At 40.6% G+C, this 50731-nt stretch overlaps 1 protein-coding gene and 3 long non-coding RNA genes across 6 annotated transcripts; 2 read left to right on the top strand and 2 right to left on the bottom strand.

The window, feature by feature from the left end:
• Positions 1–879: 879 nt before the first annotated feature.
• Positions 880–1493, bottom strand: LOC113028766 (uncharacterized). Its single transcript, XR_003273276.1, has 3 exons — positions 1461–1493; positions 1278–1313; positions 880–1192 (listed from the first exon to the last, which is right to left on the bottom strand). It is a non-coding gene; the product is annotated as an uncharacterized LOC113028766 (long non-coding RNA).
• Positions 1494–16586: 15093 nt separating this feature from the next.
• LOC113028764 (uncharacterized) lies at positions 16587–16946 on the bottom strand. The gene is made up of 3 exons (XR_003273274.1): positions 16910–16946; positions 16734–16769; positions 16587–16648 (listed from the first exon to the last, which is right to left on the bottom strand). It is a non-coding gene; the product is annotated as an uncharacterized LOC113028764 (long non-coding RNA).
• A 15091-nt stretch (positions 16947–32037) lies between these two features.
• LOC113028765 (uncharacterized) lies at positions 32038–39293 on the top strand. The gene is made up of 3 exons (XR_003273275.1): positions 32038–32091; positions 37402–37406; positions 39278–39293. It is a non-coding gene; the product is annotated as an uncharacterized LOC113028765 (long non-coding RNA).
• On the top strand, positions 37099–38715 carry LOC113028759 (leucine-rich repeat-containing protein 31-like). Of its 3 annotated transcripts, none has more exons than XR_003273271.1 (3): positions 37099–37500; positions 37640–37830; positions 38104–38715. XR_003273271.1 is itself a non-coding variant. In XM_026179183.1 (3 exons), the coding sequence occupies exons 1-3, from the start codon at positions 37443–37445 to the stop codon at positions 38490–38492; spliced, it is 603 nt and encodes a 200-aa protein (XP_026034968.1). In that variant the 5' UTR covers positions 37112–37442; the 3' UTR covers positions 38493–38715. The 3 variants fall into 3 exon arrangements, 2 of the variants coding, with proteins under 2 accessions (XP_026034968.1, XP_026034967.1); XM_026179183.1 differs by having other exon boundaries at positions 37112–37500; positions 37675–37830; XM_026179182.1 differs by lacking the exon at positions 37099–37500 and having other exon boundaries at positions 37538–37830; positions 38028–38715.
• Positions 39294–50731: the final 11438 nt, after the last annotated feature.

Genomic DNA, 50731 nt, shown 5'->3' with positions numbered 1-50731 from the left:
CACATTGTGAAGACTGAATGTAACAGAGCTCATAGAGGATGTTTGACTCTGGCTGAATGAGCCTGAAGTCTTCTGGAGGATAAAAGTTCCACCTGAGAACTTGTATGAGACTGAGCAAGTGATGCTGACGTCCTGACCCCAGGTGACCTCATTACTGTATAAGGAGATGGTGGGCTCTGGGAGGGTATCTAAAGAAATGATACAGTATTAGATAAGACAGGACACAGTCAAGATCTGATCAGATAATCTTAGTGGCTGATGGCTTAGCTGATACCATTTTATGTATGCAAATGAAAAACCTCAAATACTTGAGGGGCTTAAGTGGAAGCTTTTTTTGACCCTGCTGCTCTTTGAATACAATTGTTGGAGGTTATTGCTGCTAAAAATTAAAGAGTTCACTTTTTTGGACAAGCACTGAAAATGGTGTGCTGCACACATTGTACTGCTGCCTGAAAGAAAAATGACTTTCTCTTAACTCCACATGAATTAAAAAATACTGTCAACAGTCATATTTTTAGGATCTTAGGATGGCAAACTTTTTCAAGATAAAAAGTCTGTAAATTAGGCTTTAAGTGAAGTCTGAGCTCAAAGTTCTTCACAAGCCTTGAGTAAGAAACGTGTTAACATGGTATGTTTAATTATGCGAATCAGTTATCTCATTAAATGTGCATCAAACTGCAAACATGTTCAACAGAAAGATTGAGTGTAATAAAACAACACCTAAATGTGTGTTTTAAACATTTGAACATCTTTTCTGCGAAAGTAAAATATGATGGAATGAGATCTTACTAGAATCTAAGTATTGACAAGTACATGAAAAAAACAGCTATTATAAAGTGATAAGACCATAAACACTATAGAAAAGTTTTCTTACCTGAACAGACGACGCCAGCGTCCCGACCAAAGTTACAGGAATAACTAATGCTGTACCCACAATAATCTAGAGAAGTTTCACTTCCTGAACAGTCCACATTACTGCGGAAGAAATTTCCTGTACCTTGACCAAAGTAAGCAGACCTACCGGCCTGCAGAGCTATCCCACAGTTCAGCTCTCTACAGGCCACCTCGGCATCTTTTAAGTCCCAGCCATTATCACACACTCTTCCCCCGGAGTAAGAGTAAGAGTAAGAGTTATAGATTTCAACTCTTCCAGAGCACCGAGTGTACCGAGATCCAGCTAATCTGATCCGACCTATGAGGAAAAAGAAAATATGAACTATATTGCAAAAATGGCTTTAAATTGAAAATGTAAGTATGACAGGTTAGAACAGACTGACCTGCAGAAGGTGAAGGTGAGACCACGAGATAAACAACTATGGGAAAATTAAACCATGGAATGTTATCAAGACATAAAGTTATTCAGTCTAAAAATAATTTAAGAAAAGTTGTTGTAAAGTTATCCAGACTGTCTCTGTGATAGATAAATAAAAGCACTGAAAATTATGGAAAATCTGTTTTACCAAGAATCAGGAAATGAAGCGCTCTCTTCTCTCTGCCCTCCATGACTGAGAAGAAAGGCTGCTGCTTCATGTCATTTATGAGAACAGATGACAGAAACCTGAACTAAAACCTGTGGTTTACAAAAACACTTTGCACTGGTTATCCTTCTGAAACACTTCTCCTTTTGATTTCTTTCTTTCTTTTTTTCTTACTTGAAAGTAACAGAGCACTAATACTGAACAACAAAAGCAAACGGCAGCACTCAAATAACAAATTTACCAGTTCTGGACTTGAAAATACATACAAACCTTTTCCTTATATGCACCTGATTTATTTATGTACATCAGTGTGAATGTATGTGCATCAAAACTTCTGAGGTATCATGTGTAAGAAAATTGAATGTTGGCATTACTCTCTCTGCCTGAAAAAAGAAAAAAAAATAGAAAATGAAAAAATTACAAAAAACATAAAAAATAATAGACACAGTAACAGAGCTCTAATCTACGGTGTAATTAATCAATCATTTCTAAAAACTAATAAAAACATTTTATCCTGATGTTTTCTAGCAATTTTTGAGCATTTTACTTCATTTTATTTTCTGTCCTCCACCAGCTTCCCAGGTCTGAGCTTTACATGTTGCAGCTGGTAAGTTGAAACCCAACTGTTCGTCTTCTTTTTAATAAACTAAATGACTGAAAACAACACGTGTTTCCATATAATAAACACTCATAACTAAAACGTGATCTTTAATTCATTAAAGGGTTTGATAACAGTTTTGCTTCTGTATATTCAGGAAAATGTCAAAGAAGTAAAAACGATCAGTGTTGGTTTTTCACAGAAAGTTCACAGACAGGAGGTGGTTCAGTGCCAGGAAAGGAGAAGCTAGTGGTTAAAGTTTCACAGTGCAGCTGCTTTAGTGTGCACGTGTATATGAATGTGTATATACTTTTATGTATCTGGCAAACGATGCTGCAAGATGACCAACTGAATTTCTGTTGACCATAGATGGACACATATGCATCTGTACACTCAGACACACTTATAGTAAATATGATTACACTTTACAAAAGTAAAGACACAGTTCATGAAATACAAGTCGACAACACGAGCTCCTCCATAGGGTAGCTGGGCAAAGCCAGTGAGGAACTCAGTCGAGCCAGCTCAGGTTGTCATGTCATGGGTCTTAGAAACAGAGTTTTGAGTTTTGTGGAAATATGGATTATTATTATTTTTTACTGTTATTGTAGTTTTATGATTTGTGCTTCTGGTTCCTCTTTATGTTAGAGTATTTAGCCTGTATTTGTCACGATCCTGGGTTGTTTGATCCAGAGTTTTGAGTTTTCATATATTTTGATGCTTTATGGTTTATGTTCAAGTTCATTTACTTATCTTAAGCTCCTACGTTGCCCTGTTATATTTCATTGTTTATTAGATTCCCCTCGTGTCTTCACCCCTGTGTTTAAGTCTCCTTCACCCTTCATCTGTTTCAGTGATGTCTTTGTCTCCTGTCCCCTCCTCTTGTTTACAAGTTCCCCTGTGACCTGTTCCATCTGTCATGTGTGTTTCCCCCCACACATTACGTTCTGTTTGTGCTTAGTTATGTCCATGTCTCATCTCCAGTCCCCTTTCCCCTCTGCGTGTAGTTACAGTGTGCGTGTTCCTCGTCGGTTCATTTCTGCTTCATTTCTGCGTTTCCTATGTTGTCAAGCTCATGTTGTCATGTCTGCTTCCCATTGTGTTTCCATGTTCAGCGTGTGTTCAATTTCACTTCCCCTGTGGCATCACTATGTTCATTCGTATCAGCTGTTTCCTCATGTGTTTCCACTCCCCCTGATCACCTCCTGTATGTATTTATCCTCTGTGTTTTCATTCATTTCATGTCCAAGCGTCTGCTACGTCATGACCGGTTTCCAGGTCTTCATGTATGCATGCCCAGTTGTCATGTTTAGGGTATTTCATGTTTTCCTTCTTGTTTTCCCGATTTTAGATTATTGTTTAGCTTTGAATTGATTTCACGCTTTTGTTTTGGGCTGTTAAAACCTGCCTTTAATAAACGTCTCGCTTTCTGTTAACATTAAGTTTTGTTCTCGCATGTCTGCCCTTGGGTCCTACTCCTCACTCCACACAGTCAGCTTCCATTAACTGTGACTGTATTGTCCATATTCCTCTTTGTTTGTTGTTTAATATGACTCCCCTGTGTCCTCTGTATATGTTTAGTCTGTCTTTTGGGTTTAGTATTACAGGCTCTCTCTTGGTTTGGGTTCTTTGTTTTTCTTTAGTTAGCCTTACAAATAGTTTACTATTTGTAAGAGTTGTAACCTTAGTTAAGTACCTTGTGTTTTTTGAGGTTTAGATGTCTTTATTTTCTTCTTTAATTGTTTTTTTTTTTGTTTGTTTTGTTGAGTTTGTTCTCTTTTGTATTCCTTGAAATACTGAGTCTTCATTTTTTTTTTGTTGGTTTCAGTCACTGATGACTTGTAAAGTTGTGTTAGTTAGTTCCCTCTGTGTTCAATTTCTCGCTGTCTTTCACTGTTTTCTTGTCTCTGTCTTTGTGTATGGGAGGAGACCATTGGACTGACTTGAATCACTCCATTATACTCATTTCCATGTTACACAGCCCAATAACGTTTTTGTCTTACTTTACTCCAGTTCACAGGAGTAAATCTCCAAGCCTCGAGGGCCGGTGTCCTGAAACGTTTCCATGTGTCCCTCTTGCAACACCCCTGAATACAATTAGTATGTCATTAGTAAGACTCTATAGAACCTCGCTGCATGCTGAGGTGGCATTTCAGCCATTTGAATAATGTCACAGCAGCTCATGAGGGAATGAACGTGCAATAAAAGTAGATTTAGAAGTACTTCTTTTTTTTTTTTTTTAAACTTACACTTTTATTTAAATTTAGTTGAGTAGGGTTAGGGGTTGCCACCTCGGCATCCAGTAATGACCTACAGATTTTATGCAGGTGTGTTGCAGCAGGGACACATGGAAAGGTTTCAGGACAGCGGCCCTTGAGGACTGGAGTTTGAGACCCATGCTCTAGTTCACAGGTGTCGAACTGCAGTCCTCGAGGGCCGGTGTCCTTGATCCAACACAGCTGATTTAAATGACTAAATGACCTCCTCAACATGTCTTGAAGTTCTCCAGAGGTCTGGTAATGAACTAATTGAATGATTCAGGCGTGTTGACCTGACCTTTAAAACCTGCAGCACACCGGCCCTCGAGTTCGACATCCCTGCTCTCGTTAGACAGCTGTCATTGCACATTAACTTTCATTGTTTAGGAATGCAAAATTTAAAAAAGGTTTTGTTAATACTGTAAACAGAACAAACTCTCTTTTTTTTTATTACACTCAACAAAAATATAAATGCAACACCTTTGTTACTGCTCCCATTCCCCATGGGATGGACGTAGAGACCTAAAATTCATTCCAGATACACAATATAACCATCCCTCCCAAACAGTGGTCACAAATCAGTCCAAATGTGTGGTAGTGGGCACATCTGCCATATTGAGATAATCCATCCCACCTCACAGGTGTGCCACATCAGGATGCTGATCTGACATGAGTAGTGCACAGGTGTACCTCAGACTGCCCACAACAAAAGGCCACCCTGGAATGTGCAGTTTTTTGCGCTATTGGGGGTCTGGGGACCCAGAACCGGTCAGTATCTGGTGTGACCACCATTTGCCTCATGCAGTGCAACACATCGTCGCATGGAGTCTATCAGATTGTCAATTGTGGCCTGTGGAATGTTGGTCCACTCCACTTCAATGGCTGAGCGAGGTTGTTGGATATTCGTGGGAATTGGTACACGCCGTCGTATACGCCGGTCAAGCACATCCCGAACATGCTCAATGGGTGACATGTCCGGTGAGTATGCTGGCCATGCAAGAACTGGGACATTCTCAGCTGCCATCTGCCCTGAACAATGTGAACCATGATTCATCCGTGAAGCGCACACCTCTCCAACGTGCCAGACGCCATCGAATGTGAGCATTTGCCCACACAAGTCTGTTACGGCGACGAGCTGGAGTCAGGTCAAGACCCCGATGAGGACGACGGGCATGCAGTTGAGCGTCCCTGAGACGGTTTCTGACAGTTTGTGCAGAAATTGTTTGGTTGTGCAAACCAATTGTTCCAGCAGCTGTCTGGGTGGCTGGTCTCAGACGATCTTGGAGGTGAACCTGCTGGATGTGGAGGTCCTGGGCTGGTGTGGTTACACGAGGTCTGCGGTTGTGAGGCCGGTTGGATGTGCTGCCATATTCTCTGAAACGCCTGTGGAGACGGCTTATGGTTGAGAAATGAACATTCAATGCACGGGCGACAGATCTGGTTGACATTCCTGCTGTCAGCATGCCAGTTGCACGCTCCCTCATTGCTTGTGGCATCTGTGGCATTTTGCTGTGAGACAAAACTGCACATTCCAGGGTGGCCTTTTGTTGTGGGCAGTCTGAGGTACACCTGTGCACTACTGATGATGTCAGATCAGCATCCTGATGTGGCACACCTGTGAGGTGGGATGGATTATCTCAATATAGCAGATGTGCCCACTACCACACATTTGGACTGATTTGTGACCACTGTTTGGGAGGGATGGTTATATTGTGTATCTGGAATGAATTTTAGGTCTCTACGTCCATCCCATGGGGAATGGGAGCAGTAACAAAGGTGTTGCGTTTATATTTTTGTTGAGTGTAACTCACTATTACTGGGACAGTCTATCAATTTTCATCACATTTCACAAAGCATTGGCACTTTTTCAAAATTAGTTTGGAAATATTAGAAATTTGTCAGGTAGGAAAATAGTTAAAAAAAATACTTATTAAATCAGTCTAAGAGTAATACATATATAATATCGTTAGACATCATCTTCTCAGCAGAGTTGCCCGTGATTGGATGGATGGCTCGTCCTTTTGTTCATATTGACTTTTTGTGTTACAATTACAAACCCACTCAGTTATGTAATCTAAAAAGCGAGAATGCTTGTGACCTCTCTGGAGCGCTTGAAGAGGGAACACGTGAAACACTCCTGACATGTGACTTTGGAGCATTGTTAGATGACACTTAATGTATTTATCACTAGCAGGGTTCAGTTTCTTTAGCCACACCCAGGACTGATTACTGCCACATCTGCTCTCAATCAAGAAATCACTTAAATAGGACCTGCCTGACAAAGCGGAGCAGACATCATTCCGTGATCCAAGGAAATTCAGGAACAAATGAAAAATAAAGTAATTGAGATCTCACAGTCTGGAGTCCAGCGAACCACAGTGAGTGCCACTGTGGTTTGTTTGTTTGTTTTTCTAGTTGCCAAACCGAAGTCTTTCTAACTCAGGATGACTTGGCCTGAAAAAAAGGGGTGTGCCATCACTCAGTTTGGGAGAGCAATCTTTATTAGGAGATTTGAAGAATGTTGTTGTCACTTGTTACTTGCTCAAAAGGGCTGCAAGCAGAATAATTTTGATAAATATCTTCTTGTTCTCTACAAAGGTCCACAGTTTGTTCATCAAATGACCGAGTTACAAATACATGATCATTTTCATCACTACTGCTTTGATCTTCATCTGCTTTTCTTCTCTCTTTCTCTGCTCCTCCTGTTTGTTCAGTGTGATTTCTTTGGTGTTCAGTCTCTCAGAATCCATATCTTTTGTCACTGACGTCATCATCTTCATCACAGATTGTTAGAGTCACTGAAAGACAACAGAGCAGATTTCTGTCATGTGGACATCATATTCAAAACAAAGCTGTTGTTTTTTCATGTAATATATTGTTTGTTCTGGTGAGCACAGACTTCTGTTGTGGACGTAGCCCAGCTGTGTTTGCCTCCTTCTCCTGAGCACCAGGAAGACCACCAACAAGACCAGCAGGAGCAACAGGACCACAGTAACTGCAGACAAGACCAGCCGCATCCAAGGAACTAAGAGAGAAAAGGTTTTTGTCAAATATGCAAGATAGAAAGTGGTTCTGCATGAGTTATTGTTGTCCCTGCATCTTTGACTCAGGGTTTTGGGGATGTTTTGGTTTTCTCTCCTTTTTTATTTTTGATTATCTTTGAATCGTTCTTATTGATGTATGTATGTATGCTTTATCTACCTAAGCCTGATACAGGATTAGGGTAACGGTTTACATTCAAGCTCCACTACCTGCTATTTATTGTATTATGTTTACTTTCCTTGTGCTTATGAATTTCTTGTTATCTGTGCCTTAAGTTCCCCATTTTAGGTAATGCTTTAGTTTATTAACCCCTGTTTACGTTCCTGTTCTGGTCCTTCTATCTTGTCTTCTAATGTTATAATCTTTGTTTTATCTATTTTTCCAATTCAGTAAAAGGACTAGATGTTACAATCTCTGATAATGCATTGCTTTAAATGAAGAGAAGCTTGAGGGATGGCTGTTATGAGGAAAGGCCGCCCAGGAACTGCGATGCTGCAATGACAGGATGATCTGACTTGAGCTTCAGTGTTTGTGCAATTTGCAACAAATTGTGTGATGCAGACTTTTCAATTTTCAATTCATTTAAATCTTCTGCTCCTGAAAGTGAAACTCTTACAACTACATATCCCTTTAGCTAACCCACCAAGAAAAAAAAGCAATGGAAATTTTTTTTGTTTGCATTTCTTTTTTGTTTGTTTGTTTGGTTTTTTGCCTGTCCCGTTTGGTTTTGTTTGTCTGAAGGCCAACAAAGATACCCAACGGATTTACTTTACCAAGTGGATCATCACGGCTTTGCCATATTGGTCCAATTGATCAACTTTTGTTGTTATTGTCATTTATTTTATTTTATTTTTATTTTCAGTTGTTACAGATGGGACAGACATGGCTGGGGGATAGGAAAAGGAGAAAGAGAAAACAGAAAAAATAAGAGAAAACAAGCAAAAAAGAAAGCAGCATAGTAAACACAACACCATCTCATTAATCCAGCTAAGTGTAAATAACAGTAAATACTAAATAATGATTGTTGTTGTGCAGCACGCAGGACCGACAGCGCACAATGTGCTTTGAGGTATCAGCCAAGGAAGATGTGGTTTGTGTCTATGAACAGTTAACACCCGTGTGTACACCTGTGTGCACACCTGTGTGGATCAGTGCGCTTGTATTCAAAAGGTTTCTCCGTGTAATGATCTGCTAGAGGGTGTGGGGAGCCATAGCCCCGTCCCCCAGGGCATGAAGCAGGCATGGAGGAGATCCAGGCCCCAGACTTCCAGAGGCCCCAGAGTGCAAGAGCCCAAGGAGGACCACTGGTTTGCATTTCTTATTGACTTGGGTCAGTAATAGCCACAATCAATATTTTTTTAAGACCCTATAGTTTTTAAAAACTGCCATCACCAGTGTGTGAATGTGTGTGTGAATGGGTGGATGACTGGATATGTAAAGCGCTTTGGGGTCCTTAGGGACTAGTAAAGCGCTATATAAATACAGGCCATTTTAAAATATTGATCTCTACCAAATAGTTGAGATGTCACTTAATGGTTTACCTATGAAATGTAATGTTAATACAAGTACAGTAGAAAATACAGTTGAAAAAAGTCAATTCTGTCCATATGCTACTTATTTGACTCCTTTGTCACGTGGTGTGAGCAGAATCATCTGCAGCTCAACGTGGCAAAGACCAAGGAACTGATCGTGGACTTCAGGAAGACCAGGAAACACTTGACCCCTGTTTCAATCCAGGGGGTCAGTGTTGACATTGTGGAGGACTATAAATACCTTGGAGTACACATTGAGAATAAACTGGACTGGGCTAAAAACACCACAGCACTTTACAGGAAGGGCCAGAGTCGTCTCTATTTTTTGAGGCGACTGAGGTCCTTCAACATCTGCCAGAAAATGCTGAGGATTTTCTATGAGTCTGTGGTGGCCAGTGCGATCCTCTATGCTGTTGCATGCTGGGGGAGCAGGCTGAGGGTCGCAGATGCCAACAGACTTAATAAACTGATCCGTAAGGCCAGCAATGTTGTGGGGATGGAGCTGGACTCCCTCAAGGTGGTGTCGGAGAGGCGGATGCTGTCCAAGATAAAGACAATGTTGGATAACACCTCCCACCCACTCCATGACATGTTGGTCAGTCACAGGAGCTCCTATAACAGATGAAAGACGCATGACCTCAAACACACTGTGCTTGAAAGTGGATGGTATCAGGAGACACCACTCACGAATCCACCACTGGAGCATGTGGTTATGAGCCATTCAATTGTTCAGCGCCCATCTAGTACTTGTAAAGTATACAATTATAATTTTGACAACTTAGTAATATTAATTTACCAGCTAGTGTAATTTAGTTAAAAGGTAATTAGTTGTGATAATTGTAATTTTCACATGTTACTCTTGATTTTTACCATATTATTCTTTTTAATTTTGTAACTTTCTGAGTTTTCCATATTAACTCATAAAGTTACAAAAATTACTTACTGTGGAAATTCTTTCAGCATATTCTTGCTATGCTAACACTTAATGTGATTTATCAACAGCAATGGATAAACAAAATGGGTCCAGATGTGTTTATTTTATGGCAAATAATACATTTAATAACATTTAGGTTAATGTTAGCATTAGCACCATAAAGTGACAAATTTTGAGCACAAAAAATGATTACACATTAAGAATTTTTTTAATGTTATCAAGTCACATAAGTCTGTTCAGTAAGTCCTCTAACAGACGCAGGACAGACGCAACAACATTGTCATCCCCTATGTAGCCGGTGTATCAGAAAAACTCAGGAGAGTTTTCTCCAAGCATGACATTCCGGTGCATTTCAGACCCAGCAACACACTCAGACAAAAACTGGCTCACTCGAAAGACAAAACTCCAAAACACAAACTTAACAATGTGGTGTATGTTGTACAGTGCAGTGAGGAATGCCCAGACCTCTACATTGGAGAGACCAAACAGCCACTTCACAAACGAATGGCACAACATAGAAGAGCCACCTCCACAGGACAAGACTCAGCAGTCCATCTGCATCTTAAGGATAAAGGACACTCTTTCGAGGATGCCAACGTTCACATTTTGGACAGAGAGGACAGATGGTTTGAAAGAGGAGTGAAAGAAGCCATCTATGTCCACTGTGAGCGACCATCTTTGAACAGAGGCGGGGGTTTACGACACCAACTCTCTGCCATCTATAATCCAGTTTTGAGATCCCTCCCCAGACGCCTTAACGCCCACTCACATCCTGGGCCATCCGACCTCAGGAATTCGCATGATAAGGTGGGGCCAGGTTTCACAATGAGCTCACCCGAAACTCTGGCTGATTGGGACCCACGCCCAGTTTCACACCTTGGCTCAGGTGATTAGAGGATCATCAGGGGGTCCTTTTGTCCCTCTGTGGGGGGTAACTCCCACTAGGTTTATATCTGGGACTCTCCACCATTTGACCTTAGAACTGAAGAAGCTTCTCGGATGAGAGGTGAAACGTCTTCAAGCAACTTAAAGAAATACTAGACTATCTCTTTACCCTCTCATTTCCCCTAAAGTTGTTATAGTTCACTTAAACTAACTAAATAATAAAACCTGATGTGAAAAATGAAAATTTCATTTCAAAAGACTACCTGACAGAAGCCTTGATAAGAGCTGTACCATCTAATTGCAATGTAATGCAGGCAAATAAAACTTTTCTTTTTACTTATTGTTATTGTTTCTTCAAAAAGCTCTATAGTTGACAGTTATTGTGTAGATTAATTATTACTTTTTTGAATTGTATACTACAGGTTTTTGACTGAGCTTCTTGGAAAGTAAAAGAGAGCTGCCTTGAGCTCTGAAAATGTGAACAGGCTAGTTTGTCTAAGTAACTGGCTGAAAGAGATGGACAGTAAATGAGCATGGCGGTACTGTGAGTCCAGAGGATTTGTTATTTTTGCACTAAAATGTTTGATGATCACACTATTTTAGCCTAATGTACAAAATAATTTTGGCTAAGGTTCCTCTGAGTTTAAAGGTGAAGCTGGTCAAATAACCAATACCATTTTGAAAATGTACTTGAAGCACTTTATTTTTAGGTCTGCCCAATTTTGTCCAGAGACTTTTTTTTTTCTGTGATTTAAATTGAAATGCAGTTTAAAGACTTTTTTCGGGAATTAAAAGAGCTCAAGTTTACAATGTTCATGCCCATGTCTAATATTTAATTCTGTCTCCCACTATTAAAAATAAAAAAACTAAGCTTTTGAAATAAATCAAAAATAACTGAAATTAAAAGACCCGATTTTTTTTTTTTTTTTGGTATTGTTTGTTTGGTAAACTTTCAAACAGAGAAAATCCATAAGGGAAAAATAGGGAATAGAGTGGCCAGTGTGCACAATATGTTGTTCTAATTTTTAATACATAAATTCAATAGTATACTTACATTTAATGATGACAGTAATGGGTGCTGTTGCAGTAGAACTCAATGTCCGTGTGGACACTGTGACATACACACAGCTGTAGTTGCCTTGGTGTTCATACTCAGCTACAGGGAAACTAAAGGAGGCTGCGTTGTTGACTGCTGGCTTGCTGTCTGGGATGTTGGAGTCAGAGAAGATGAGGATGAAACGTCCACTGGAAAAACTGGAGTTAATGGAGCAGGTGAAGACAAAACTGTAACCCCTGGTGATCTCTGCACCTTCAGGACCCCAGACCAGACCTGCACCAGGAGAGGTCAGGGAGATGCTGGGTGTCTGCAGTCTCACTGGGGAATAAAAGGTACCAGGATTAAGAAGGAAGCAGAATCAAACACAACACTTAGTTTCTTGTTTACACATTTAGCAGTTATGGACCAGCATTAACATTTTTTGTTATGCTTCTTATGATTTAATGAATGAATATTCACTCTTTTAGGTCTTTGCAAACTCTAAATTTGATTCTTTCATTGCTAAACGCTCCACAGTCTCCAATAACTAACCTCTAATACTGTCCGATTGCTCCTTGCTACAGTGGGCTTTGAGAGCATTTTTGATAATGGCCAAAAATAAAGAAAGCAGTAAAAATATCAGATAAATAAAGTGACTAAAAACTATAAAGTAAACATTTTTGTCTTTAATACATTGTTTTTATATACAACAATTAACTAAGTTTAAAGCTACGATTAAAAAACTCTTTCAGTAACTTTGTTACAGTTTTTTTTTTAAAAATAATCAAAGGATCTGTGATAAAAATGAAAATGCAGTAATCTCTTATTTTACGTCACTGTTATTCGTATCGGCTTTGTTCCAAGAGTTACTCCATACTTGTGTTATTTTTAACCAGCAACAGAGAGTCTGACCGAATCACTTAATGGGGAACTGAATTCACGACATGAGCCTCTTTTCTTATACTGACACTGCTACAATCCCTCGTTATCAAAATCCACGTTAGGAATATTAAAGGTAGCAGAGTTTGTGTTGGAGGTTTAATCCGATTACTTTTTTTAAGTAACGGGTAAAGTAAGGGATTACTATTGCAAAAACGGTAATTAGATTACCGTTACTTTCCCGTAGGAACGCTGCATTACTGCGTTACTAAAACCATGGTCGTGTCCAAATTCATGGGCTGCATCCTCCTGAGGACCTGGCCTTCGCGGTCTACGTGGGCCGGGTCCTCAGGAGGTCGGGTAGGCCGGAAGTAAACAGCCGTGGAATTGGACGGTCTAGCCTCGGTGTCTCGGTGGAGTTTAATAAACTCGGCCGTCTGCTCCTTGTTATCTAAAATATAACAGGACACTGGAGTAAATTCTCGACCATCTCACACTTCTGTTTAATCAGTTTTCTGTTTGACGTTTAGTCAGCTGTGTGAAAACCAAGGAGGAACCCACCCGAGGGATTAATAAAGTTTTATTTTATCTAATTTAATCTAATAACTTTAATCTCAGCCAAACAGATTTACTCACGAACAAACAAAACACTGAAAAAAGCCAAACAAGAACATTTTTAGGTTGTCTAAGTGACTTATATATTACGTTTAACCTGAGTAGTGAAAGTCTGCGGTGATCTGAAAATGATGTGCTGGGAGTTGTGCCGTTCTCGGCCGCATCAGTAACCCTCGAGTTCCCGGCTAGCTATCGAGCTGGTGGGTAAGAGACGTCTCCGAAAATGTTGAAGCACTTTTGCAAATATGCGATATCTTGATAAACCAAGCAGATATTTGAAGTTTACACAGCTACATTCTCGCCTGAAAATATGTTAAAAGTTTATTTTAGAATAGAATTAGAATAGAATTAAACTTTATTGTCATTGCACATGCACAGGTACAGGGCAACGAAATGCAGTTTGCATCCATCCAGAAGTGCTTTAGTGATATAGATATATTACAATATATATTAGCAATAATATAGATATGTGAGTATATTACAGAAATGGGTCTATTATGGTATGTTATAATGTACACGGTATGAAGTATGTTGTGAATATTCTTTTTGTGACCCAGAAAGATTAATAAGAGTAATTTTAAAACTTAGTAGCGGCCGCCATTGTTGGAAACTGGAATTGGCTGGGCCGCGCTATGAATTCTGGGATATGGTGGGCCACGAAGGACACACCCGACCCATCCTTCAAATTCGGGGAAAAGGAGGACGCATTTGTCGGCTGCATTTGGATTTGGACAGCCTTCGGCGCATCGCTGTGACGTAATCAGTCTACAAATGCGCCCTCAGGAGGATGCAGCCCATGAATTTGGACACTGTCGCTACCTGATCCGTACTGGAAACCCGATCCGTACCCCGCATGCGCAAATCTTATGTCACTTCCTCTCTTTGCCAACATTGCAACATTCAATATATTTGAATGATACGGTTAGCTTTCAGTTAGCTCCTAGCATTTCTCAACAGCTCTGCCTCCTTTTCGACTGCCCGGGACATTTAAACAATGGATAATCCGTATACAAAGAAATTCATGCTTTTCTCCTCAACAGAGAGCGTCCCCCGATTGAACAACAGCGCCGTAAAATAAGAAGAATGGCAGGTGAAAATAGAGCAAAAGGACCGCTAGGTCTTTGATGTTATTTATTTTCTGCTGTGTTTTACTTGCATCTATTTGAAAGAGTGAGTGTAAACACAGAAAAAATATTTTATGTGCTGGAATGTGTAGAAAATAGGTTTAAATATTAAACAAATTTCTTCCAGTCAGTGAATGTTGCATATAATTACATTTTTGCTTGATGCATAAAGTTAAAAGATTAAAACTAATAAAACAAGTTTTAAAAAGAGACTTTTCCATTTGATTACATTTTGTATGATGGATTATGCAGAAAAAGTAGAATTGGGCTGAAAGATCTATCGCTTTATCACCTCTTCAGGTTGTAAATCGTGTTTTTAAAAAGTAACTAAGTAATTAATTACTTTTGAAAATAAGTAATCAGTAAAGTAACGGGATTACTTTTTTGGGGAAGTAATCAGTAATTAATTACTGATTACTTTTATTCAAGTAACTTGACCAATACTGCTCGTGAATGAACCCTGAATTTGACTCAGAGTGAACGATCCACCTAAAACCTGAGTTGAGACTGAACATGTGATTTCAACAGTCTGACCCCAGGTCACCTCACCAACAGGGCAAATGGAGATACGAGGTTTTGGAAACCTCACTGAAAAAATATCAACATATCAAAGCATTATCTCACCAGGTTACTGATTCTATTATTGAAAGAAGAGAATGAAACAAACAACTTGGCAAAGTGGATTTTTTTTTCTTACCAGTGAGTCTGACAGGGGAAGAGCTGAACCTTCGACTTATTTTCATGTACTGACACTGGTACAGTCCATCATGATCAAAGTTCACATTTTGAAGATTGAATGTAACAGAGCTTGTAGAGGATGGTTTAGTCTGACTGAATGAGCCTGAAGTCTTCTGGAGGATAAAAGTTCCACCTGAGAACTTATCTGAGACTGAGCAATTGATTCTGACGTCCTGACCCCAGGTGACCTCATTACTGTACAAGGAGATGGTGGGCTCAGGGGGGGTTTCTAAAAAAAAAAAAAAAAGATGTAGTATTAGATAAAACAGGACACAGTCGAGTTCAGATCAGATAATATTAGTGGCTACGATATTGGCTAATGGCTTAGCTGATACCGTTTTGTGTCTGCAAATGACAAATCTCTGCAGCTAAATACCAGACTACTGTTTTTTTTTTTCATGCTGTATCTGATTTAGTGTCTGCTGGCAGTTATGTGCAGTACTGTCACTGCTGGTTATGGTTACACTATCTCCAGCCTCTCGTATACACACAGAAAAATGAGGCAGGTGTGCTCTCTCCTGAATACCACAATAATATGTACTGCCTCCTTCTCTTCTCCAATACACTGCGACCTCTTGGTTTCTCTCCCTGGACATCTTCGACATATGATCAATGACCATTAAGTCAAATTATAAAGAAAAAACATCAGATAAACACTCACTGAAACTAATCATGAGCTATAACAGTGTAGAGCAGGCTGGTAATGGTTTAAACTTCTCTGATTAGTTACTGGCACTAATTTTACAGACTTTAACTGCTCTTTTCATTCTCTCATCTCATATTTCCTTTTTCTCACAATATCTTGAGGGGGTTAGACAGAAACTTTTTTGACCTTGCTTCTATCTTATGAATGTTTCAGGTTATTGCTGCTAAAGGAGGTTTTTAAATTAGAGTGCACACATTGTAATGATGCTTTTTTTAAAAAGTAAGATAAGCAAAATATGATGGAATGAGAACAAACTAGAATCTAAGTTTTAACTAATACATGAAAAAACCCAGTTGTGACACCACCGCAGACTTTGGAAACAGTTTTCTTACCTGAACAGACCACACCAGCGTCTTCACTATGGCTACACAGTATGTTAATTATGCGATCAGTTATCCCATCTAATGTGCACCTGCAACATGTTCACAGAAGATTGGTGAATAAACAACACCTTTGAAATCTTTCAAAGTAAAATATGATGAATGAAACTAACTAGAATCAGTATTGACAGTACTGAAAAACCTTGAGACCATAAACCATAAGGTTTCTTACCGAACAGACAACGCCAGCCCGACCAAGTGAATACTATGCCTGTCACAATAATCTAGAGAATTCACTTCTGACAGTCCACATTACTAGCGAATCTGTACTTGACAAAGTAAGCGACCTAGCCTCAACTATCCCACAGTTCAGCCTCTAGAGGTACGTCTTTAAGTCCCAGCATTTCAACACTCTCCCCCGAGTAAGAGTAAGAGTAAGAGCTTATAGATTTCAACCCTTCCAGAGCACCGAGTGTACCCATTTCCAGCTAATCTGAGCCGACCTATGAGGAAAAAGAAAATATGAACTATATTGCAAAAATGGCTTTAAATTGAAAATGCAAGTATGACAGGTTAGAACAGACTGACCTGCAGAAGGTGAAGGTGAGACCACGAGATAAACAACTATGGGAAAATTAAACCATGGAATGGTATCAAGACATAAAGTTATTCAGTCTAAAAATAATTTAAGAAAAGTTGTAAAGTTATCCAGACTGTCTCTGTGATAAAGAAAAGTATTAAACATTATGGAAAATCTGTTTTACCGAAGATCAAGAAGTGCAGCGCTCTCTTCTCTCTGCCCTCCATGACTGAGAAGAAAGGCTGCTGCTTCGTGTCATTTATGAGAACAGATGACAGAAAACTGAACTAAAACCTGTGGTTTACAAAAGCACTTTGCACTGGTTATCCTTCTGAAACACTTCTCCTTTTGATTTCTTTTTTTTTTCTTACATGAAGTAACAGAGCACTAATACTGAACAACTCTGAAATTTAGAGCACCAAAAGAAACTGCAGCACTCAAACAACACATTTAATAATAATAATAATGGATTGCATTTATATAGCGCTTTTCGGGCCCCTCAAAGCGCTGTACAATTCCACTACATTTACCAGGTCTGGGCTTAAAAATAAATATAAAAATGTCCTTTTATATGGATCTGAGTGCTTAATTGTAAGTAACGGTCTAACATCCAAGAAAGCAGGCAGATAATGGATTACAGATCTTCCTTATAGAACCAACGCATAAGCTTATTTTGACGAGTCTCTTTTTCAGGCACCGTACAAAAAGCAAAATGAACAAAACAAAACAAGAAGGAAACAAGAATAGATTTAAAAAACAAGTAAAATACATAGTAGGTGCTAAACATACACATGACACAAACACATGAACAAATCAGACAGACTCAAATGCCAGCGGGAAATACGTTTTGAGTCTAGTTTTAAATGACTCAGTGGAGGGAGCACATTTGACTATGAGGGCAATGCTCTTCCACAGGTCAGGGACAACCACAAGAATGCAGGTCTCTTTGACTTTAAATACAGAGCAGAGAACAGTCAGAAGCATCTGCTCAGCTGATCAGAGGGACCTGGAAGCTGAACAGGGCTGCAAGTGGCCAAAGATGTAGAAAGCAGCCAAACCATGACGGGTTTTGTAGACAAACAGGAGAAACTTGAAAGTGATTGTAAAACTAACTGGCAACCACTGGAGAGAAGTTAAAACAGCTGTAATATGATCTCTTTTTGGGGTGTCTGTGAGGAGCAATATTTTGAACAAACTGGAGACGGGACAGGAAGGTCAAGTGAGAGGAAATGAGAGATGTAAAAATCACAGTTTTAATGTTGGAAAAAAAGAAAAAGGAAAATACAAAAACTAAGCAGGGCAGAAACAGACAAACAGACAGACACCACTTCCACAAAGGGGGAGAAAAGAACAGAGGGAGACGCAGACAATATATATGCAATAGGGAATTGGCACAGAGCGGATACACCTGGGAAACACAGTTAGGGAACATAACCTGGCTGACCAGACAAAGGAAGCAAAACTGAACATCTCACACACGACTATAGAGCTCTAATCATCTGCAGCAGTAACACTGATCCATAGAACACTGACGGGGAACATTTCTTTTTACACTTTTAAGTGTACTGAAGTGTTTTCAAAATATTTTACTACTATTTCAGCTTGTCTTGTCAAAAACTAAAAGTCATAATCACTGCTTGCCTTGTCTAGCAATTATTCTGCATCAATAAATTGACACTAGTGAAAAAAAAAGCATCTTGAGATTTGGACCCTTTTTTTAATCATTAGGTAGGTAAAAACCCAAAATTTTATCTGCAAATGTCATCCTACCCACTTATAAGTAAAGCAAACAACATTTTCTAATTCTTAAAGAAATCAAAGATAGTTTTGATTTTCCACAGACATTTGACAGACAGGAGGTGGTTTGGTGGCAGGAAAGGAGAAGCTAGTGTGTTGCAAGTTTCACAGTGCAATTATGTGATTTTGCATGCGTGGATATGGGAACTGCAAAGTAAGTAAATTAGGTGGAAATGAACATTTTTTTTCTTGATATGACCTATGTGAACTATCACAAAAAGATAGCTGATAGCTATCTTTAAATGTATTCTGATGGGTTTAGATTTTGTTATTGTCATTTGTATTTAGAAATATTTAACCACATATGCTTAGAGGTGTATAATCATTTGTAGATTGAAAGAATGTCTCATCCTAGGAGGTCTGTAACAACTCTGTGTAGCATGAAGGGGGAGTGCGTTCACTCCCTCTACAGAGTGTTCTGGCGTAGATCACACCTCCTAGGAGAGGTCGTATCTTCTCTTGCTGATATATGGTTTAGCAAACACACGTATATCTGTTTAAGTATAAGAGCCTTTTGTTCAGATGGACCCGCTCCTGGCACCAGCGTTTGGGGAGTCTTCACAGGGTCACACCTTGACCTCACACACACACACACACACACACACACACACACACACACACACACATACACACACACACACACACACACACACACACACAGTATTCTTTGTTCACATGTATACCTATGTAAATAATAAATGTTTTATGGGGGTGAAATGAAGAAGGTGATGACGAGGAACTGACCTTTACTGATGTCATAGAAGCTCTTTCAACCGCATCTGGTGATGCACAGTTTAGCCTCCCTCCACACTGCAGATGTGCATCACACACAATTAACTTGATTTCAGATTTCGATGTTGATAAACGTCTAAATTCCTATGCAGACACCAAGGCTGTATATAGGAGTAGCATTGCAAAATGTTCTCCTCTTTGGACTAGAACAAGTCGACATTAGCCTCTGAACAGGTGGAGGAAGTCAGCCGCAGCAAACTAATGGTACCAACATCCACAAGTTGGAATTCCCTGTATGAGGCCATTTCCAGAATCATCACAATTTCCTTGAATGAACTTAATGCCCTGTGTGTAAAACTGTTTTTCTGCCTTGTTTTTCTGTTGTGGTATTTAGCCTAACAAACGGCTCGCATTTTGTTAACCTTCAGTTTTTTCCTCCTGGCTGATCAGTCATGACAAAATGCAGATGTATTGACTAAACTAAAACAGTACATAAATATAGCAAACGGTAAATAAATGGGCCATTATTATTGCTACTCCCCCTGGTGAAAACATATGTACAGTTTGACTTTTTGTTCGCTTAAAAAATGAAAAGTGTCACGGACCCGGTTCCGGGGACTCGGGGTCCGTGAGCAGTGTGGACTATAACCTCTACTTTACTATAGTTAAGGTGTGTTACCTTAGTTTAGTTCCTTGAGTGTTTTAAAGTTTAGATGTCTTATTTTTCTTATATTCAGTTTGGCTCTGTGAATTTTTTCCTCGATTTTATTCTTTAAAATGCTGAGTCTACATTTTTTGCTAGTTTCCCTTACTGATGATTTGTGGAGTGCTTAGTTCCCTCTGCGTTCCCTCTCATTTCCTCCATCTGTCTCATCTTGCTGTTTGTCCTTGTCTTCCACTGTTTCCTTGTATCTATGTGCACACTTATGAGTCAGGCAGCTAATCAGTGGCTCCTGTGCACTTGTCTTTGGAGGTTTTCTGGTTTTGATTACAGCCACTGCTCACTGGAGAAACTATAGTAATGCAACTCATGCATTTCAAAAACTATAGTATTGGAATGACTTGATTCACGGCATTATGCTTATTTCAATTTTACACAGCCTCCTAAATTGGAAATAAGGTTGCCTTACTTTCCTCTGATTAAAAAGATCACTTGTTTTATTTTAATTTTGATAAATTTCAGTGTTTTAAAAGTTTAAATGGATTTAGTCATGCACAGAAACACAACAAACTCTTTGTCACTAAATCATAATTAGTAAGCCTGACTATGACTCTTTTTAGCTGACAGTTTGCTGCCTATTACAGCCTGGTTTTAACAGATAGCAATCTTGTATTTAGCTCGCCCAGTTACAGTCAAAGCACCACAAACATGTTCAGCAGTTATATTACATAAAAAAAACCCTGTGAATACTGTGTGTTTGAGATAATTTTAGAGGTTTGTTCTCCTTCCAGGCTTCTTGAGACTTGGAGACATGTTTTATTCATTTGATGGGTAAAAACTCTCAAAGCTCTAATATTTTATTTGTAAATGTAAATGTCATCTTACACACTCATGACTTAAACAACACCATGTTTAATTCTTAAAGGGTTAGATAACGTGTTGTCTCTGTCTCTGGGCAAAGAAGTTAAGACAAACAGTTTTGATTTCCCAGACAAAGTTAATAAAGAGAAGATGGTTTGGCTCCAGGAAAGTGGAAGCTAGTGGTTAAAAGTTACACAGTGAAACTACTTGGCTGTGTATTTGTAAATATGAGTGTGTGTATATACTGACGTTTGTGGCTAGTGATGTTGAGCAACATAACTGACTTAATTTCTGTTCTTTCTGTGTCCATCCTTTACATTACTGCAATCTTGTGACTGCAGAGGCTAGCAGCTTTTCCTGGTAGTTTGGGCATTCACATGATGGATAAACTGCTGGTCTTTCACAGTAAAGTCATGCTGCCCTTGCTCTGCTTTCACAGATCTGAGATCAGTTACGATCTGCGATGTGTGTGGAACTACAACTAGCATTAGTAAATAAACAAACTTCAGTGATTTATCATTATAACACAGTAGTTTTCTCTGGCTAACTAGCTTGGCCAACATGTGTGATGTACAGAAGAAACAAAGTTGTTAGCAAGTCCATAGCAAGGGCTATACTAAAACTTATGTAAAAGATGTTTTATGGTGTTTTTATCACAACATGCTAACGTCAGCATGCTTTTATTACTTTATGCTGACATTAGCCTGCTTTATAAAGCCAACATCTGATATGTGACCTATGACTGAAGTGCTATATATTAAAATGATGTCTTTTATCATTTTTACCCACAGGATTGGAGGAGGATTGGCTGAAATCTGTGACTTCTATAAGCTGTAGAAACTTGAGATTTTAAGATCACGAGGTGTGTTTTTGCAAAACCTATTGGCATCATTGTGATGTTGAACGGCATCATATTGAAAAAATAAATACTGTGTTGCACAGCTCTCTCAGTGCCCCTTATATATTACCGTATTTTCACGACCATAAGACGCACTGTACTAAAAGGCGCAGTCTCAGTTATGTGTGCCATTACAGTATTTAACACACACATAAGGCGCACTGGATCATAGGGCGTATACAAGTACCGTATGCGTATTTAAAAATAAAGCGGGAGCAAACCTGAGTTCGGTACTCACATTTTTATTACCAGTAATCGTCATCATCAACAACACACAAGCATACAAGTGTGCGTATTTAAAAATAAAGCAGGAGCAAAACAAAGTTTGGTACTCACATTTTTATCATCAATCAAACCCATCGAAGTCCTCATCCTCTGTCTGAATTGAACAGCTGCGCTAAATCTCCATCAAACATGCCAGGTTCACTTTCTTCACTGTCAGAGTCACTTTCCGTGCCGTGCGGCTCCTCGGAAATGATGCCGGCTTTTGCGAAAGCTCGAACAACAGTGCCAGCAGACATGTTAGCCCAAGCATCTACAATCCATTGGCAAATTGTGGCGTAACTCGCCCGGCGCTGCCTTCCACTCTTGGTGGAACTGTGGTCTCCATCGGTCATCCATCGTTCCCAGGCCGCTCGCAGCCTTACTTTGAACGGGCGGTTCACACCGATGTCCAGCGGTTGGAGTTCCTTTGTCAGGCCTCCCGGAATGACAGCAAGCTCACAGTTCATTTGTTTCACTAGTTTTTTCACATCGGCTGTGAGATGGGCACGCATAGAGTCACAGATTAAGAGCGATGGTGATGCGTGGAAAAAACCACCTGGTCTCCTTACATACACCTCCCTCAGCCACTCTTTCATCATTTCCTCATCCATCCAGCCCTTTTCATTTGCCTTAATGATGATTCCTGCTGGAAACTTCTCTTTAGGCAAAGTCTTTCGCTTAAAAATCACCATAGGCGGCAGTTTCTGTCCATTAGCATGGCAGCCAAGCACAACAGTAAAAGAAGACTTTTCATACCCCGTTGTGCGTATCGCTACCGTGCTGGTCCCCTTCTTCTCCACAGTGTGACTCACCGGGATGTCAAAAGTGAGCAGGACCTCGTCCATGTTTGTGATGTGGCTGGGCTGGATGTGTTTGTCGGCGATGTGTTTGCTGCAGTAGGAGCGGAAGATGGCCAGCTTTTCCTTATAATCCGCTGGAAGTTGCTGCGCTACCGTAGTCCTGGTCCGGATGGAAAAATGGCACCGTTTCATAAAACGAAAGCACCAAGACGGACCTCCTTGGAAATGTTCAATGTTCATCTCTTCAGCTAGTGAAACTGCTTTTAGCCGAATGGTGACCGTCGAAACGCTTCTCCCGCTCGCTCTTTGCTCGATGATCCACCGCTCGAGTCTTTCCTCCAACTCGGGCCACCTCGCCTTATGTCCGCGGAAACTCAGCTGCGTTTTCTTGACCTGCCGGAGCTTGTTTTCTAGCTTCCTCCATTTGCGAACCATCGATTCGTTAATCTTAAATTCTCTCGCGGCTGCTCGATTTCCATGTTCCTCCGCATAGCTGATGGCCTTCAGTTTAAACTGTGCTTCATAAGCGTGTCTCTTTGCCATTTTCAGGGTTGTTAAAACAACGATGTTCCACATAATGCACATACCTGTCCTTTTAGACAGGTATGTGCGATTGTCCGGTATATACGATCAACGCCCACACTTCACCCTTTAGCGTTCTCATGGTGTTCTCTACTACGTCCTCCTTACAACACACAGGGCGCACCGCGCTATAGGGCGCACCGTACTTTTTGAAGAAAATCTAAGACTTTTAAGTGCGCCTTATGGTCGTGAAAGTACGGTACTTGACATGGTTTCTTGAAATTTTTTTTCATTGTCAGCTTTAACCTTTGGCACTAACAATAAAGGTCACCTTGAACCTGACCTGAACCTGACACATAAATTAAATCATCTCAAGCTGTTATTAGTATTTACAATAACATAAAATTGGAACATGATATCTTTAAATCTGTGGAAGCTCAGGAATGATTGAAAAATTCCTCCACAAGGGGAAAGTGCCAATGGGTAAGTTGTGCCACCCCTTGTTTCTAGGGAACCATAGAAGAAATTGGTCTGTCACCCCACATTCTTGAAGAGTCAACGATTTTCAGTCTTTCTTGGCTCTTGATGGAAGCGGTCGCATTTTCTCCTTCTCCCTCTCCCTTATCTTTCCTGCTTGGCTTCTCATGTCTTTTGTATAGTCTCGCCTCTCTCTAACCCTCAGAGAGTCTCCCAGACTTGTTCTCTAAAAATTTAAAGAAGAATTATGGATTTGACCAACTGGTCCCTTAACGAAATTGACAACTTCTTCACGATGAGAAGCCGATGATAGACCCATCGTCTATCATGTCGGCCAGCCTTATGGGATTTTGAACAGCTTTATCCGCTTCTTGTTCTTCAATAAGCCAGGTCTGAACCAGCTCCAATCAGCCAGAACTCTGTTATCGTGGTTCCGAATTGGTAAATGTCATGCAATGTCCTCCATCGAGAGTGTCGCCAGACACACGACGCAACCCACCATCGAGTATCCAGCAGCAAACATCTCAGCAGGACAATCGGGCTCTCCCAAGCCCAGGTTTCTCGTCAAGAAGAAGTTGTAAATTCTGTACTCAGACTGTGTTTATTTAACGCAATATGGATCTAAGATCTTGGAGAAGCTCATGGCTCTGAAATGGAAATTGAGAGTCCTGGTGACCAGTGACGGACATTAGACCAACTGTAAAACTGGATGCAGTTTGTTCGCACTAACCAAAACACCCCCCCCCGTATTGAGTATTATTCTGGGGGGAGCTCTTTTCTCTCCTCGTCTTTCCTCATGTTGTGCATTTTCCGTTGTTATACCTCTCTGACCTGTCTTCCCCATGTGATGTTTGCGTAATGTATGTATGGTCGGAAGGGTAAGATGGCGCTGGCATAAGGCAGGCAGCCTTAACCCAATTTCCTTTGGGGCCAACCTTCGGGATCAATGAAGTTTATAGAATTGATCTGAATTTTATTCATCCTGCAAAGAGGAGAGCCTCATTGCATGAGAATTAAGCATATTTACGTTCAAAAACATTTCACAAATGTTTGCTTTGGTGTCTAAACTATGAGTCTATACACCTAGCATGATGTTAGCTCAAAACTGCTGGATGATGCCTTTTTTGGTGGGGTTGGGGTAAATCGTGCCAAGGGACCTGGGTTGTTGTGCCACTGGCTTATAAATGAAACATATTATTTTATTGTAATTTTCCATTGTACTTTTCTGTCATGGTTCTGGGTCATTTGACCCAGGGTTTTGTGTTTATTATTATTGTGATCTTGTGTTCCAGTTTATTTTGATTAAATGTTTGGGTTTAGACTTTTTAGTTCTTAGGGTTTTGGTTCTGTGCTCCCTCTGCTTAGTGTCTGCCCATGCGTTCCCTCTTTTCTCTGTCTGTACCGAGTTCAGTCTGTGGGTTTCCTGTTTTACTTTGAAGGTCTGTGTCTTATGTCAGTGTTTTCAGTTTTGTGCTGTGTCTCCCAGCCTTTTGTTTTGGGCAGTCTGAGGTACACCTGTGCACTACTCATGATGTCAGATCAGCATCCTGATGTGGCACACCTGTGAGGTGGGATGGATTATCTCAATATAGCAGATGTGCCCACTACCACACATTTGGACTGATTTGTGACCACTGTTTGGGAGGGATGGTTATATTGTGTATCTGGAATGAATTTTAGGTCTCTACGTCCATCCCATGGGGAATGGGAGCAGTAACAAAGGTGTTGCGTTTATATTTTTGTTGAGTGTATATAAATATGCTCAAGAGTCTATTGTATGTTTGTCATGCAATTAAAAATTCAAAAATATAATTTTTAAATCAGTAACTTTGCAAATTTAGCGCGGACCCTGACCCCTCCCTCCGGCTCCCACGGCCCCGCTGTCACCGTAAGACTCATACTCTTCCCCCACGTATGCTGCTATTTCCCCGCGCCCCAATAATTCTTGTCCTTTTTCTGTTGCAGCCTCCCACAGTCCCGTTTTCGGCGTTCCTGCGCGACTCATCTCCCGGTCCCTTGGTTTCTCGAGTTTCACGCGTGTTTTCCTTCTACCCTCCCGGGACACCTTCAGTTAAAATAAAGTTTATTTTCTCGTACTCCTGTGTGTGTTGGCTCTGCTTCTGGGTCCAGCTTGTGCGCTGAACTTCGGTTCATGACACTAATAGTTTTAAATAGAGCACCACAAACAACAGGTATTCCTTTAGAAATAAACTTTTCTTGTGTTACTTCTAAAAACTACAGATTCTTAACTCTGCAACAGTTAGACAGAGTTGGTTACAGTTAGGCCCCCAACAGTCAGCAAAACAAGTCATAAAACAATAAAAGAGGCTGCCTTATCAAGAGCATCCCAGCACTGTAGTTCCATTACAAACAGTTTCCTTTATTTTATCTTATCATGTCAGAGGCCAACTGAAACCAAGTCCACCTATATAAAAACACCCCATCAGACACACAGTAGTTTCCTCAGCACTTCACAACTGCCGCAAGGTATAGCGTTTTAACTTTTTATTTTTTCGGATCCCAGACACAGCTGTGTGAGGTAGTTAGCACACAGTTTGGACGTGTAGAAAACATCGTTTGTTTGGAACACATCAGCAGAGAGGTAGAGTTCATAGCTGTTCATAAGAGTTTAATTTAATCAAACCTCATTTTACGGATCTAAGTGGCTCCTCATCAATTCTCACCAATTCGCCATTTTATTTAAATATCTGAATTTTCGGAATGAGGATCCAAGCGGGACACAGAGGCTGCTTTAACGCACCAGAATGCAAATATAAATAAAAGCCTGACTATCCTGAGAGCCTAGCTGCAGCGAGACCTTTCTTTCACACGGATTCCTGGATGTGCGTTGGATCCGACTTTGCTACCCACACAGAGCGTTTCTGACAGTCGGGCGCTGCTTATACAATAGAGAAAAGCAACAATACACCGTGTTTCTCTGCTCCAAGGTAAGGATGTCTGTTATACCCAGCGCATAAATGTCTCTGTGTTAACGCTGATTATTCAAACCCTGTTGAAAATGTGACACATTTGTTATCCAAAAACATTTCCTCTAAATTTGCAAAGTTACTGATTTAAAAATTATATTTTTGAATTTTTAATTGCATGACAAACATACAATAGACTCTTGAGCATATTTATATAGCTAAATACACAATGGTATAACCGTGCTAAATAAAAGAGGCCCAAGTACCAAAGCACTCTAATGCAAGCCTCTAAACTGCATGTTGATAAGTACATGAAGCGTACCTCTACAGCTGAAAACAGATTGTATCCATACTTTGAGGATCTGCTGAATTGTTTTTAATGGCACTTTTTTTTTTTTTTTTTTTTGATGAACTGCGGATGATGATGAATTCCTCTTTATTGTAGAAACAGTCCCTAAGCTGTTGTTGCTCATACTTACTGAGTTCCCTAGCTACTTCCTTACTATGTCAGTAAACTTTTTGAAAAGGAAGCTGCTGTAGATTTAAAGAAACACCTTAATTGAAGCAAAGGCAAAAAAATTGGAATGAATTTTATGTGACTGTAAAGCCGACAATAAGTGAAAATCCAAAAACGCCTCCAATCCTAATGATCTCCCCCTCTCTCTCTCTGTGTGTGTGTGTGTGTCCTCACAGAAGGAAGGTCACGACAGGAGCTTTTTTCAATCAGTTTTTACAAGAAGTGTAGCTCATACAATGGTATAAATGTATTATTTGCGATACTTTATAAATATGAACCTCTAAAGATTTTGAGTTCTTGCACATTATGAATCAAGAATCTAAATATTTGTATCACATTGATTTCTATAAAAGCATTTTGTTTATGGGGATAATGTGACAAATCTTTTGTGACCCTATTAACGATCAATGGTAATTAAAGAGGAACCCTGGCTCTGGACATTTTCATGACAAGTGACAGCGCAGACATCTACTAACGAGAGAACATGTTTTATCATCATAAACACGGTGATAAGACGCATCGTTAAAGCGTCACTTCAGTAATGTTGACTCATGTTTTTTAATAGATGACTTAAAACACTAAACTCTAATTTCTGTGGTTATTTTAAGTTTACTGAATATAACATGTGGTAAGACGACGAGTTTTACTTCTCATGTTATGTGTATCTATTTATCATGTATGCTACTTTGCTCTGTGGACTGTAAAATGTTTCATTGTGTTCATGAAATAAACCAGACTTTCACCGTCTGCATCTTTTACTGTTTTTCTGCTTTTGTTCACTCCAAGTTTGACAAAACCTACAGATATCCAGAGTTAACTCGCTAACAATGCGGAGCAGTCTCAGTGTATTTAGCTGCTTTTTCCCTAAACACAACCAACCGAGAGAAACGCCTGTGGTCCTCACTTTGGTCATTTTGAACGCTGAAGGAGATTTGTTCAATAGACACCTTATACTAGTGTTTCCTGCACTTAATCCATCACTACTATGTTCTATTTAAATCCAGATTCCTTTTATAGTTTGCAGTGAAATTTGTTAAACCGTTGCTTAATGGGACAGAAGTACAAGTCGCTCTTTACTAACACATTTGTAGATGAGTTTATTGCTGAACAACACAGCTAGCGGTCTCACACACTCTTTAGGTTATTCAAGTTTTCTGTGTAATGGTTTAAACCTTACCCTTTTCTCCCCAGTATCACAACAGTATGACTCCCAAAGTACGGTTCAGTAAACAACCTATGATTCTAAAGCCAGAACAGAAAGATACAGTTGGAAGATGAATGATTGCGTTTTTATGATGTGTAGTAAAACTACCCCCTCTTCTTCTTCTCTGTGTTGTTCTTGTGTGTGTGTGTGTGTGTGTGTGTGTGTGTGTGTGTGTGTGTGTGTGTGTGTGTGTGTGTGTGTGTGTGTGTGTGTGTGTGTGTGTGCCTTAGAAGTCAAATAATACATTAGCCATACTTAAAAAAACATCTGAATTTCATTTAGAACTGAGATTCTAAGTTGTAAGGAGGAATCTTATGCACAGTCAGAAACATGTTTCCCCACTTTCACAATGCTGAGGTGCCAAATCCACAACCCCCAACAAATGGTTTATTACACGCAGGTGTGAAGGGCAAGCTTTACTTACACAGCCTCACACACACTAGATTTTTACGGCTTATATTTCTAACATTTTGTGATGTAAAAGTGAACCTTTTTTTTTAAATTATTTTCTGTTTGATGGAAGGACTTAAGACACGAGTTATTTAAACAATTCTAAATGACCGTGTGATGGCCATAGTACTTTATGTGGGCCAAATGTGTTAAGGATAATGTTTATCAATGTAAAGTTGCAAAGAACCTTTGAATAGATTATAACATTTTGTAAACAGATACCTCAGAAGCTGTACTGGTAGATCTATGTATGTAAGGTAAAACTTTCTGCAGTACTTCCACTTAAGTAACTAAACACATAAAGTCACCCTTACCAATAATCCAGTGCTCCTTGAAAAAAAGTAGCACAAACAGACAACTGACTGAGCAATGATAAGTAGAGCTACCCGAGGCCGATACTCAAGTAGAAGAAAATTAAAAGTTGTTGTTTTTGTGGCTCGAAAAATTAAAGAAAGTATGTTTAATAATTCAACAAGACCCGCACCTTCAACACATGTACATTCAAATTTTGGAACAGGCTCAACATTGCTGCTGTTCAATAGTTTTTATCCGTTTGAAAAAGTCATTTTACGGCTTTAATGTTTCCAGCTGATAAGGAGAATGAATGCGTTTCAAATGAGCGTCCGAAGGCTTTAAACATCTGCTTTGTCTGTAACGACAGTATCAAACTACAGAGCATTGTTTTTACTAAAATTCAACATTTTCAGATGATAATTTGGCTACTTCTTTTTTTTTTTTACTGTAACACAATGCCATTTTTAGGATATTCTTGGTGATCACATTTTTTCATATTTATGCTTTTGGCACTGAGGGTATCTAATACGCATGTTGTCACTGTGTTTGTACTACCAGCTGTGAGGGCTCTGCTTTTGCTTTGAGCAGTCTGTTTTTATTTTGTCTCATGAGTGTGTGTGTTTTTCAAACGAGATCCTCGTCAGTTTGATTTTGTTACCACAAACTTTGTGTGAAGTTCACAACAGAGGTAAAGAGATTTAAACACCCCAGTTTAAGGAGGCAGGCAGGGGTTGAACCAGCTGCACAGGGCTGGTGAAGCAGAGAGTGTCCGGGGAGATGTGCAACAGAAGCAGAGGGAACATTTTACAAGATGATAAATGGCAGATTTAGATGATTAAGGATTTGTTGACAAGATTAAAAGACACGTCCGTCAGAGTTCAACAACATTACAGTTTGATTAAATAAAAAAGTTTTTAGACTACACAAGGTTCATTTTCTCCTCTGATAGTAATCATATTAAACATGTCAAGAAAGAAAGAGTATAAAGAAAAATAGTAAATGTGTGTCTAATTAAACTCTTCCTGTGAGCCTTACATCATCCTTTAATATGTTTGGTGTTACAAACTTGAAGAAGCACAGAAAAGATCATCAGACATTAATCTAATCAGTTTTCAGCCTTCATTCATATTGAAAAGTTGAAATCTTCACTGCTAGACCCAAGTGCAGCGTTTAACACCGTCGGCCATAACATTTTATTACAGCTATTATTAAATGGAGAGTCCTCTTCACACACTGAGGTTAATTATGAAGCTCCACAGGCTTCTGTGCAAAGACCAGTTCTGTTTACATTATACGTGCTTTAGAAGACATAGCATACCACAGGTCAGCTCAGCAACATTTCGACTTTGGCTTGTTTTTTCTGGTTAACGTTAATTACGTAATTTAGAATTAAAGTTTAGTATTCTTAGCATTTAGGATGGCCGTGGCGAGTAACTCAAGTGCTGTAAACATTTCATGAAACCTCATCAAAAGTTATCTGAGTTGGAAGGGTGGCTGTTAATAAGCCATTCTTAAGGAAGGAGAACAGAGAAAAATAAGGCTGAGGTGTGCCAAATTACACAAGAAATTGACTGGAAAAAGAAATCAGCTGTAATATGTCTTATGGAGTAATGAATCCAAATTTGAAATATGCATGGAAGAGGTCCGAAGAGAGATACAACAGTGAATGTCTATAGCCGTCTTTAACACAGCGTGGATACTCTACCGTGCTTTGAGGCTGGATTTCAGCCAGTGTTGTTGGAGCTCTTATCCAAATTAATCAAATTATGAATGTAGAAAAGTTCCACCAGATTTTGATCGACCATGTAATACCACGTAGTGTCTGATTGGCAGCAACTTCATTTTTCAGTACGACAATGATCGCAAACATACTGCCAATGTAGTCAAAGTATGCCTGGATGAAACAACGCATCAGTCATGGATTGATCTCTCCAGGGTTCGAACCTCAAGATAATCGAAGCAGTGTGGGATCATCTTGACAGAAAACAAAACAAAAGGCAGCCAGCATCCAAAGAAGAGTCTCGGATGTCTTTCAAGAAGCCTGCAGAACTAAGAAATTACAAGAAAGCTTACCTATTAGAGTTTAAGCTGTGTTGAAGAATGAAAGGCAGCTTTAACTGAACAAAAGGGGAAAAAAATCCCACATTGACAGCTAACTCAAGAGACAAAAAGCATTAGAACTCAAGTCATTACCTTACTTAAGGATAAATAAGTTAATTAATTACATTAATGCATAAGCAGAAAATAACCTACAGTAACTGCTTTGCGACACGGAAGTGCAAAAGACAACTGAAAGGGAGGATAGTTTCTATATATGTGGTTTCTATTAAGGGACAGAGGAACGATAAGAAACGATAAGAAATCAAGGACAAGGAGTGTGGTGTAGATAAGTGAGGAAATCCGATCATTACTACAAATTTAGTTGAAATTTAAATATTTTAACTATGGTGTGTGAGGTGGGCCCCTGGGTGCCTCCTGTGAGGGCTGTCTGTTTTCCACATTCTGCAACGGTAAAATACGACTTAGAGGCGGATATTTGTTTTACTTTATGGGCAACAGTTGTCTGCCCTTGTTCTTGCTGTTGACAAAACTCGCCTCATGGTCGACTCTGAGAAAAAAACTCTTTCCCACAGAGGGGGGTGCTTTAATAATCTTATTCGAATATGAGCTTTTTTCCACTAAGGCTTATTTTATGTGGAGATGTACGAAATTATTTACTGGGTTACAAGCAATGATAATATCGGCTGTTGACTCCTCATTTTCATTTTCTGTCTATTGAGAAAACCCATTGTAAAAGTAATGAAGAAAAAAACTCTCTACTTTGGTCTGACAAGGAGCAGGCTGCGCAAAACCTACCTCATATAGATGTTTCAATAATAATAATATTTTTTTGGGGGGGCGCGTTATAAGCATTGAGAAAAAACTGATATCTGCTGTCTCACTCCTCCTTGACCCGCGGTGTGTGAAACAAGATCGCCTGTCACGGCAATTATGGTTTGTTTTTCAGTCCCTTGTAAAAGGGACTCTCAAAAGGAAAAGTAGTATTCACTAAGGGGTATTTATTCATTTTTACACATACGGGGTAGGCAGCCTGTAGGTTACAAGCGGATAGAAAGTTCTTCTTTTCATCACAAGCTATGGTGTAGCCTAAAAATGCAATTTGTTGCTAGGCTGATCATCTTAAAGGTTTTTTTTTTTACTGAGTCTGTATTATAGGAAAATAAAATACTATTGAAAGAAACGGTTCTCTACAGGCAATAGGAAGTCACTCTTTTTTCCCATTACAAGCGCCGGTGCAGCTTGTGAAAGTAAAATTACATCCGCTATTGTAAAAAAAATAAAATAAAATAAATAAATACAGAGAAAATTGTCATAATATCGAAACAGAATTCAAACTATGAGTTTGCGGAAAACTAACCGCCGCTCTGTCTCTCTATACAGCACAAAATCAACTGCTGCATCACCGCTGTGCTTCAGGAACCCTCTCTGATCTCCCCCCAGCAACCATACCCCTCCCCTCATGCTTAGGGAACATGATGCATCAGGTCTGAAAATGACTAGACACTTCCGGAGTATTTCCGGTAGGGTCATAAGGTCCGGATCGAGGCCTTCCATAGTAAATATGCTGTATTTGAATATGTCATATTCAAAGCCTTCTTTAGGGGGGAGCAGATTTCTTCGCCGTCCAAGTACACAGGGGCGCTGCTGGGCTGCAGAATGAAAGGATCCATCTTGTGTCTGTGCCTTAGAAATTGTGACGGACTCCTCCTCTCTGCTTTTATTCTCCTCCCATGCCGCAGACCCTCCCTCCCTCTAAAAACTTTTTTCTTTTTTTTCCCAACAACAGGTGCCGCGCTTCCGGGGGTTTCCCCCCTCCCTTCTCCGGATGCAATTCGTCACGCTTAGGGGATCAAATTACACACTTCCGGGGGGGGGGGGGGGGGGGGGAGGTCAAAAGGTCATGATTAGGGCCATCAATCAAATCGGATCAAATTTTGTCATAAACCGTATGGGAGTATCTCTCTTGTGACGTCCAACAGTTGGGAATTGTAGCCTCAAAGGAGAGAGTCATGAGAGGAATGGACTGCAGGACAGAAGCCTTCAAACGGGACTGAAGTAATAATGAGAACTTGGAGAAAGAGTCTGCATACTGGAAGCGCATCATTTGTTCAGTAAAGTGTAGCACAGCTGTTTGCTTTGGAGCCAGTCTGATGCCCAGAATTACAGTTTTCCTGTTTGGGGTGAAGATTCTCCAAATATGGACTGCTGTTTTTTAAAATTCCCAGTCTGTAAACACTCGCTGACAAATAACAAGAAATGAAAATTGAGAAAATAATGTGTATATTTAATTTAAAAAAGAAAGAAATAATAGATCAAAGAGGGAAAAATAAATACAGTCGTACTGGTTACTGTGGTCGTTTTAAACTGTGTGGTCGTCCTCAACCTGCACACACACACACACACACACACACACACACATGAAGCCTACAACATGTGATGTACATCCTGTCCAGGTGAAATGAATTTATAAAATATACCATTCAATGCACAAACATATTACACATTTTAAGCAGCAGCCAAAGAATATTTCTGTGCATTTATTTTAAATATCTGTTGCACGTTTTAAAAACTTATTTATTTACTTACTGATTTATTTATTTAGAACTTATTTATAATAATAATAATGCATTTTATTTGAGGGCGCCTTTCAGAAACCCAAGGTCACCTTACAAAAACCAAAAATTTATAAAAGGAACAGTAGTCATAAAATACATAAAATAAGTTAAAATTACAAAACAGAGCTTGACAACAGATAAAATCAGCATTAAAGCGAATAAGCCAGTTTAAACAGATGTGTTTTGAGCTGTGACTTAAATACGGAGAGGGAGTCAACAGGAGGAAGGAGGAGGAAGAGAGCTCCAGAGCCGAGGAGCAGAGCGACTGAAAGCTCTGTTCCCCAGAGTACTAAGGTGTGAGGATGGAGCAGTAAGATGAATAGCAGATGATGATCTGAGAAGGCGGGAAACAGTGGTGATATGGAGCAGGTCACACAAATATGAAGGAGCAGATTTATGGATACACCTGTATGTAAGAAGTAAGATTTTAACAGTTCAGTGGGTTACATCGCCAAAGCGGACGAGTACTACACCGTCAAGTCTCGCAGCGAGCTGATGTTTGAGAAACAATCGGAGAGACACGGCTTCACCACTCGAGTCACCCATGCAGCATGTACGCACCGTCACCTGAGTGTGTTTATAAGATGCTGCGTTATTGTGACAGGAAATCAGAATCAGATGTAGTGATGTGGCCTTCGTCACCAGGCTTTAGCACATCAGTATTACACGTAGTTTTGCATCTTTGTGTTGGAGTCTGATGCTGCTGGGGCCAGCTGTTTGGTCGTATACGTGATCAGTGGACTCTGCAGTAAAACCTGCAGAGAGGATGTTTAAATCGAGGCGTGTGTTTGTGTGTGTGTAGTGGTGAAACCCCAGGATGATGGAGGTGTGACGGATCAGCTGTACTCTGAAATGAAGCCAGCTGTGGACGGAGCGAACTACATCATCAAACACATGCGCAACAAGAACGAATACGAGGTGAGCGCGAACAACCAGAACGTGCCGATGCTCTGCTTGATTCAAGATGCTTTGAATTGTGTAAAAAATGTTAGCACGTTTTCATTCAAGTTTGCATTTTGTTTCAGTATTTCCCACATGCACATGTTTCAAATCAACAAACAAATTCTAATATTTGTCAAAGTTAATCCAAGAAAATACAAAACACAGTTTTCAAATGATGGTTTCATTGATAAAGAGAAAAAGCTACCCAAACCGACCTGGCCCTGTGTGAAAGTCATCGCCCCTTAAGCCTCAAAACTGGTTGTGCCAACCTTGGGGGGGAAGGTTCATGCATCAATAATAAATAAAAACAAATGTTACACATCACTGGGGAGGAATTTTGGCCCCACTCCTTTTCGCAGAATTGTGTGAATTCTGTCACATTGGAGGGTTTTTCAGCATAAACAGCATCTCCATTGGACTTTAGTCTGGACTCCAAAGCCAGTCCAAAACTTTCATTCTGTTTTTTGAGAAATTCTCAGGTGGGCTCATCATCCAGCTGTATAACCCAAGTGATCTTGAGCTTCAGTGTATGAACTGATGGTCGGACATTCTCCTTCAGGATTTTCTGGTACAGATCAGAATTCACGGTTCATTTACATCAAGTCGTCCAGGACCTGAAGCAGCAACGCAGCCCCAACCCATCACACTACCTCCATGTTTGATTGAAAAATGTTGTATTCGTTTTAAACCTGATGTAACTGGACTTAAACCTGTTACATCTGGTCAGTCTGGGGATCATCCAGATGTTTTGTTGGTCAGCAGTCACTTTCTTATTGTTGAATCGTGAACTCTGACCTTAAGTGATGCCTGCAGTTCTTTTGTGACATCCTAGATGAGTCCTTGATGTGCTCTTGGAGTAATTTCAGTAGTCTGGCCACTGCTGGGAAGATTCATGTCTCTTCCAACTCTTCCACTGTGGTTCACTGGAGTCCCCAAACCAGCAGTTTTTAACACTGCTGTGTTGACTTCATTATTCTTAGATCTGGGGCCAGACTGTAACAACATCTGATGAGAGGACTAGAAGCTTTATTAATTTTTTTAAAAAGGTGCGTAAAATCAGAGGTTCAGAAACAAAATACAGAGCTCAAGAAAATAGAGGTTACTGTGGAAAATCAGTTTACAGTGACACGCTAAGCCCTGTGGGTGTGTATCGTGTGTTTCAGGCTTTGCAGCGTCAGCAGAGAGTGAGCGGGACGTCGGCTGGGGTCGAGTGTGTGTTTTCCTGAAGAGACTCGGGAAGAAAGCCGACAGCAAGAGCCTCAGTTTGGCTCACTGTGATCTGACGGCTACAGAGCTGCTGGAGCTTGGTACAAAAACGCACATACCTGTCACACAAGACAGACATGGTATCTGTCAGATAACTGCATTAAAAATACTCCCAAAGGCACAAACACAACGGAGCCCAGCAGACAGTTAGTTGATGCAGCTTCATTTCAAGAGGCGGAGCATCTAAAATTAAGTCTGAATAAAGTAATGTGACTTCGTTGTAAGACGTCAGCTGGCAGAAAGGCAGACAGATGTTTTTCTTGCCGTTTCTTCTCAGCAACGTTGCTGCAGTTCCTCCCCCAGGTGGAAGAGATGGAAATCTCCTGGAATGAGTTGATGGGTGGATTGGTTCATCCACTGCGCATAAGCCCTCAGTTTTACAGCTTTGATCATTCATTTTGATTTACTGGCTCACAGAGAAATTTCAAACTAACTCACAGAAAAAAATTCTGTCTTGAGAGGATAGCTTTAGCTAATTTATCTGAACTCTGTTTACTTTATGAGGCAACGATGACCATATAAGGAATATCCTCTCTCTGTGAGATGATAAAGGCTCAAGGGTAAAAAGACTGAATCTGAGTGTCTAAAGCGGGCTGAAGATTAGTTTGCCTACACCGACCTCATTATTAGTTAGATGTATAGTATAGTTATATTATAGAAGAGAACATAAGGAGCAGCAGTTTGGATCCATTTTAACAGGGCTGTCAGTTGGTGTTTTATTATGTTCTTATCTGTTTTTTTGCTGTCTCTTTGTTGATACATGTGTATGGATGAGGTTTTTCTGTTCATAAATCTCTCAGGGGGAATGGTGGCTACACTGCCCAGACTCTGTGTGCTGGACGTCTCTTGTAATGCTCAGCTCACACAGGAAGTGGACACTGGTGGCTTCAGGGAATTGGTCAGCTCTCTCTCTCACGCCACCTCCCTCACCACGCTTCGACTGCAGGCCTGCGGTCTAACGCCTGAGAGCCTTGATGCTCTGGATTTTTCCTTTTTATTGCTACTTTTGTTTTATGTCCTATAAGAGTCTCGGAGGGGTAAATTAAAAAACACCCACACCTCTGGTTGTCCTGCAGGTGGTTCACTCCGTTGCCTCCCCTCTGTGGGAGAGCTGCACCTGTCCTGTAACAAACTTCTAGCTGGTGGACTGAGCCGCCTCACCTTTCACCTGGCTCACGTCACACACCTGGAGAGACTCGACCTCCACCTGTGTTGCCTCACGCGAGATGATCTAGAGGCTCTGAGTCAGTTGCTACCAATCTCACACGCCGGACACTAATCGCATGCTCGCTGCAGCAGTCATGTGACTCGTTGTTTTTCAGTCCAGGTGCTGCCCTCTCTCACTGCACTGACCGAGCTTGATGTGTCATCCAATAAGGAAGTGGGAGGTGTGGTCCACCTGCTGGTCTCCGCCCTCCCTGTGACACAAATGAGGAGGCTGCCATTCAACAGCTGCTACATGAGCAACGAGTCCTTCACTGCTCTGGGTAACACACACACACACACACACACACACACACACACACACACACACACACACACACACACACACACACACACACACTTGTTTATTTATAGAAGTTTTCCTTCAAGTCATTCTCCCTGAATACCTCTTCCACCCTCTAGCCTGAAATGGTGAAAACTTTGTGTTTATGCATCAGCCCTGGCGGTGTCCTATCTGCGCACGGTGGATATTTCCTGGTGTAAAGTGGTTGGCGGTCACTTGGCGCTCCTGCTGGATGCTCTGCAGCCATCAGTCGTCAGCGAGCTCCGTCTTTGCAGCTGCGAGCTCACCACTGATGACATGCAACATCTGGGTAACTAACACACAATGACATTATACTTTTTCTTTTTTGGTCTGTAGTGGATCATTAGGCTGCATAAATGTATATTAAGACAAGTAAAGCCTGAAGGAAATTGATATTTCTTTCATTTATTTCATGCTGCCAGCATCTGTAGCTGTCGTATAAAACAAAACAATGAAACTATTCGGTGTTATTTTTGTCTCCATCAGAAACATTGTGAACAAAACAGTAAAGTGAACAGGCATAAAGTGATCAGTTATCAATGGGTCCTCTTCCTCTGTGCAGCTGCCGTGTGCAGACGGGGCTGTCTCTCCTCACTCCGTGCACTGGATCTGTCCTACAACAGCTTGGTGGGAGACAACGGTTGGTGCAGTCTGTTTGCAGCAGGAGGTCTGGGCTCTCTGGAAGACGTGGATGTCAGTTTGCGACCTTCAACCTCTGCTCCGTGCTCAGCCTGGCTGCCCGCTCTGCTCCGAGCTCTGCCTCAAATTTCGGCGCTGGCTCGACTGGCCATGCAGAGGTGGACAGCTGACTGTCAGGAGAGAGAGCAGCTCAGGTACTGTCTGAAAAAGAGGAGCGTCCTGCTGGAAAGGGATCCAGATTTACAAGACACATCATCAGCATGTAAAGGGAACAGTCAGGAGAGCCTAGAAGAGAGTCAGCCTGAGGAGTAGGGAGCAGAAAGCCTGAGTTATCTGATCTCAAATTACAAATCATCACAGAGAGATTTCAAAAGAGCACTAGGGAAGAAAAGCGCAATCAGGTCTTCAGTTTATGAAGGACAGTGGAATTAATTTGCTTTTTAATCTCATGAACTTTATCATTCTGCACTTGGACTTTGTAATTCTGCAGTCAGACAACAGCCTAAATAAAGATTCACCTTTGTTACATCTCCCACTCGTTTTCAATTGTGCAAAAACTGCGTTCAGCCATTACAAAAATACTTAAAAGACTTTGTTGCTACAATTTTTCAACAATTCATGATGAACATTCATGCCACAACAACTCAGCTGACAGACGGTTTAATGCTTTTCGTTGCAGTTTGATTACAATCGGGACATGGGAACAGAATCAGAGACACTGATTAGATACAATGTCAAGTCAAGTCAAGTCAAGTCACCTTTATTTGTCAATTCTGCCACATGTACAGGACATACACAGAATAGAAATTGCGTTACTCTCAAACCCTAGTGATTAGAAAAATGCAAATAAAATAATTAAAAAGTAAAAATTTAAATAAATACAATACAATTTTACGTATAACAAAAAAAAGCTATGCAATATACAATATACAATATTCAAGTAAGAGGGCATAGTGGTGCAAAATAGGCAAATAGTGCAATGGAGATTTAGTAGTGTACGGTAAGAGATAGTGTAACAGCAAAGTCTTATGAGGTAATGGCAGTCCAATGCTCCACAAAGTGACTGGTGCAGGCCAGTGAGTGCGTCAGAGAGTGAGTGTGTGTGTGTGTGTGACAGAGTTCAGTGAGACCGTGGTGGAGAAGAGGGGAGAGGGGGGCAGAATCGGGAGGGAGTTTAGCTTCCTGACAGCCTGATGGATGAAGCTGTCCTTCAGTCTGCTGGTCCTGGCCTGGAGACTCCGCAGTCTCCTCCCTGACGGCAGCAGCTTGAAGAAGCTTTGCATTGGGTGCGTGGGATCAGCCGCTATGCAAAGGGCTTTTTTAGTGAGACGGGTGCTGTAAATGTCCTGGAGGGAGGGGAGAGAGACACCAATGATCCTCTCTGCAGCTCTCACTATGCGTTGGAGGGTTCTATGGCAGGACGCATTGCAGGCTCCAAACCACACAGTGATGCAGCTCGACAGGATGCTCTCGATGGTGCCTCTGTAGAAAGTGTACATGATGGGGGCTGGAGCTCCTGCTCTTCTTAGTTTGCGGAGAAAGAAGAGACGCTGCTGTGATTTCTTGGCCAGTGCTGTGGTGTTGTACGTCCAGGAGAGGTCCTCTGTGATGTGCACACCCAAGAACTTGGTGCTGCTCACTCTCTCCACAGACGCTCCGTCAATGGTCAGAGGAGCATGTTGGGTGTGCATTCTCCTGAAGTCCACAACAATCTCCTTCGTCTTCTCCACATTCAGAGAGAGATTGTTGTCAGCACACCACGTGGCCAGGCGTCTCACCTCACTTCTGTAGTCGGTCTCATCCCTGTTGCTAATGAGACCCACCACCATTGTGTCGTCCGCAAACTTGATGAAGAGGTTGGAGCTGTGTGATGGAGTGCAGTCATGGGTCAGCAGAGTGAAGAGGAGGGGGCTCAGCACACATCCCTGCGGGGCCCCCGTGTTTAAAATGATGGTGCTGGATGTATTACTGCCGACCCGTACTGCTTGAGGTCTTCCGGTGAGGAAATCCAACAGCCAGTTGCACAGTGAGGTGTTGAGCCCCAGCTGGACCAGTTTTTGAGTGAGCTGTTGGGGGATTATAGTGTTGAATGCTGAACTGAAGTCTATGAACAGCATTCGAACATATGAATCTTTTTTGTCCAGGTGTGTGAGTGCTGAGTGGAGTGCAGTGGAGATGGCATCATCGGTTGAGCGATTGGGCCGATACGCAAACTGGAAGGGATCCAGGGAGGGGGGTAGGACAGTCTTGATGTAGCTTGCTTCAACACAATGCTCAGGCTCTGGAACCAGTTTCCCAGATAGGGTCTGTGCAGCGGGGACTGGTTTGTGGCGCAGCTGCAGGGGAGGCTGACAGACTGCAGCTCCATCAGTTCATCACGCCTCCCCTGCATAAGACGTGTCGGGACCTGAGGTTGTTGTTGCGTGTGGGGTTGCAGCTGAAAAGCAACCGAGTATTGTACGAACGAGCAACCGGATAAAGAACTGTTAGAAAGAGCGAACTATGTGGTCGTGTAGGGGATTCGCTTGTCACAGTCTGAGACTTTCCACACTCGCCACAGCTGAGTGGTCTAACTCCAGCATGGATGAGCTGATGTGTTTTTAAGTGACTAATTTGATTAAAAGACTTCCCACACTGATCAGCTAAAGGGTCTGTCCCCACTGTAACTTTGTTGTCGTCTTTTTGGCTGCTTCATGGTGGTAATTTTCTTTCCACAGGGATAAACTGTGTGGTTTCTCTGTTTACGGGGGCTGAGTGACTTCTGTTGGTGTCATCAGAGCACCGAGGTATCAGCTGGGTTACACCCCTTTGCTCCTGTAGTGACAAAAGCCGTGAGTTACGGAACAAGAGGAACCTAAGATTAATTTATTATAACATGGGAACATGCATGCAATATAGTATAAAGACTAAAAACCAAGCTTATACAATTTTAAAAAGCTTGAAAGTCAGTATTTGGTATGACTGCTTTTAATATGCTTCTGCTTAAAAGACTAGCACTACCACTTAAAATACATTCTGTGTTAGGAAAAGGTTTTGGTTTTAACATTACAATGTAAGATTTGATATACATGCATCTGTAGTTACATGCACCTCTAGTTACATGCACCTCTAGTTACATGTTACTCTAGTTACATGCATCTGTAGTTACATGCACGTCTAGTGGAAGGAACAGTTTAAATACACTTTCAAAGATGCTTTTTTTAAAATCCTTTTTAAAGAACGGATTTTATTCATGGCTCATTGAAATGTTTTTCTGCTTCTTTGTCAGACTCATCTCTGACTGCCAATCACCTGTGACACCAAACACACCTTTATTTTTCCATTATTACTGATAATAACCAATATAAATAAGTGATTCGTGTTGATTCAATGTTTTTTTGTCTGATATGTCATTTAACTGCACCGTACATTGGTCAAGTATGTTTAATAATAAACATACAACATACAATAAACAAAGAGGGATCAAATTTAAACCTCACTGACTAGGAAGCACACAGTGTTTGTCATTTTATATGAACTTTACTCTGAAATAATTTTAGCATTTTTTTCAAGTCCCCAGTGTTTCCTGATCCTTGGAGCACTCCTGGTTATCTGCTATGGTGGAGGTGGCCAATGTCTGGAGACAAATCGTTGTTCTGGGGAGCTGCTTTCCTCCAGTTACTTTACATCAGAATAGAAAGCATGAGAACGACCCTGATGAAAAACAGAAACAGCATCCAGGAAGTGAAATAAAGATTAAGCTGGGGGCGACCGTGGCTCAGGGGGTTGGAAATCGCATCTGCTAACCGGAAGGTCGCCAGTTCGATCCCTGGGCTCTCTGTCCTGGTCGTTGTGTCCTTGGGCAAGACACTTTACCCTACTTGCCTACTGGTGTTGGCCAGAGGGGCCGGATGGCGCGATATGGCAGCCTCGCCTCTGTCAGTCTGCCCCAGGGCAGCTGTGGCTACAACTGTAGCTGCCTCCACCAGTGTGTGAGAGTGAATGAATAGTGGTATTGTAAAGCGCTTTGGGTGCCTTGAAAAGCGCTATATAAATCCAATCCATTATTATTATTATTATTATTATTATTATTAAGCAGCCAAATTCTAGCTCTGGGGCCTGTTCTTCGTACCTCGCTAAGTAAGTTAGCTGGATTAGATTGTTGGCGATTTCGGGAGCAGGTTTACTTTATGTAAACAGGATTAGATCGCGGCCACGCAGGTATGTCCGCTTCATGTATACGAAAGCAACAGCGATATTCCACCACTGTTTCAGCATAAATAAATAACACCAATGTAACTAAAGATAATGCAGCACTTGATCCATTTATTGATTTCACACAGATACATACAGGTCATTTCCTAAAAAAGGGAAATGTACCATTAATCATTCTATTACATGTATGTGATTATTACAGATGTAATTCATATTTCAGAGTAGTAATTGTAAATTACTTCGTGTAATCAAGATGAGAGACCACGGCTATAAAAGCGAAGGTGGATTTGGGAAGTCTGTCACAGCCATGTCCTGTCCGTTTACGCGAGCAGCCCATTGCGGAAGGTGCAAGATTGATAAGGAGAGTCCTCAGAATCCAGCGTATATTGCGGGATAGACAGGATCCTTTAGCTCAGCGCGACAGTGTGCTCATAGAGAGATATCGATTTTCCCGTGAGGGTATTATTTACTTAACCAACTTGTTGACGAGGGGGTGCAGGACCACCACCTGTCTTTTTGTGCTCTGCCCTTTTCTTGGTTGCTGTTATGAACAAACAAACAGATTATTTCAGGGTCTCTTTCCAAGAGACGAAAAGCAATATACGTGATAAATATTACCATTCTGTAGAATATTCTTATATTTCACTTTTACTTGTTCCCATGTTCTAGTGGGTCCTGTTGTGGCTCTAATGTGAAAGGGGATATAATATAACATATTATAATATAATGTAATATAATATTGGATAATATAGTGTAATATAATAAATTTACCCTACCGCCTACTGGTGTTGGCCAGAGGGGCCGATGGTGCGATATGGCAGCCTGGCTTCTGTCAGTCTGCCCCAGGGCAGCTGTGGCTACAACCGTAGCTGCCTCCACCAGTGTGTGAATGTGAGAGTGACTGAATAGTGGCATTGTAAAGCGCTTTGGGTGCCTTGAAAAGCGCTATATAAATCCAATCCATTATTATTGTTATTATTAAATTACTTACGAGTTTAATTTGTCAGCAACTTTCTGCCAGCCCTCTCTCCTTGCTTTTGCAGCCTTTGCAGTGTTCCCTTGCGTTCTGATTAAACTCTGAAACTCCTGAAATCCCTCACTCAAGAGTTCTTGCTCTGCTGCCGAAAAATACCGAGCGCGCTCCTTCGACATTTTCGCTGACCAATCAGAGGGTTGCCGATCAATGTTTCTACTATCGATGCATAGCCCCTTTTACGACACCCAGTGATCTCACATTACTTCATCCAGCTGTACTGATCGTCAACAGCAGGTGTGTTCGGGGAACCGGATTAGCGAGCTCACGGTTAGCGCGATGGTTTGGTCTTGGATGTGTCATTTGATCTTGGATGTAGTAAGTGACATACGAAGAATGGGCCCCTGGTTTGATGCTTACATTTGGGGGACTCTCGACCACAAACTAAGAGAAACTCTGTCAAGATGCAGAAACACATCAAGTTTTGCAAACAAGCATACTATTTTTATAGTTAACTAAACTTATAGTTTATTAGAGTTGAGTTCCTACTCACAGACAACTGAAACATATTCACATTTGGAAAGCTGATTGTATAAATTTTCATTTGATTAATCTGAAATTGTTCTTCTGTGTCTGAAAACACCCACTCCCACTTACTCAACCAGTGTTGTCGTCTGCTGCTGTGGCAGAAGACAACACTGCAACTGTAACTAAACTGATTACAGCATTATTTTTAAAACCTTCAGTGAATTCAACGTTCTTCAACATTTTGTGTATGCTACTGTTGTACATACAGCCGATGTTTTACCTGATGGGTACAATGTTGCTGTTGAGGGGTTGCTGTGGATAGTGCTGGAGGGCAGGGCTGTGTTGATCTGAGACTTGCATTTCCACAACACTCTGTCCATAGTCACATACTGTGTATGCTACTGTTGTTTATAGTGTATTATCTTATTTATTTTGTAGTTGTTTGTATTTTATTTCTATTTTTGGATTTTCTTCTGCTATCTCTACCTGAGCTGAGGTAACGCACAAATTTTCCTGCCGTCGATCAGTAAAGTCTAATCTCCTCATTGACTGCATTTCTGATGGAGATGAGACGTCATGCAGGACAGAGGTGAGAGGCGTGACATCACGGTGCCGTGACAACAACCTGGTGCTTAACATCAGCAAAACCAAGGAGCTCATCGTGGGTTACAGGAGAGCAGCAGTAGCAGAGGTGGACAGAGTCAGCTGCTTCAGATTCCTAGGCATCAACATCAGCGAGGGTGTCTGTTAAGTCTAATTGTTGAATGTTGCCATTGTGTTTCTTAAATTTGTATAGTCTTAGTTTAAGCAGTAGGATCAAAGCTATCCCTTTGATCCTGATCACCTCTCCAGCCACTCTGTGCTGGGGGAGGTTTTATTGTAGATACATCCTATCTGAAAGATCTGTTTCTTTTGATGTAAGCTTCCTGGGTTTATGACCCTTTGGTCAGCAGGTCACACACACACACACACACACACACACACACACACACACACACACACACACACACTCTTACAGAAGTTCACACATATACATTTACATACAGTGCCTTGTCTTTGTAACCAAAGGGGGTTGCAAGGGGAGGTGTTTTGTAAACTATTGTTTGAAGTTTGTCAATAAAAGGCAGCGAGAGGAGGCCATCATCGGGGTCATTGTCGTGCTGGACACAGACGAGGCCTCCCTTGCGCAAGTAATGGATCGATCGACTGTCTTGTTTTCTTCATGATGAATAAGTCTCTAGAATTAGCGGGGTTTGTGGAAACACAGACCCAACAGTGTCGTGCCATATTAAACCATTATACACCTCAATAGTAAAATAAAAAATGTGTGTAAATTGCATGAATTAATATTTATTAACGTCTCTTTGTGACGTTATACTATGATAATGACTGCCACAAACAGCGTCCTCCTGTAACCATGGTTACGGGAGTTTGTTGCAAGAAGTGTTGTGAATCTCGCTGAGACAGGGAACCACTGAGAGCCTCAGATGAACCAATCAGTCAGATCGCTGTCTCCACTTCTCCTCCTTCTTCGTCCCCTTTGTTTTTTAAGTACCTCATATTGTTAGGATTCTTTAGCTAGTTAGCCATCACATTAGCTAGTTAGCATCACATTAGCTAGTTAGCCATCACATTAGCTAGTTAGCATCACATTAGCAAACTGCTTCGGAGCACAGCTGTCGGAGTCGCGGGTTTTGTTGAATCAGGCGTTGGACCTGCTGGAGGAATGCTCTGCGATGATGGTGGAAAACAGCCGCCATTCAACCCATTTGAGAGCTTCAAAGAACTGGCTGCAGGTACGATTGAAAGTTTGACAACACCGACTTCCAACGCCGGCGCTGAAGCTAAAACACTGTTGATGCGTCTGTGATTTATTAGTGATCGCTCACTTGTGTGCACGTGCATGTAGGTGAACGCTCGCGGCATGACGTCACACAGCTCAGTTCCTTTCTGCTTTGATGTCACAGTACGTGCCTTTGATCTTGCAGCACGTGACCTCCACTCGAGTCCATAAATAAGGGTGAAACAGCGGGACCCTGAAAGCTTTCTGAAAACGGATTTCCAAAGTAATTGTAGCGAAACTAAGTCGTTGACAAGGACAGAGTTCTTAAAATATACCCCCTCTCTCTGTATCACTAAACAATTTTCAAAGCTATCTTTAACTAAGACAGAGCAAAGAGACGCATATTGAAAAACAATGACCAATCAAGCAGGTAGGAGTGATCCGGGAATCCTAATAGATGAGGAAGAAAACAGAAATGTACACAGAATTTGGTTCGAAATCTGTATGGAAAAACTGGTTAAGTGAGTGGTAAGAAAATCAGGCGAAATCATCAGTGGGGAAAAAATTGAAACCATCTACAAGAAACTTACCAATAGAATCTGGGCTAAAGTCAAGGATAAATGTGAGGAAATTCCCTTAAAAAACATCCAAAAATGCCACAAGATGATTTTCAAAGCCTTCTGCAAAGAGTTTGAAGATGCAGAATCAGTTCTGCAAGCCTTGGACTTAAATCAGCCAATTGTAGACCAAATGATCGCTCAAGTTTTCATAGAGGAAGCAGCCAAACTATCCAAGACACCATGTTGCATAAGTCGATTTTTCTCATTTGTAGGTTGACTTTTTTTGCTCCTTTCTGTGCTGCATGCAGAGTTCCAACACAGATGACTGCGACGTGGGAGAACAAACCATTGTGTTTCAGAGCCTGATAGTGCCTGAAAACAAGCCTGAAAACGAGAAAAGAAATAGCAGTCATGCGACTTTGTGTTCTTGCTGTAACTTTAAGAACTGTAACTGCTCTGTCAACATTAATATAAAGTTGAGGATCCCAAAACTATTCACTTTAACGTAATGCAGAGAAAGACAAATAGACTTATGTATAGACATATTTCCACTGATGACAATTTAGTCATCAGCTGCTGCTTTAAAGGCAGTACCCAGCCAACATTTATATGTGGGGCCCATATGATTTGGAAATGGGCTGAAAAATGGGCCCCATATAGGATTGTCCGCGGGTTCCGTAATGGCCCCATATTAAATGCACATATAGGTGTTATGTTAGGAAAATCTGGGAACTAAAACGCCCCAACTGGGAAAAGTACAGAGAAACCCACCCGGGCCCAATCTTTCAAGTTTTTGTGGGTACCATGTGGGTACCACATAGGCTACAAAGTGGGTTTTAAGTGGGATTGTCCGCGGGTTCCATAATGGCCCCATTTTATAAGCCCATCTCGGTGTTATATTGGTAAAATCTGGGAACTAAATGGATCCCAACTGGGCAAAGTACACAGAAACCAACCTAGGCCCCATCTTTCAAGTTTCTTGTGGGTACCATGTGGTTACCATATAGGCTACAAAGTGGGTTTTAAGTGGGATTGTCCACGGGTTCCATAATGGCCCCGTTTTATAAGCCCATTTTGGTGTTATATTGGTAAAATCTGGGAACTAAATGGACCCCAACTGGGCAAAGTACATTGAAACCCACCTAGGCCCCATTTTTCAAGTTCTTAGTGGGTACAACATGAGGAAAACATGAGCTAAAAAGTTGGAATGGCATTAGCAGGAGGTTCTGTATTTGCATCTTACTTCTAGTTTGAATTGACTAAGTTCTGGCACTGAGTGGGCCCCATGTAGTAAAACAGTCACAAAATCAGTTTTTCAGACGGCTAATACGGGTTCTGTGACACAAAGACACCAAATATATTCAAGCTGACCGCAAACAAAATCTAGTTTGTAAATAAAACCACTTCAAAAATCACGAAGGTACACAAAACAACATTTTTCACATTTATTTTGTCCAACAACACTGTATTCCAAAGTGCGTAAACGTTTAAAAACTAGAAATGTCAAACTACAGAAAAATTCCTTAGATATTTGGAACTGTAGCAACATGGGGAAAAAGTCAGATGGAAAACTCAAAAGCTTATCTTGAATCAGCAGGGTTTCTTTTTTTGGTTTTTTACAGAGCCGTAAGTCTATTTTGTACCCTTGCAGCCCCCGGTCCTCCTCTGTCTTTAGCTCCAGTGAACCACTTGGACAGAGCCTTCTCTGCTTCTTGCAAGTTGACTTTTGATGTTAAATAATTCTTCAGTGCCTCTGCAAATGAAGAAGAAGAAAAATGGGCAAGCCAAAGTAAAGTTAATCTTAGCTTACTTCATTTGGTGATGACTTGCAAAGAACAATGTTTATTTCACTTTATTGCCTCAAAAAATATATACAAATTGCATGATAACCAATCTCAGTTACACTTTCAAACACTTTATTAAAAAAGTTTAGTTTTCTAAAGTTCAAATGTCTCAAGTGAAACTAACTTACCATACACAACATTAAAAAGACGCAAATCTCTGAACTTTTTTTCCCCATGTCGGCCAAGCATGTTGTACTCCACAGCCAGCTCAGGTGATATGAGGAATTTCATCATCCTTCTTGTGGCATCGTCTACACTTGTTTCCCCTGTATCTGCTACCATGGGAACCTGAGGGGAACATACAAAAAGGACAGATTAGATACTGGCATCTGGTTAGGATGCCTCCCTGGTGAGGTGTTTTGGGCACGTCCCACCAGGAAGAGACCCAGAACACCCAGGACATGCTGGAGGGACTATGTTTTTCGGCTGGCCTGGGAATGCCTTGGGATTCCCCCGGAAGAGCTGGGCCAAGTGCCTGGAAAGAGCGAAGTCTGGGCCTCTCTACTTAGTACCGGATTGGGTCGAGGGGCAGCAGCCTAAGCTTAAGATAATGGACCGGAATGGAGGATAAATGGACGCTTTACATATTACTTAATGTTTACTGTGTGGCGATAAAAAAAAAAAAAAATGGTAGTAAACACAAGCTAAACTAAAAAAATTAATTGCGGTTCCTTAACCCTTTATCCCCAATAATTTTACCCAGTATAACTGGTAGGTCTGGTAGGTTTTTTCCTCTACTGTATACTATATGAATGTAATCAAGGATTAATAACAGAAAAAAAAAAGAAATTGAAATTTTGCCATTTTTACTAAAGGCAATCAAAATGTACATGAATAAAATTTTTAAATTAGTCAATTCAAATTAATAACTCTAAAACACTGAACAAAATCAAGTATTTGACCCTGTGGTTTATTTTCGGACATCTCTTTTCTTCTAAAAGTCCAGGCGTGTTGGGCCCCTGGCAGAGCTCAGGTTTGGAAAAACCTGTCGCTGGCGACTTTTTGGGGGCTAAAGGGTTAAAATAAATAGGAATTGGCCAAAATTTGTATAAACTATGAAATAGCAGAACAAAAGTAAAAAAAAATCTTTATCTGTTATCAGAATCAAATATTTGATTAGAATAAAAAATTTAACTTTCTGGAAGATTTCTCGTTACATCTGTCATAAAAGTAATAACATCTCAGAACAGAAACATGATAGCAACAGAAAAATATGATAGCAGTGTGATGTGATGGTCCCTGGCCAGATTTTTACACATATTATAAGCCCTGTGACACAAAAACCACTGAACTCTGACACGCACAGACTGTTTTCCTTCGTGCTAATGAAGAAAAATGCTGGTTGGTCTGGTATATAAAAGGGAATTTATTCTTCCAGGACCTGAAGCTCCGTAATGCAGCCCTCCAACAGCCAAACCTATCTCTGATTGTCTTGATGCATGCTCAATCATCCAGGTAAGTAAATCTCCAAAAGTTGATTCTGTTCATCTGCAGCATTTTCTCCCACTGAAAATGCTACGTCCAGATGAACAGAATCAGCTTCTGGAGATGTTCTCTGATTGGATTGTTTAATTGGTGATTGACATGAAATTGACCAATCAGCTGAAAGGAAGAAAAATAGGGTCAAAATTTGGATGTGTAAGTATAAATCCACACACAGCCTGGAAAGCCGAGTGCAGAGTTGTTTGCAGCACCAATTCAGCCAGAGTGTAGCCAGATGGATTTTCCATCCATCCACACTGTAAAGTCTATAGACCAGCAAGTGATAAATTAACAGTGTTGTTGATATTTTCTAAAACAGTTGTATGCAATAGGAATTGCTGTTTATAGTCCTCCTGTATATCTGCATGTTGCCTCCCAATTAAAACCTGTGATAATGGAGATTCAAATTCATGTCATACCTATACCAACAGTTATCAAGTATCCGGATCGACCTTTACTGATATGCTTAAAGGAAAATTGTTATTTCCATGTATTTTCCTGTTCTGCCTTCAATTTTGAGGACTTCCCCCCACATTTCTAGTTGTGACAGTGCACCTACAACAAAAAAAATCTGTTGAAAGAGCAATTTTGTAAAATAGTCTATTTTTGTATGCACAGTTTACAAATCTGTCCTGTACAGCATGGACTGATTGCATGCTAAAAAGTTGTTGCTTAAAAATAAAACAATAAATTTTTAATTAATAACATCAGCAGAAAACCTTGTTATTAATTAGAAGTACAATTTCTATAGAATACGAAACAACTCAGTTCATTTTTGATCATATTACACAACTAGTGATGGGATTTTCGTCTCTTTTTAGAAAGCCGGCTCTTTCGGCTCCCAACCGGCTCTTCAGCTTGTTTTGTTGCTTTAATTAATTTATTATTAACAACAATATAAAATTATGCACAAAAGGAATTACTAATGTAAAAAAAAGAAACGTGGTTTTATTTATATATGTTTGTATATAAATATATATGGTGGCCCCTAGAGACAAAGCATGTACAAACTCCAAAACCCATTTCTAGCATTAACTGAACTTCCAAGACAGAGCTATCTAGATCACTTAATTTACACAATTGAAATCATATGTGTATTGTTTGTGTATTTATACACAAGCACTCATATATATTCATAAAAAATTCCAAAAATTGTTCATTTACCTGTTATTACCACACACCAAATC

The sequence above is a fragment of the Astatotilapia calliptera genome, chromosome 9, assembly GCF_900246225.1.
Source record: "Astatotilapia calliptera chromosome 9, fAstCal1.2, whole genome shotgun sequence".
Taxonomy (NCBI): Eukaryota; Metazoa; Chordata; class Actinopteri; order Cichliformes; family Cichlidae; genus Astatotilapia; species Astatotilapia calliptera.
This window is presented reverse-complemented; position numbering and strand designations above follow the sequence as displayed.

What these genes read in the sequence shown, in the direction of transcription:
- LOC113028759 (XM_026179182.1), top strand. Translation starts at nt 37,666, where the DNA reads ATGCATCAGCCCTGGCGGTGTCCTATCTGCGCACGGTGGATATTTCCT. An exon ending in TGATGACATGCAACATCTGG is followed by an intron (nt 37,831 to 38,027) that starts GTAACTAACACA and finishes TGTCTCCATCAG; the next exon opens with AAACATTGTGAACAAAACAG.